This window comes from Glycine soja, chromosome 20 (assembly GCF_004193775.1).
Source record: "Glycine soja cultivar W05 chromosome 20, ASM419377v2, whole genome shotgun sequence".
NCBI classification, from domain to species: domain Eukaryota; kingdom Viridiplantae; phylum Streptophyta; class Magnoliopsida; order Fabales; family Fabaceae; genus Glycine; species Glycine soja.
In genome coordinates this window covers 39,813,050-39,883,923 of record NC_041021.1, presented here as the reverse complement: position 1 = coordinate 39,883,923, position 70,874 = coordinate 39,813,050, and the positions used below count along the sequence as shown (strand labels likewise).

The 70,874-nt window shown below is 31.8% G+C and overlaps 7 protein-coding genes, 2 non-coding genes and 1 pseudogene across 12 annotated transcripts in view; 2 read left to right on the top strand and 8 right to left on the bottom strand.

Moving 5' to 3' along the window:
- Nucleotides 1-554, bottom strand: part of LOC114403803 (cyclin-D3-1-like) — a 2,673-nt gene extending 2,119 nt beyond the window's left edge. Inside the window, exon 1 of the mRNA XM_028366970.1 lies at nucleotides 1-554. This exon is cut by the window's left edge and continues 465 nt beyond it. Coding sequence (XP_028222771.1) covers nucleotides 1-99 — 99 coding nt within the window. The 5' untranslated portion in view covers nucleotides 100-554.
- A 7,456-nt stretch (nucleotides 555-8,010) lies between these two features.
- On the bottom strand, nucleotides 8,011-14,217 carry LOC114403076 (phosphatidylinositol 3,4,5-trisphosphate 3-phosphatase and protein-tyrosine-phosphatase PTEN2A-like). 2 transcript variants are annotated; one of them, XM_028365798.1, is made up of 13 exons: nucleotides 14,049-14,217; nucleotides 12,608-13,149; nucleotides 11,961-12,062; nucleotides 11,818-11,874; nucleotides 10,983-11,048; nucleotides 10,441-10,617; nucleotides 10,253-10,339; nucleotides 10,049-10,113; nucleotides 9,899-9,975; nucleotides 9,292-9,338; nucleotides 9,030-9,160; nucleotides 8,874-8,943; nucleotides 8,011-8,741 (listed from the first exon to the last, which is right to left on the bottom strand). In XM_028365798.1, the coding sequence occupies exons 2-13, from the start codon at nucleotides 13,055-13,057 to the stop codon at nucleotides 8,199-8,201; spliced, it is 1,872 nt and encodes a 623-aa protein (XP_028221599.1). In that variant the 5' UTR covers nucleotides 13,058-13,149; nucleotides 14,049-14,217; the 3' UTR covers nucleotides 8,011-8,198. The 2 variants fall into 2 exon arrangements, with proteins under 2 accessions (XP_028221599.1, XP_028221600.1); XM_028365799.1 differs by lacking the exon at nucleotides 14,049-14,217 and adding an exon at nucleotides 13,767-13,863.
- Nucleotides 14,218-16,307: 2,090 nt separating this feature from the next.
- Nucleotides 16,308-20,797, bottom strand: LOC114402853 (multicopper oxidase LPR2-like). The gene is made up of 3 exons (XM_028365537.1): nucleotides 20,302-20,797; nucleotides 17,153-18,613; nucleotides 16,308-16,750 (listed from the first exon to the last, which is right to left on the bottom strand). Exons 1-3 carry the CDS (start codon nucleotides 20,512-20,514, stop codon nucleotides 16,697-16,699), a joined length of 1,728 nt encoding a protein of 575 aa, XP_028221338.1. The 5' UTR covers nucleotides 20,515-20,797; the 3' UTR covers nucleotides 16,308-16,696.
- A 1,395-nt stretch (nucleotides 20,798-22,192) lies between these two features.
- On the top strand, nucleotides 22,193-30,805 carry LOC114402480 (actin-interacting protein 1-2-like). The gene is made up of 6 exons (XM_028365074.1): nucleotides 22,193-22,750; nucleotides 26,304-26,465; nucleotides 26,954-27,140; nucleotides 27,567-27,992; nucleotides 28,880-29,287; nucleotides 30,205-30,805. Exons 1-6 carry the CDS (start codon nucleotides 22,359-22,361, stop codon nucleotides 30,460-30,462), a joined length of 1,833 nt encoding a protein of 610 aa, XP_028220875.1. The 5' UTR covers nucleotides 22,193-22,358; the 3' UTR covers nucleotides 30,463-30,805.
- A 3,724-nt stretch (nucleotides 30,806-34,529) lies between these two features.
- On the bottom strand, nucleotides 34,530-37,111 carry LOC114401770 (heavy metal-associated isoprenylated plant protein 37-like). The gene is made up of 3 exons (XM_028364353.1): nucleotides 36,950-37,111; nucleotides 36,683-36,758; nucleotides 34,530-35,983 (listed from the first exon to the last, which is right to left on the bottom strand). Exons 1-3 carry the CDS (start codon nucleotides 36,986-36,988, stop codon nucleotides 34,875-34,877), a joined length of 1,224 nt encoding a protein of 407 aa, XP_028220154.1. The 5' UTR covers nucleotides 36,989-37,111; the 3' UTR covers nucleotides 34,530-34,874.
- Nucleotides 37,112-52,808: 15,697 nt separating this feature from the next.
- On the bottom strand, nucleotides 52,809-54,309 carry LOC114402610 (heavy metal-associated isoprenylated plant protein 20-like). The gene is made up of 3 exons (XM_028365258.1): nucleotides 54,055-54,309; nucleotides 53,876-53,951; nucleotides 52,809-53,421 (listed from the first exon to the last, which is right to left on the bottom strand). Exons 1-3 carry the CDS (start codon nucleotides 54,124-54,126, stop codon nucleotides 53,129-53,131), a joined length of 441 nt encoding a protein of 146 aa, XP_028221059.1. The 5' UTR covers nucleotides 54,127-54,309; the 3' UTR covers nucleotides 52,809-53,128.
- A 5,903-nt stretch (nucleotides 54,310-60,212) lies between these two features.
- Nucleotides 60,213-65,922, top strand: LOC114403197 (CWF19-like protein 2). Of its 3 annotated transcripts, none has more exons than XM_028365992.1 (10): nucleotides 60,213-60,384; nucleotides 60,730-60,793; nucleotides 60,879-61,463; nucleotides 62,087-62,287; nucleotides 62,373-62,540; nucleotides 62,689-63,063; nucleotides 63,444-63,523; nucleotides 63,801-64,158; nucleotides 64,637-64,849; nucleotides 65,434-65,922. In XM_028365992.1, the coding sequence occupies exons 2-10, from the start codon at nucleotides 60,758-60,760 to the stop codon at nucleotides 65,770-65,772; spliced, it is 2,355 nt and encodes a 784-aa protein (XP_028221793.1). In that variant the 5' UTR covers nucleotides 60,213-60,384; nucleotides 60,730-60,757; the 3' UTR covers nucleotides 65,773-65,922. The 3 variants fall into 3 exon arrangements, with proteins under 3 accessions (XP_028221793.1, XP_028221794.1, XP_028221795.1); XM_028365993.1 differs by having other exon boundaries at nucleotides 60,213-60,468; XM_028365994.1 differs by having other exon boundaries at nucleotides 60,215-60,384; nucleotides 62,692-63,063.
- A 283-nt stretch (nucleotides 65,923-66,205) lies between these two features.
- Nucleotides 66,206-67,696, bottom strand: LOC114402622 (annotated as a pseudogene).
- On the bottom strand, nucleotides 67,565-67,682 carry LOC114403969. The gene has a single exon (XR_003664735.1). It is a non-coding gene; the product is annotated as a U5 spliceosomal RNA (small nuclear RNA).
- A 799-nt stretch (nucleotides 67,697-68,495) lies between the features above and the next one.
- LOC114403945 lies at nucleotides 68,496-68,615 on the bottom strand. Its single transcript, XR_003664712.1, has one exon. It is a non-coding gene; the product is annotated as a U5 spliceosomal RNA (small nuclear RNA).
- Nucleotides 68,616-70,874: the final 2,259 nt, after the last annotated feature.

Here is a 70,874-nt window from a genome sequence, read left to right as displayed (position 1 = left end):
TTCATCCTCCCACTTTCCTTCATCGCAGTAAAGGGCATCAAGGACAGATGAGACATTTTCATTATGCTCTAGTTGTTCATTGTGGTGCTGAATTGCCATCTTCTTCAGTGAAGAAGAGGATGTGTAGTACTTTGTTCATTATAAAAAGAAAACACTGAGTCTCACACCCATCACTCCCTTTCTTTTTTTGTTCTCTCTCTCTCTCTGTGTCTCAGTGTGTGAAGAGAAGTGAGAGTAGATAGATGAAAGCAGAGAAAGAAGAAAAGTGGTAGGCTATGGAGAAAGGTGAAAGGGAGAGATTGATTCTTCAACTGAGTGGGTTTCACGCTTGGTTTTTAGATATATATTTATAAAATGGTGATGGTAAGTAGTAATAATATACTCTATTCTATTGCTTATATGGAATTCTATGCGCTTTCGGTGTTCTTGTTTAGTTGGCGGGCAGAATTGCATAAATCTAACGGCACACACACCAAGCTGGACCCATGACAACAACCTCTTATGTAGGGAATTTAATTTTGGCACATTTTATTCATTATGCTGCAAAAGTTTTGCTCCCTCATTCATTTTCGTGATGCAACACTAATCAAGATTATTAATGAAATATCAGGTACGAGATTGAGTCATAGCATTTTCCTTTTAAGAAAAGACACAATGTGAGAAATGGATTCTCTTCATTTTCTTTTACAAGTTTGTAAGGTAATAAATAAAATGGAGATAATACACACTTTATAAAAGGTAATATTTATTATCTCAAAAACTTGATGATAGAAGAAATGAAGAAAAAAAGATGTGAGTCTTCATCTAGCAAGAGATGAGTTGTGATTAGTCCTTAAAAGGACTTTTCATTAAGGATAATGAGATTGACTCCTTGAATGATAATTTTTTTTTACTAAAAGATATGAGATGATTCACAAAGAGAATCAATCTACATGCCGAAAATTACTATAAAATAATAGAACAACAGAAAGCCACCAATTCTTTGTATCCAAATAATTGTTTGCACATGCCTTGAAGAATTGTATTTTTCTTTTGTTGTCCCTTCTTTTTTTTAGGATCATCATCTTCAAAGGTTTCATCTCTAATATCGCTTCACTGTTGCGGAGCCATCACTCTCAATTTGCCCCAACAATCTTTAAGTTATAGTATCAATCGATAAATATTGTTCATCAAGACAGAAGCTTTAGCTTAGAAAATATACCATTTCCGCAAAAAGATTGAATCGTATTGTTAAATACATGACGAAGCTAGTCTTACTCCCATCTAAAAGTTGACAATTACACTGTGGACCTATGTAAATTGAGTGTTGGCTCAATTCAAGTGCTTTCGTCAAATATGATGAAGGACAAGTTTGTTTAAGTTTATTTATTTTAAAAATATATATTTTTAACAAAATAAGTTTTTTTGATATATTATTTAAACTATTTTTACCTAAAAAATATTTTTTTAAGAAACAAATCCTTTTTATATAGAATTCTTTTCTCCATTCGTCCCCCCTCCCTCGTTTATTGGGCTGGGCTCACTTACAGATATCAATAGAAGCAACATAACATGGGCCTAGTTGACCAGCTCATTATTAGGGACATGCTAGGTGCACCAGCAACATTGCTGGTGCACCCAACAATTAGGTGAATGGGCAAAATTGCCCTTGCGTTAAAAAAAATAATTTCTTCTTCCGGAAGAAGGTTCTTCCAAAAATCTTTCGGAAGAAGGTTCTTCCGGAAACTTTTCAGAAGAACCTTCTTCCGAAAGAACAATTTGTGTTCTACCGGAAGAACCTTTTTTCGGAAGCTTTCCGGAATAACCTTCTTCCGGAAGCTTTCTGGAAAAACCTTCTTCCGGAAGAAGAAATTGTTGTTCTTCCGGAAGAAGGTTCTTCCGGAAAGTTTCCAGAAGAAGGTTCTTCCGGTAGAACAATTTATTCTTCCGGAAGAAGGTTCTTCCGGATGAACAATTTGTTCTACCGGAAGAACCTTCTTCCGAAAACTTTCCGGAAGAAGGTTCTTCCGGATGAACAATTTATTCTATCGAAAGAACCTTCTTCCGGTAGCTTCTCCGGAAGAAGGTTCTTTCGGTAGAACAAATTGTTCATCCGGAAGAACCTTCTTCCGGAGAAGTTACCGGAAGAACTTTTTCCGGTAACTTCTCCAGAAGAAGGTTCTTCTGATAGAATAAATTGTTCTACCGGAAGAACCTTCTTTCGAAAGAAGGAATTATTTTTTTAATACAAGGTCAATTTTGCCCATTCACCTAATTGCTGGGTGCACCAGCAATGTTGCTGGGTGCACCTAGCATGTCCCTCATTATTATCATCTCATCCAACTTTTTATTCTCATCAAAAGGAAGAAGAAAAATTATACTTCTAAAATGGAAAGGTTAACCTTTTCATGATTTAGCAGCTTCTGTTCCTATAATTTATTATATATTTTCCTAAAAAATGGTGATAAATTTAAGAGAATGTGCCAGACCACATGGAATTTGGCTCTAATATTGAATTTTCTGATTACTGGAGATGTTATCAGCAGATCGAATATTGATAATTTAAAAATACAAAATAAAGCATTTACAAGAAAACAGAGAATAGAAAAACAACAGCTTATATCAAAATTTTAAATAATCCAGTACACTGTAACAACTGTTTGGCGCTTGTCCTCATAAACAATCTCCATTTGTGTGGACTGTGTTATGGAAGGAAAAGAAAAGGGGAGACGGAAACAACCACGACTATGTTTTTGTTTAAAATTTGAGATTAAATTCTATCCCTGGAGACATTCTTTTAATACATTTTTTTAATATACTGATTAAAATTTATTAGAAATTCAAGAAAATTATAAGTCTCATTTCTTATTTAAAATTTACATTTATGAATTGAAAGGTTGGATCCCCCATGTAATCAATTATTAGAATCTATGTCTTTAAATGTTTCATTTGGAAAAAATGGAAACCCATATGAACTATTCTTATAATTTAATAATTTTTCATTAATAATAAACATATTAAAAAATATTTTAAAAAAATGTGTTAGTCACTTTTCTTAAAATAATTATAAAAATCAACAAATTTATTATATTTATGATTAGATGACTTTATAAAAACTGTATATATACAGTGTATTTAAGTTAGTTCTTTAAATTAACTATAGTCATATAAAAATTATGAAAGACACCAAATTAATAGATAGTTATGCTACGTTTGCAGTACCATTTTGTGTCACCCTATGATTTGTCCACAATCGGGTGAAACATCCTTTGAATGTCAACAGACAAACTTATAGTGTGCCTTTTGCCTATCTTTTATTACGTTGATGTTCACATTTTGCAGTAATATAAGTAAAAAGGTAAAATTGTGAACAACTAATTCTATCCACCTTTTTATTTTATTTTATTTCACAGTTTGCTTGTTTATTTATTTATTGTTCTCATTTTGTTTTTCTTATTTTATTGTCGTTTTCATTTTCCTTTTATCTTAGGCTACTTTTGTCAACCCTAAACGGGCTATATTTCATAAAAAGTGTGTTTTTTCATTGGTTTGGGCCAACAAAAAATGCATGGTTTTTGGGGTTGTGACCCAACCTCTAACAGGAAAAATAAAAAACCAACAGAATAGAAGTGAGACTCTGAGATTCATGGAAAAGGTGGACGACGCACAAAAGAGAAAGGTAACTTTGAGGACTCATTTTGCTCCCATCATTCTATCAGAGATGCTCATACCCTAACTTTTCCATATTCTGTTATCATTATATTGGACTTTGTGACTCCCCACCTTCACCATTAATCTCTCAACTTAAGTCAAGTTTATTTCTTTTATTAATCTGATTAAATAACTTATATCCCTCTTCATCATAAAGAAGACAACAAGCATGGAATGAGATAAGAGGAGAATAGCAAGAGGAAGAAGAAAACTAACGGAAGAAAAAAAAATAGAAGATGAAGGAGGAAAAGGTAGAGTTTCATAATTATGATTTTATCACATTTTTAATTATTATTTTTTTAAACAACAATTATTGATACACTTTAATTATCTTTTAAAGTGTACTTCATATACTTAAATAAGATAAATTTATAAAAGAAAATTATCAAGAAAATCCAATACTAAACCGTTATTGTGCTGGAGAGATAAACTTGATGGATTTCTTACACTAGTTATCCTTTGTGTTCTTAGTTCTTAAGTTGATTCCTGATTGTTTGATCATGGGAAACAAATCAAGTCACTGATTGTTTTGCTAAATACAACACTTGAAGCAATTATCAGTACAAGATTTGTGAGGTTCGTCTTGTTTTTATTTCTATTCCTTTGTTGGTTGATTTAACCCATGCTTTATATCCTCGTAGTTTTATAGCTCTGTTAATATACTAAAAAAAATTGCAAAACCGTTACTTCCAACAATTTTAAATATAAGTTCATGCACATTATTATGCTAGTTTAAAATATAAACAAACCTTAATAAATTTCATCATATTTAATGAAATAATTCTTAAAATATTCTTCATTTAATTGATATTATATTTCTAATTATTTTTCTTATTTTTCATATCAAGTTTCAATAAAGATCAATTTATAAAAAATATTTTTAAATAAAATTAATGATATTAACTAATTTTCTTAATTAATATAAATTATTCTATATATATTCAAGAAAATTGATCAAACTATAAAATCTTAATCATAAAATTTTTGTAAAATGATCTGATAAATCATAAAATTTCCTACATAATTAGAGATGGAACTAAAAAAAATAATTAGGATGGAAAAATAATTTCACGTGATAAAAAAATAATAATGATTTAAAATTCAGTTTAATGCACATAAAATATGATTTATTCCATAAAATTAAATATAATTACTTTTGACGGAAAAAAAACAAAGCATATTTTTGCAATAATTCAACTTATTAACATATTTTTTATAAATTTAGTCAGTAACATATTTTTTAATATATTTTTTTAAAACATATTCTTTTTTATTAATTATTAAAAATCATAAAATTTTGTAAATTTTACATTTTTTTACGATTTTATAATTTTTAATAAATTTTAACTAATAACATAGAATTTATTAAAAAAAAGTGTTGATAGCATCCTTCAATTTATAATTTTAAAACAATACTAGTTCATTTGTACCACTACATTATTATTGAAAGTCTAAATTGTCTAAATTATTATTCTAAAATTATCATCAATTAATTTAATTCCAATTTAACGGTGGAGGAATTGTAAAAAATCTAAAATGGAACGTTCACAGAAAATATCAAAAAATCGAACGGAAAGGTCCACACACCAAGCGTGTTTTTTGGGGTACTTATGTAATCCTGACCTAATCTCCCTTGCACCTTGCTTCTGCCAATGGCCATCTTCAGGTCGTGTTTGAGCTCTTGAAAGTGGACCATAATTTGTTAGGAGGGAAGGCTTGCTCTTCATTGTGCCGCAGTCGAAGGAAGAATTCATGTTATCTCACTGTTGAAACCAAAACGTCTAGAGGGGACACTCCGCTTCATATTGCTGTCACAAACAACCAGTTCTTGCATTGAAATTTTTGGTGGAACATGTTAAGCAATTCAAGAAGGAGGGAGTGTTCGACGAGAATGACAACCAAGGTGTTCCCACCTCAAACCCGTGGCCTCGACTCTCGCCAATGTTCTGTCTCAAATCTCTAGACATCATTAGAATCTCCGTATTTAAGGGTGGACTGTCACGATTTTATCACTTAAAAAGTACCTCAAGTGAATTGAGAAGAGAGGATGTTTATAAATTATTTGTAACCTCAACTTCTAAATGATCTAAAACTTACTACCGGAACAAAAGTAGCTGCGTCAAGGAAGCAGTTTGAGGCATGCATTTCTGACTGTTTTAATTTGTTCTTTTATGACCTTTTTAATTTGAGCAATGATATTTGGACACAATCTTTTAACCTTCTCATCAATATTTCTCTTTTTTATAATCTTTATATCAACTATATTTCTATTTTTCTCCTTTTTATCTCCCTTTTATCATATATTTCTATTTTTTTAATCTCTATATCACATATTTTTCAGCCATTAATTATTCATTTCTCAACAATTTAGTCGCATTTATGAACGTTTTACATTAGAATACTTGAAATTATGAAGTGATACAAAGTAAAATAGCAATGATACACGTACCACTGCACAATACCATACATCCTTGAGACAAATGACAAAACATTTATTATTATTATTATTATTATTTTTCCTTGTATTAAATATATTAAATAATAAAATAATTTACTTTATGTCATATCACAGGGTGTTGGAGGGTTCGTTTTTCTGTTTGGGAGTGTCTATCAATCTTGTTCCTATTACGAATATCATCAAATATGAAATAGAATATTCAGGAGCTGTTTTGCAAAAGAATCATGCATGGTTCGTGACTGTAACCAAAAAAGCTGCATGGTACATGACTTGTGTCGGTTAAAGGAATGCTAGCATGCATCACTCTTTTCAACATAACTGGAAATTATTAACTCAGGCAGTGACATGCATTTAGCTTCTCAGTTGACAAGGTTCAATTTATAATGATTTTGCAAGTCTCAATGGTTATAACTAATCTAGAATGTATTAGATCGAAGACGTATTGCTAATATATATTATTTTGTTCAATTAAATTTGGACTTCAGGTAGTACATTTGTTGTTGGTTGACAATGATGTGGCCAAAGAAGTGGTGGAGGTAAATTCGTTGAACGAGAGAGGAATGAGTCCTCTTGATGAAAGCGAAGCTGGTGATTTAGAATTTCACACAATCCTGCAGAAAGAAGGAGCCAAGGACAATATACTGAAGTTGATCATGCATCCAACATAGGGGAATCAGCAGCACCTTTGGACTTGGAGATTATTCATCAAGTAATTCCTCCAACAAAAACAACTATAGTCCTGAAAGTATAAGTTGAATTGTTTTCCAAAAGTTAAAGAAATTGGTGAGTTATTTGGATACAAACCCGGCCAACAGGGATACTGTGAATGATGCACATGATATCCAGTTAATCGTAGGCTTAGTCCCCCTGGTGAATTCTGACATTAATGGACACACTACTGCTGGAAAATCTATAATGGCTACCAAATCAGAATTAGCATTTTGGATATTTGTAGTGGGCAATAGCATAGGATTTTATACCTCTCTTAACATGGTAATTATGCTAACAGTTGGGTTCCCTTGACGGTACGCGTTTATATTATATTATTGGTATGTTCCATGTCATTCAACTACGTACTCCTTATCCATGAATAGCATTGCACCAAGAGGTGGCGTCCTTTCCCCTACCGCAGCAGGCCTAGCCATCACGTTTGGCTCATTCGCACTATTTATTCCTAGTGTGGTGAGGATACTACATTGTTGCCATGGGAAATGTTAGCTATGCTCTCTTTTACATGTACTAGTGTGTGAACCCTGCAATGTACGAGTAGCAATAATCGAGTATTACATTACAAAATTATTTTTGTACATTATGCTTGTTATTTTCAGCTGCTATCAATCAGCTTATTAAATGTATGACTTGTGAATGGGCTAAAGACAAACATATCATAAGGATCAGTTTGTGTTGTTCCTTCACATACGAATACACCACATTCCACTTGTTGCGCATGCAAGGTTCTTTCTATTTTTTTTTATTGGAGTTAGTTGTTTGAGTAAAAGATTCAAAGATAAAATTACTCAGCACCCTCTAGTAGCTAGCTTACAATTATAAACTTGTAAAGAAGGCCGAAGATAATAGCTCACAGTTTCGGTACAATGCCCGCTTACTTCAGACTTCTATTCACTTTGATCCAGTTTGTTAAATTTATTAATTTTCTGTTATCCATGCTATTAATTATATTGGTTCATACGGTGCAACAATTAGTGACTCACTTATTCGACTAGTAATCCAATGTTTCAATTAAGTTAATGACCGATCCGATTTTTAAAACTATGGTTCCAAGGGAGTGGAATATGAGATATACGTTTATGCCAACTTTAAATTAAAATGGACTATGTATGCAGACTGTGGTACTTTGGGGGTAGGGTAGACCAATACATTTTCATATTCTTATTTTTAACTTGTGCATTAAGCCAATGAAATAGCCAAATTTATAATTACAACAAACAAACAAATGGATGACCAAAATATTGTTGTGTAGGAACTTGCAAGCAATTTTATGTACAAATTTGAAGTATTAAGATAACAAAGTAACCCTTCTTGTTGTAGTTCAATCACTTTCGTAGTCTTCATCATCTCCAAAGGTAAAAACAGAAGCATCTGCAGCCATGGCCTTAAACTCACTTTCTGCACTGGGCACCTCGAGACTGGACACTGTTTTTCCATCAACATTACTTCCTGGCTCACTAGCATGACGAATTGGCGTAGAGCTCTTGTTTCCCAAGGAAACTTGCTCTGTTGCATGTGATAAATTTGCAATTTCATTTGAAACTCTGTTTGATTCGGAGATTCTGGTGTCATTTGTAACTGTTTCAACTGCTTCAGAAGGTGCTTTTGTTTGCTTGCTTCTTGAAGAAGCAGATTGCTCTGCCTCGCCATCTGAAAACACGTCATCTTTATCATGACTATCTGATTCTTTGTCTGCATTCTGTGCAGGGGTGGTGCTCCTTTCCACTGGGGCGGAACTGGCAGGATTGTTACTTGAACTCTCATCTGATTTCTTTGTAGTAGTTTCAGTTTTAGAAGTTACATCATTGCCATTATAATCCACGAGCACAACCTCAACCATAAATCCCGGAGAAGGCAATTTTCTCTGCCAGAAATCCATATCAATAAAAATATACAGTTGATAACAAGATCCAATTGTGAAGGACAAACATGGAGACAATGAACTCAACAGAAGCCAGACCATTTTCTATTATTACCAATAACCACAAAAACTTACCTTGTCAAAGCCATCCAGATCACTGGTGTTCAATACTTTCCTATTTTCTGTCATAGTTGTGTTCAACCAACTAAGTGAAAAGAGCAAGATATTTCAGTCCAACATAAGACCAGAAAAGAAGGGAATTGATCAATGATGAAGAAAATTAATTAATACCAGTAAAAATCTCCTTGGCGATCATGAAAATGGATTTTGAAGTCCCCAGCCAACTCGGTAAGGCCAGGCTCTCCCGGCAAAGCAAAGACCATCACTCCCTTTTTTGGCGCACTAAACCAAAAATCTTCTGGCTGCAAATTGAGAAAACTCAAGTCACAGAGAAATCCTTCATACTTGAAAAAAAAAACAAAAGACATAACTTTGGAACAATTCAATCAAATATTCGATACGCTGATGCTGCCATATTATTAATGAAACGCACCAAAAGCTCCCTGGTTCTCAGATGCTTTTTGGTTGAGAACAACACACCTACACATTAGAAATGGGTTAGAATAGGGCAGTTCTGTCAGAGATTAAAATCTTACATTCCACCCTTTCAAAGGGGTCAGCTGTCAGTGAATTCTTGACACAAACAAAGCAGATCATATACAAAATATATATATCCAACTATCACTACTAATAACTAGTAAAGCATACAATTCTTTCATATTGTAGCAAGAAAGAACAAGCAAAAAAGAGGTAGACGTTCTCCCTGATTTTCTCTCACTAGTGACTCTTCCCTAGAAACACCCAAGTTAAAACATAGCTAATGGCTTTGGAAGAAAATCCTAACAAGGATATGCCTTCTCAGTTCATACTAAAAGATCAGGATGCATATCATATAGCTAAACATTATATAAAACACACCACAATAGAAATAAGGACAAACTTAATTGACTAGGAAAAAAGAGAATACAATAAACAATGAAAATATCAGCAACCTAATCAAGAAAAGGAATAACAATAACAAGACATTATAAATCTACTAACAGAATGGTCATAGACTATAAGCAGTAGGAGAAATTTTAGTACAAGAATGGCAAGCATACCACTGTGATCTGAGACGGTTATAGAGGGCCTAATCCAGTAAGGGCATCTGAGAAGCCGGAATCCCCTAAGCATGCACCTGTAAAAAATATGATGTCAGTAAGCACATTAAGACAGACAAATACTACAGTCACATCATGGACAGTAAATACCTGCGGGCCGGTGGGTTTTCACCATTAAAGTAAGTCAAGACTCTTTCAAAATATTTGACATACCTCTACAGAAAACAGTAAAACATAAGAAATAACTCCAGAACTAAAACCTCTTTTCCAGCAAAAAAAGAAAGTAAAACTATAGTAATAACTCCAGAATCTCCAATTCTCCACCTAATTAACACATTGCAAAGCAGAACTTACAATCTGACTAGGCAGAACAAGTCCCTTTCCATCAACACATCTTTTCTGATTATAGTAATCCATTGATTCCTCAGCAGTTGGGAAGAACTGCAGTACATTTCAGTCATCAAATCTAAAAAAAAATAGAGCACAACAAGACAGAAAGTGCAAATACCAAGCATGTTAGAAAATGCTTAGAAACTCTTCACCTTTAAGAATACTAGAAGACTAGAAATCATCAACCCTGTCCTTGCCATTCCAGCCTTACAGTGGACAACCACAACATTCTCAATGTCTTCTTTCAACCATGAGTAAGCACTTTGACAGAATGATATAATCAGTTGAATTGGTGGGCAATTGTGGTCATCAAATGGGAAGCTAGCCACCTAAATGAAGAAATTGCATATTTCAGATGCAAGAATGAAAGAAGCTGTTCAAACAAAGTCCATGAAAATATAATGTGGCATAAAAACCAACATGATGTGAGTAATCTAGGCTGTCTAGCATCATGAGAGTAGGAACAGATGGTATGAGTGAATTGTTAATTGAATATAGATAACCTCAATACTACTATCCCAAAGTGAAGGTTAAAACTGAAGTGATATACCCATGTTTTGAGAAATTTTTAAGACATTTATTAATTACAGATTTACAGACTAAAAGTTTATGGCGTATAAATAAAATTTACAGTCCCTTAAGTAAGTCTATCACATTTGTCCCTTCAAAACTTGAATGAAAATTTAGAAATTACCTTCCCCTCAAACAATGATGCATCATACAACCGCTCAGAACAAAGATTATAAACTTTGTATTTATCCTGCATATAGAGAAAAAGAAAAAAAAAAGTCAAATGCAAAACTAAACAAGAAAATGATAAGGAGAAAGGCTCATTAAGTTTCAAAGCTAGAGGCACTTTGATAAAAGAAACACTATACAAGTCAAGTTCTGTGAAATACTACTCAATTGAAACTTGTTATGGAACTACAAAATATGCAACATCAGACAGAATATATGAAGCATGTGCTCATAAGTCATAATACAGAATATTTTGATACTTGAACTAGTGTCAAGGAATTAATATTTGACAGGAAATTTTGTACAAGAGGTTTCCCACAATTAGGGCAAGAATATTACAAGATCTACAAGATATTTGACCTAATTATATTCTAATCCTAATTATGAAAAACTAATACAACAGCAACAAGAACAACAAATGCCTTATCCCACTAGGTGAAGTTGATACATAGATCATATGACGTCATTTGGCTAGGTTAAAGACCAAATCTTTGGAAATATTATTCACCATGAAATCCCTCTCCTTTTTGCTCTCCCTATTCTAAAAACCATGCAATCTACTCACCTTACAGGTGCTTCTAGTGGCTGGCCTTCTATGTACAGCTAATAAAAGGAAATAATTACAATGAAATCAATCAAACAATTACAATATTTTATAGTATAGACAATTTTAAATGAAACAAACAACATTCCATACAATACATTATTGATTTTGTATTATAATAAATAAAATACAGAAAAGGCATAAACATAAGAACTTGTAACTTCATGTGTCAGTGTGTTTATATTACCTTATGGTGAGTTTCAAAAAACTTAATCACTTCTTCCATGTGATTTCTGTAAAATCCCTACATTACATATATAGATAGTAAGAATGCAGATGTTTAAGATCAATGCAGCAACCAAAACAAACATACAGAATTCATTAACTCACCTCAACATAGCCAAAAAACCCAGAGCTCATGTCGCCAGCAGGGAATCCCATTGCAATAATGTTTTCAGTGATATATGTCATATCTAAATCAAAACCTCCTTCCTGAAAAAAAAGAAAGGTTAGGAGTATAAAAGTGGACAAGAGTATGCATCAACCTGATTCTTTGAGAAGGGAACAAGCAATTCCAAATGAAACAAAGAAAATACAAAAAATCAAACTCAATGCACTCACCAGTCACAACAATAGTTACATGACAAAATTTTAACAGCTTTTTCAAGCAAAGAGACTAGAATGTTCATCATACAGAACACTAAACTATATGACATGTTTTAACAGGGAGTAAGAAAACGTCAGCAAATTCAGGGCTTATACAAATAGGCTCCCAATGATGAGCTTCACCCAATTATAGAAAAGCCAGATAACAAAAAGACATTGATTAGCCCAATTTTGCTTCTGCATTAGATAATAATTGTTACATCAAAAGGTATCTATAAATAGCCTCCCAATGATGAGCTTCACCCAATTATTAAGGGATTAAAGCAATGTTCCCAATAGAAGAAACAATAAACTTTTTAAATGAGCAAGACTTTGTGAAAATCAGCTTTACAAGAATACACACAGTATATTAGTTTGAACAAGAACAGCACCTGATATCTGCGTTTATTCTGTGAAACAACATGGCGTGCCTTAACCTGCACAGCTTTCACTGCATTCTTAGAAGAGTCGACCAGGCCTTTCGTAATAGTTCCAAACAAATTAGATTGTCCAGCTGTTTCATTTGAACTGTCATCTGCTACAGGAGACTTTGGAGACAACCTCAATCCGAAATTACTTGTGATGCGTGAAAAAGTTGATTTCCCAACATTTCCACTTGATGAGTCGTCTTGGTTGCCAGAAAATGGCTGAGAAATTTTCAAGTTTTTGGCCCAGGATGATATGCCCGTGGGAGATAGCCTAGGTGATGCCTCATGTGGAGAATTATCTTGCCTGGAGGCTACAGAAGCAGAAGCTTGTCTGTCGGTCTCTTCAGCCGGAGGAGAATTCGACGGTTCATTGATAGGATGTGAATTAGACACATCAGCAGGCACTGAATCCATTTTGATTAAAAAAGTATCAATGGAAACTTAGGTAGAAATTGGATATCTTATCATTAGGTGGCCCAGGCCCTACAGTATCTTCCCGGTTGAAGCTGCACATAGAGACACAATGTTAATAGAACACATGACAAAATATTCAAATAATATTTCTTCTTTATATTTTGCCTATTCCTTTAATTATTCTTGTATACTCAACAATAAGATCAGTCATAATTATATACATACTACCGGTATGTACATTTGTGATTGTGACTAAAATGTGTCTTATTATGTGAGAATCTCTCGTAGTCTCTTCTATCTTTGAATTTGTCTTTCATTTTAGCTGGCAGTCATATATTATCTATGACTACACAAATTTATTTCGCCTAACAAGAGGAAAATGTAGTAACTCCTTAAAAGATTAAAGCAGGCCAGCCATTACAAATTTACAATTCACAAACTGTTACATCACAAATTCACAATAGATACTACATCTCAGCTTCTATAATGTTTCAGAAGGAGGGGATTTGTAAGATTTAAATGAAAAAAAAAAAAAACAGCAACATCACATGCCATTTCTTCACAAATGCCTATCCCCTTATACCGGAAGCAGTAATGGCGAAAATCAAATCCACACGCATTTTCCATAACAGTTTTCTGGCACTTAACTTGCTACAGGAATCAGCATACAAAAAAAAAAACTACCCCGGAAACCCGTGGAAACACTTACAACACTTCTCAACGATTCTGTCACGTCCCTGACTAAACATCTTGCTTAAAAGCATTTCCGGATACTGATTTCCATCAATTGAACCTCGTGATTTTCAATTTCCAACTAAAGTAAACAATTAAAAAATAAAATAAAACATAAATAAAACAATTTAGCGTAGATTGGAATTTCGGAAAAGGAGTCGTGCAATCATATGTTTATGAAACGTATAAATCATTCAAGACGAAGAAAGAAAAAGTTGAAACAAGTAGTTTCAGATCTGAAAAGTGGAGCTTATATTACCAAAAGTGGAATCAGCAGGAAGTGCAGAAGCTGATTAGGGTTTCGAGGAAGAAGAAAGGGAACGGAACGGAGTCGTTGAATTTAGGAAGGCGATGCTGAATGCTGATACCGATTGACATACACGAATGAATGATGATCAGTGTGATGCCATAGATTAATGATCGCACGGTTGAGGCCAACCGAGGGGTTATCCTGTGTTTTGTTATGTATTTTTATTTCCTACGCTAAAGAATTTTGTTATTCTCATTTTTTATTTCTCCTTTCTTTTTAAAAAAAAATTGAGAATGCTTTTAAATAAATTGATTAATTTTTATTCATAAAATGTATTATAAAACTTATAAAAAAATATAAATTATTTTCACGAACTCAAATAACTTGTCTGAAACACTTCTAAATATGATAAGTGAAAGTTATTAATATACTCTTAATACACTTTTATCAACATATTTTTATTATTAGTTAAAAATTATTGAAAACTATAAACTTAAGTAAAAATTATTCAATGAGAAGTAAAATTGGTTAAAAAAAATTATTTTCAATCAAGTTCAATAAAAATTAATGATTGTGTATAAAACAGTGTACTATTAGAGAATGCATTATTGCAATTTCTTAATATTTTATATTTTCGTGTACAATAATAAAAATGAAGTTTGAATATCGGAGTTCATGCAACCTATCTCTAAACTCCTTGTCACTAACTCAATCTTAGTGAGATAAAAACAAGATTGTAGTGAGTAACATAGTATTAATGGTTGAGTCTTGCCCAAGAGTTGTCATATTAAAAAAAGTCTCTGATTTGTGATTTCTTTCCCCAGGATAAAAAAAAAGTCTCTGTGAATTGGTGTGACAAAAAATAAAGTATTTGAAGGGATTAACAATTTTAACATTTCATATTTGTTAGAGAAAATGATTAATTTTTTAATTAACGAAAAAAGTATCACATTAATCTAAGCATGTGCTTAATTTCATGGATCCAAAATAAAATGTATCCCCTGCCAAACAGTAACATTGAATGAGATTGATGCAGTAAGTAATATTATTTTATTTTATCATGAATAATCAATTGTATGTTGTGTGAACAAAACCTGAAATTCTTATTGCTAAACAAAATGAGAAATATGAAATGTACGTTAAAAAGTAAAATCCCAATATATAAATAACCATTTAATGAACTACCTCGTTTTTATATTTCAAAAATAACTATTGGCATTTCGTGATTTAGGATTCTAATTATTCTAAAACATGAAATAAATTGTGTAAGAGGAAATGATTTTCAATAAAAATTAATCATCATTTTTACCGAGATTATTTCTTCTCAATATGATGATAAAATAAAATTTCATTTTTATATAATTTAATATAACTACCGTTTACAAAATTATATGATTAATTTTATTAATGTACTTTTTTCTCGCATAAATCTTTGCAATTAACTACAAATTAAGAAAAAAAATTATTTTCACATTTTGTATATATATTTAAACAAATATGTTTAATGCTTAGGCATTATATCTAATATAAAACAAGACAAATGCTAATTTGTGGTGTATATGTAGCTACAGGCTCTCTTTTGTCGACAGAGACAAATACTAATTCAAAGCACTAATTAAAAAAAAAAACATTTGGAAGAATGTCTACTAAAAATATTCATTAATTGATAGTCAAAGACCAATCTTTTCCTTTTTATCGGTAAAGAGTACAATGATACCAAGACCAATCCTTTTATCTTTATCGGTAAAGACCAATCCTTTGAAATACCAAAATCCCATAAATGATTTTTTATCCTCTTTAATGAAATGTTATTATACACAGAATAAGTATTTTTTTATAAAAAAATTTATATTAAATTTGACCACCAAGTTTTTTTAGAATAAAAATATTTAAAAATTAACTTTATAAAATTGATTAGTTAAGTAATTTATGGTTGAAGGTTTTTATTTTAAAATTAAATTAATAATAAAATTCACTATATATTTTTTATTTTATTCAAAAACTCCTTAAAGTTGTCTCAACTTAATTAGTTATAAAATCATAATCAATTATCAACGCAAGACCAAAATATGGATATTTACCTTTTTTTTAAGGATATGAATAATAACCGAAAATTACATTAGTTGATAAAATATATAAATCTAAACTCAAAAAAATAAATTCAATCAAAATTAGTTTTACAAAATAAATTTTCTTCAAAATTAATTTTACAAACATTGCCCAAATCATACACCAGTCTGCATGTCACCAAGCCAAAATCACATCAAATTTATCTGAAGATATATAGTATTTGTAGCTTATGAATGTCTTAGCTCTCGGGCCCTCAACCATGGGCTTTGTCAAGTGTCAACAACCAGCAGGCACAAAAGTAAACGCAATGGATCACGTTCAATGCCAGGGATGGGAAAATTTAATAAGCTAGAATAGATGCGGATATATATTATAGGACTGATCAACCCACACCCCCATCCATATATGTTTAGTTTCATTAGATTAGTTTCTTTAATTTATATCTCATCAAGAATTTGAAGTTTTGAAAAATGACAGAGCTTATAATAACATTTATTTATTTATTTATTTATCTCCACATATCCTCCTTCGTTGAGTATAACTAAGTTGCTGCACATGTTTCCATTCTATGGCTTCGTTGAGAAACATCACTTGATGATTTTCAAGGGTCTCATCATAGCATTGTCTTCATGGTCCAATACCTGCATATATAGAAATGGCATGTGCCGCGCGTTACGATGAGCCATACCAAAGCATACTAGGCTTACAATATGTGTGTGTGCGCGCACCATTAATTTTTCCAAGTGGATCTAGTGGTAAGGAATTAATTTAGATAATTTGCATGATGTGTATAGTTTAAACGTCATTTTAAACTTTGTATGTGCATGTGAGTGGACAATTAATTTTCCTAAGAAAAAAAATGTATTTCCCTTCAAAAGCTAATACCACACTACCACCACTCCTCCATTTACAATTTCATGGCTGCGTGTGATGCATGTACTATTATTTAATATTTTAACTAACATGATGCATGTGCTAATATAAAACTGAAAGAAACATTCCTATGGCAGTATGTATTAAAAGAAATGGTAAGTATACTTAACATGGCAATGATAGACGTAGCCAGGCTCTGTGGTTGCATCAAACACATATGAAGCATTGGTGTGTATGTAAGAAAACCTCACGGCAATCTTCGTCACATGCCCAGGTATCATCTTGAACACATTCTTCCACCCTCTCTCATGAGCCGGCACCTCTTCTTTCTTGCCACGAGCGTACTTGTCCACGTGGCACTTGACCGCATCGTTGATTTTCTTCATACATTCTCTAAACTCATCATCCGGTTTCACCAGCGCCGTCTGATCCAACACCTTGAACAAACCCAAATGAATGTGAAGCGGGTGATTATCCTCCGTCAAGTTGATCACATACCACACCTCTGTGGACCCCACCTTCGGGGTTTCCGTAGCCGCTGCTTCATACGGTTTCGCATTTAGGTACAAGTGTGTCGGCTCATCAATGTCGCTCGCGTACTCGTACATAGCAACATACCGTGTGTGCGCCACACTGGATAAATCAACAACAGGGTATTCTAACAACCGTTTAGGGACCCGTGACGTGTCAACTTCTTGATCAGGTACGATGATAAACTTGATAACCTTGCCGTTAGCCTCATTGACGGGGTCACCGGCAGGGTAAGGATATTTTGCATCGTTGGCTAGAATAGCCAAGTTACTCTTGGATTGAGAAAAGTCAACAACGATGTCTGTGATCTCAGATGGCCCCACCAGCGTCTCATTGGTCGTTACGGGCTTCTCGATGTAAGCCGAATCGGATGCCACGTGGGTGAATCTCAAGCCGTTGGTGAAGAAGAATCTAAAGAACCTGGCGTTGCTGGCGTTGATTATGCGGAATCGATACTTACGACGTCGCACCGTGAGGCGCGGCCACGCCTTGCCGTTGACAATGATGGCGTCGCCGAAGTACTCTGGCTGCCACTGAGGGTGTATTTTAGGGTTGTTCCCGGTGGAACTCATGAAGATCGAACCGTCCGTGCGGAAGCTGCGATCGAACACGATCAGCGTTCGATCGAATTCGTCACCGCTGGGTAAGCCTAGCGGGTCCTCGATCTGAGGGTGGCGAATGATGTAGGCTCCGAGTAGGCCAGCTAGAAGGTTGACTCGGGTCAACCCCATGGCATGGTCATGGTACCATAGGTTCCCCGGTTGTTGATTATTTGGGTAGTGATATGTCTTCTTTGTCCATGTTGGTCCCCTTTCGTTGTATTTCGATGTGAACCATGCGTTGGCGTTTCCGTCGCTCTCTGGCGCGTGGATCCCACCGTGAAGGTGGACCACTGTGGGAATGCCACGTGTGGAGTTGGTCATCGCGGTGGGGATCGTAGGGTCCCAGGGAAGTATGTGCTTTGGAGGGAGGTGATTTTGCCATCTCACGTGGGTGTCAACGCCATAGAGGGCCTCGATCGTTGGACCAGGAACTGTTGCTGTGTGTTTGGTTGTTCCAAAAGCGTACACTGTTGCTGGAGCCAGATCCCTGTGGAATTTCTGCAAAAGGAAAATTAAAGAGATTTTTCAATTTCGTCAAACAATGACGTGAGTGCAATATTAATGTTATGAATGAGGATGCTAAACGTTCAATTCCAAGTCCCCAAGATTGTGACTCATGTAATTTGTCCATATTTCCCTAACTTTTTTGTTATTTTTATCCTACAATAAAATATATTTCAAGGTTTAGATTTTTCTGCCTTCCCTAGTGTTATTTGGGGTTGCTTTCACCATTATTCCATCTATGATTTTGTTTTGAGTTTGGCAAATTCTTAACAAAAATTTAACTTGAATACTTATTTAAGTGTAATAATTAAGACTCGAGAGTGGCAATGTGTGAACAAGAAAACATTACCCATAGTGGATACCGAGTAATCAATGTCAGGGCCAGGTGGATGGCACTTTCAAAGATCGGGGAACCAGTTCTTTGCATAATTATCTAATGACTAATCTTCAGAGCCTCTGGTCCATTAAACTAACGTCAATTAGAAAAATCTAGAAAGCTTTTGACTTTTGGACACGAATGGCACACTTAGAATGATATTTTTACAATTTTTTTTATGTTTCTTAATATAAATAAATGAATGGTTAAAAGGAGATGACTCCCCAATCCTAAAGCTATTGGATAGTAGTACACCAATGACAAGTTAGACAGAGCAAGTGAGCAACAGAAGCCAAAATCTGTTGAATATTATTGCATGTAAAGTATAATACTCATAGTGGATATTGAATTATCAATGTCATGGCCAGAGTGATTGGCACTTTAAAGGTCCGGAGAACCAATTCTTTGCGTAAATTATCTGATGACTAATCTTCAAAGCTATGGTGCATTAAAGTCAAGGAATTAATGTGAACCATAGAATATAGAAAGTTTTTAACTTTTGGACATGAATGATTTAATCATCTTTATAACTAAAAAACGTTTAGAAGAAGACGGCACCTCAATCTTACTGAACAAGGGTCAATGACATGTTAGAAAGTTCAACACAAATTTAATTCAAGGATTACTAAATATACTTAAACCACAAATATTTTTATGTAATTAACTGCCCACTTAGCTTTGACAACCAAGGAATCTTCCTGAGAGGGGGTCAAAACCAATTGACCAAACGGGATTTTGGATACCCTTTGGTTAAATATCAAATATTATTGTCCTAAAGATGGGAAATTATTGTGAGGAATTTTTTTTTTCCTGGGCCAGGAAACTTGTGAACACAACCATTTATGAAAAACCGAAAGAGCCATTAAAAAACAAGTAATGTTAGATCTACAGAACCGAGATATAATAATCGATAATTTAAATTTTCATAGTATCCTCAAAATCCTTGATCGTTAGATGAAACCAGAAAATTAATATTAAATTTTTAACAAATTTTATTCGTAATCGGATTACAGTTTGGACCATTAAAAAAAAGACTAAATTTGGGTCTACAAAATGACATTTTAAAAAACAGAGGCACATGATAATCAATTATGGCATGATATTTGATAGGCGGCAACTAATGTTCCTGTCGCTGGAACTTGGAAGCGGCTTTTGAAATACACTGGCCTAAGGAAGAACTTTTGAAATGAAGAACTATGTTGGTCTCGTCCTAGCAATCATCGAAACCAGCATAGAAAGAACTAGGCATGGCACGCTAAAGACAATTAATGATTAATTGGAAGAAAGAAAGAAAAAACGTACATACCCATTTCTTCTTGAACATGCCAATCTTCAAAGACTTAGATTTTGGGACGCCATCTGAAAGATGATAGCCAAGGATTTTGGGCATGTGAGGAAGCTCATCCACGAACTTCTCCAACTTGGATACATTAACCAAATGATCTGAAGCCGAAGAAGAGCATCCTGAAAGAGCCACAAGAGTGATGAGTAGTTTCAGGAGCAATGTTCTTGTGTCCATGACTATCTTTCTGCTCTCACGGGTGTGCGTGTTCACACTGACATGGGAAATGGACAAATATTGAACTACAAAGGGAGGGGTAGAAGGGTATTTATAGTTGATATTGGGCTAAAGTGTGTGTCTAATGGTGGAGATTCTGTGATGTGTTGTGCCACTTATGTAAGTTTTGGGGCCACGAGTGAACTTGGGGAGATAAAAATGAAGGCCACTTTGTTGTTACTGGAAAAGAATAACGAGGGGAGGGAAAAAAAATTATACAGAAAAGTTTATGCTATGTGTCATTGTAAACGCAACAAAGATTGTGAGTTGTTTCTTATTCGAACTCTGACAGTGCATGTTCTGTTTCACTTTTTATTCTTTCCAGCTTAATCCCCTACCTCTTTTCACACTTTAACTGTATTTTATATCTTTATGCCTTTTCTTCCAGAGAAATAATGAAACACACACAGTTTCACACCTTCTTTTAATGATTTTAATTTATTGAAGTATAAAATTTTGTGACTCTCGTCGATTCTCACGTTATATTTAACGTATTTTTCTCGTGATTTTATAATTTCAAATAAATTTTAATCAATAATAAAAAATTATTTTTAATCTTTTAATTAATAACTCATACTATATACAATGTTGATTTAGTAATTTATAATATGTATTTTTATATTATTGTATTTTTAATTATTTATCTTAATTATTATAATGATTTAAATGAAATTATCTCAATGAAATATATTTAATAATGACTTTAATTACATCGATAAATATTTTTAGCAAATTTAATAATACATTAAATAAAAATTCTTTTATCAAGTGTCCCAAAAATAATTATTAGAAAATTAAATTTGAATAAGTTATTTTTAAATATTTAATGTATTGAATATTGTTTAATATTTTTAACAATATATCATACTTTTATTATACTAGTATGTACCATATTTAATATTTGACAATTTTGAATTTCTTTAACATTTTTTTTTTGTATTTTGACTTTATGATTTGGCAGCCTAATTAGTGCATTGACATAAATGGGGCACTCTGAGGTTAGTGAAAGGAAAAACAAGGTGCAGCCCATAGAAAATACAATCATTAACCTAATTAGTGCATGATGAGTGGAAGTCCAAATAAAATTCATGCATAAAAATTTATTTGTTTATTTTAAGAATGACTTGCTAAAGTGACTATAGAAACATTCTTAGCTTAAAAAAATATCATTCTAATAGGGTCAGTCCCCTGGTTAGGCTTTTGAGTTGAATGTATGAGATTATAAATTTAAATTTTGATGTAATCATTATATAATTATTTTTCAAAAACCTGACTAACCAATTTTAGTCAATATGTCTTTTTAATTCAAAAATCTCAGTTTCATGCAAATAATGATATGAGATACACATATAATAATTCACGCAATAATTTATTTATATAATATGAGGTGTAATAAATGATGTGCAAGAAAAAGATAAAAAAATTGTTATAATACAATTAGAAAAAATTCTAACATAATCACAACATATCATACGATAAAAAAATAAACTTTTAAAATAATTATTTTAAAAAAAAATAAATTATATAATAATTTGTAATTGAAAGAAAAATATTGAAACTCTTTTAAAATTTATGTCGTATGAATTATTCTAGAGATTACATTTGTCGTTAATAATGAATTAATTTTGTTTGAAATTAATGTAGGTACGTATGGAAGAATATATGCAAGTGTAATAAAAATGTGAATGGCGTTGAGAGAGCGAACTTGTTCAAAAGGCGGTCCTCCATTCCCGGCCACACTCTCTCTATAACAATCAACCCACAAAATAAAAAGAAATGAGCACAGAGCAAATCCCAATTCGGCAATGGCGACACTCTCGGAGACCTACGCGTGCGCACCCTCCACGGAGCGCGGTCGCGGCATCCTCATCTCCGGCGATGCCAAAACGAACAACATTCTCTACTGCACGGGCCGATCGGTCATAATCCGCAACCTCGACAACCCGCTGCAGGTGTGGGTGTACTGCGAGCATGCCTACCCCGTCACGGTGGCGCGCTACTCCCCCAACGGCGAGTGGATCGCCTCCGCCGACATCTCCGGCACCGTCCGAATCTGGGGGACCCACAACGAGTTCGTTCTCAAGAACGAGTTTCGGGTCCTCTCGGGTCGGATCGACGACCTCCAATGGTCCTTCGATGGGATGAGGATTGTCGCTTGTGGGGACGGCAAGGGCAAGTCCTTCGTTCGCGCCTTTATGTAACTAACTCTCTTTTCCTTCTTCCTCTTTTAATTAAACTTTTCTATTGTTCTATCAATTTTTCAATTCCTTTTATTTAATTAACATGAATTCTTCCAAGCCTGTCAGTCACTGGAGACTCAAATTTTAATATCTAGATTTTTTTTGGTGGAGCATACATCTTAACTTTATTGGCCATAACTATTATTGGTCATAACTATTTATTAAAAAAATATACAATATTTAGAGAAAAAGATTATATTTTACCCATTCAATCATATATTTCATAATATGATATATTAATTAGCTTTACAACAATTATCATAAAAAATCATATCAATCAAATTAATTATAATTAAATAGCAAATTTAAACGGTCAATATATGGTAATTAAACTCTAATATTTATGTATAACTTTTTTATAAAAAAAATATGCTTAAATATCTTTTGAGAGAATTGTCTACAAGATTCTACACTGTTGTTCGGTTATAAATTATGAGTTTTTTTTACACCAATTTTATTAAAAATCATACCTACCATCATTATTTCTAAATTGGTTTAGATAGAGTAAACACTGTTACAGGAATTAACAAAAATTAATGACCAATATTCTGATATTGCTCAAATAAATACATACTAAAATAAAAATCTTCTGATAAAAAAGAGATTTCGTAAAACCTTACAATTTTATAGGAATTGAAATAATTGAGGTGTATGATTGAGTGTCATGTCAAGAAATAAATTTAAAAATAATAATTAGAATATAAATAGACAAACAAAAATTAAAAGTGTAAAAAAAAGTATATTTTATAGGACCACGTATATATCAAGCACACTTTACACTTTACAGATTGCAATGCGTAGTTCGTGACATAAGAACTTGCTAGTTGCTTCATGTGAATGAGTCTGTATGTGACTGACCCAGTTGGGCTATCCAAACTAATACTATTGTGTAGTTGTCATGACATGAGACCATGTAAATAGTGTAGAATTTCTTTTCATAAAATAATTCAAGTAATTGATTGACACTGTTTGATTACATTATCATCGACACCGTGGCATCTAAACTCTCACTCACCTACCTAGTCAGAGTTAAACTTCCGTGCCATTATATGTATTTAAATTTTATTTCTTATCACCCTGTATGATTTGGATGGATGTAGCTACGTAACTTCCTTACTGAAATGATATTAGTTTGTTTGAATTTGTGGATAGTGTTGTAAAAGAAGCAATAATAACTTCCTTAATAATAATCAATCACTAACATAACAATAATAAAACAATTAATCCTAAAGATTTGATCAAATAATTAATAGAAAATAACAAATTAATAGACAACGGCTGATACACATTCAATATTCCATTTTGGATCCTTCTTTGTATCCCAATATCCTGCATGTTCTAGAATTGTTGCATTGCATCTTTCATAAATATCTTAGAGCAATCTAATGCCTCTCCCGGATGCATCATCAATTAGCTCATCTTGATCTTGCAAAGGGTCATTTATTGACATTTTCTCAGTATCATTCTAGCTCAATTTCTCATTCTCCATGAAGTACATATCTCTGTTTATCAAAATTTTCCTTGTGTGAGGTTGGAAAATTCTATAAGCTTAGATACTGAATCTCAAAAGGAGTCTTCCCATCTAGTGCTTTGGTGAGAAGTCTATTTAGCAAAAATACTGCAGTGTTTGCAGCTTCTGCTCAATATCCCTTAGGTAACTCTTTCTCGTGAAGCATACATCTGACCATTTTCATGATTGTTCAATTCTTTCTTTCACTAGCTCCATTTTGTTGAGGGGTGTAAGGAGTTGGTAATTGATGCTCAATGTCTGCTTCCTCACAAAACATGGTGAATTGTGCTGAAAAATACTCCTTTCCATTATCAGATCTCAAAGCTTGAATCATGCAACCACTTTGTTTTTCAATCCACTGCTTAAATCTCCAAAATACACCTACAACCTCTGACTTAGACTTGAAAAAGTAAATCCAGCACATTCTGGTGAAATCATCTACAAAGATGATGTAATATTTATTCTCTTTAAGTGAAGGGGTCCTTTGAGCTCTGGTCAAATCTGTGTGAATTAACTGTAACTTTTTTATTGCTCTCCAAGTTGATTGTTTGAAGGGTAATTTTGCTTGCTTGCCATATTGACATGCTTCAGCTTCACAGCTTGGTAATTCAAAATCTAAGTGAGGTAAGCCATAAACCAACTCCTTTCGTTGCATGTTCAACACAGCCGCATGATGAAAATGGCCTAATCTTTTGTGCCAGACTTCTGTATTGTTTACAGTAACTGGATAAACTATTTGCTCCTCCTCCAATGGATCAAATGAGAAACTTTTGCCTCTCATTTTGATATTGAAAATTTCCTTGTCATTGACATCTTTAATCAAACAATGCTTATTTTCAAAGATGACTTTAAACCCTTTCTCAATCAATTTTCCCACACTTAATAAGTTTTGATAAATTTCAAGTACATACAAAACATCATAAATTAATTTTGTACCTGCACAACTTTCAATGGCTACAGTTCTCTTTCCTTCAACATTGATAAGATCACAATTGCCAATTCTAACTTTTGATACCTGTGATTTATCCAATTCTTTGAAAAGCTCTTGATCATGAGTCATGTGGTTGGTACAACCACTATCTTCTAGTCAACATTCACTTGTTGTTGCTTGTAAAACATGTTGCTACAAACAATTGTTTTTCTTCTTGTTAATCTGCATCTTGAGCCACATTCTTTTGTTGAAAATTGCTTTTGCAAATTCTCACATGATGTCCCAACTTATTGCACTTTTCACATTTAACATCAGGTATTCTTCAGCATTTGAAAGGAGGATGATTCATTCTGCCATAGTGCTTTCAAGGAAAAAATCTTTTGTTGTCTCCATTATTGTTGCTACTGTTAGCTGCTGCTTCTTGGGTGTTGAAATTTTTCTTCTTGTATTTCTTCCACTTGATTTTTTCTCATTGGTTAGTTTGCAATTTAGCTTGCAATGCTCTTTCCATAGAACCCTCAGCCCTCATTTTTCTTCTTTGCTCCTAGGCCTGTAAAGCATTTAAAGGTAAGTTTTGAGAAATCTTTAGTATTCTCCAAGGATGTAATAGTGGCCTCAAATCTTGACAGTCACCAGTATTTTCTTAACTATTCTTGAGTTGGAAAAATTAGAATCAAGAAATTTTACTTTGTTAGTAATGTTAAGAAGCTTGTTAGCATACTGTTTAATCGTTTTGGACTCTTTCTGCATCTCAAATTCTCTAACCAGATTTAGGACTTGCATTCCTTTAACCTTTTCATCTCTTTCGTATTCCTTTAATCTCAAATTTTGCTGATATTAATCTCAAATTTTGCTGATACACGTTCAACAGATACCATTTTTTTTTCAGTTATGGCTCAATTCATAATTTATATAACGATATCAAATCATAATGCTTGAATTTGAATTAGCATGTTCCCAGAATTATTTAGATTAGAAGAATGGACTAATGTGTGCAAATGTGCTTCCATCTTTCAACACCTGACTGCCTGACCCACTTTTGCATCTTTAATATATTTTGGATTTTAAGGTGGGATTCAGGTTCCACTGTTGGTGATTTTGATGGCCATTCGCGCCGGGTTTTAAGTTGTGCATTTAAACCAACAAGGCCATTCCGCATTGCCACATGTGGAGAAGATTTTTTGGCGAATTTTTATGATGGTCCACCGTTCAAGTTCAATATGTCCATCAGGTAAGTTTTATTATCCGGGGTTGCATATTTGTCATTGTGGTTTAGTAGTGGATAAATGCTTTATCAAATTATCGACGAGCTTCTCCTTTCTTTTTCATTTTCTGTTTTTCCTTGTCTTCTTTTTAAGTGGGTAGTGTATATTCCTTTCCCATGAAGAGATTTTCTGTAAGAGTTTATCTCTCTTATGTTGGTAAAGGTGCACAAGAAATGAATGCATGTCTTTTACCGGGGAAATGGAATATCAAGAAATTTTATAAATAGACATGATGAAGATTCAAGAGTTTTTGCATGGTCTGGACAAAGATAACTTTGTTATAGTTAATATAATATATGATCAATATTCAAGAGTATCATATCACGGCATTGTCAATTGTCAATTCTTTACTTTTGAAAATAGGGTCAAGTTTTAGCATGAAAGAAATGTTTTGGGTTGAGTAGGTTTCCATTTCTTTATTCAGGTTGTCATAGAAGGCATTCTGTATCTGCAGGGACCATTCGAATTTTGTCAACTGTGTTAGATTTTCCCCAGATGGGAGCAAGTTTATTACTGTTAGCTCAGATAGAAAGGGCATTATATATGATGGAAAGACGGGGAACAAACTTGGTGAGTTGTCCACGGAGGATGGTCACAAGGGAAGCATATATGCTGTTAGTTGGAGTCCTGACAGCAAACAGGTGAGCTCCTGCTTGTGTTTGAGTCTTACTCTTTCAAGTTGACTTAAGTGTATGTTTGGTATATCGCGTTTGAGAACCACATATGGGTGTTCGTTCCTATGCTACATATTTATGTGGCTTCTGGGTTGAATCTACTTCAACGTGGTTTCTGGAATGTAATTCCAAACAATGCTATCAGTTTAAAAAAAAAATTCTTTTGGGGAGAGGTGCAGAACTAGTCAAGAATTATTAAGAGCTTAATCAGTATAAATATACAATAGATTACAATGGTGACAGAAGATATTTATTTTTCGCAAGTATAATAACTTCAGAGCAAATACCAATCTAATCATGTGAGGAAGAAAATGATTTGATCATGTTTAACTTTTTTGATGTTCAGGGCTGCTATTTACATGCTACTTCGAATTACTTATTAATCAATTGCAGGTTCTTACTGTTTCCGCTGACAAATCTGCCAAAGTATGGAATATTGTTGAGGATGGTAGTAGTGGAACGGTAAATAAGACTTTGGCATGTACTGAATCTGGCGGGGTGGAGGATATGCTTGTTGGTTGTCTTTGGCAGAATGATTATCTGCTTACTATCTCTCTTGGTGGCACGATCTATTTATATTCTGCTAAGGATTTAGATAAAAGCCCATTGTCATTATCTGGCCACATGAAAAATATCACTGTTTTGACTCTGCTCAACAGAAGTGAAAAGATGCTTTTGTCCAGCAGCTATGATGGAGTGATCATTAGATGGATTCCTGGCATGGGATACAGTGGTAAGTTTGAGGGTAAACAATTTGGGTTAATCAAATTGTTAGTCGCTGGCCAAGATGAAGTTATTGCTGCTGGATTTGACAACAAGGTAACTAATTGACAAGTGTCATCATTCATTTATGATTTATCATTATGTGCATCTATTTCTTCATAGTAAACACTGAAGCTCCACGTTTGATGTCATTGTGACTGTGGAATTATTCATAGACAAATATAGTAGATATTTCTGATTGGTAGTAGGCTAGTAGCCAAACCATGAAGTCTGTTTTGCTTTTGTTTAATCCTGAAAGTAAATGCAAAATCGAGTATGTTGATTCCAGTATTAGAGGTTGAACTTATGTCTAGCATGAATCTAATCTGTATTAACGGTGTTTACTTTTCTGGGAGATTTGTGAAGCAATGTAGCTCAGTAGTGCTTGCATTGTAGATTCAGCATGAATTAGATGAAGTCTTCGATCATTATTACCAATTCATGATCTTTACTTTCATATTATATCCAGAAATATGAGACATTATTTTTAACTAGAGTATTAAAATCCATAAATTCAAGGAAAAATTATGAGTACCTCTTCTTTTAACAAATATTCAAATGCTAACTGTGAAATTGAAGTCCTTACAGTTGTCCCTTAGACCATGTTTCTTTCGTGTGAATTACACTTTCCAATGCATGTTGAAAGGGAATCCTACTCTCACAAAGGATTCGTGTTCAGCGGAAATAAATGGGAATTCAAACACGCTTTTAATCTTTCACTTAAGAGTGGTTGAAGGAAACTTGTTTATTTTTTGATTTTATAATTTAATCCGTTGAGGGAGTAGATTATCATTGGGCAGTCCATCTTGTCACAAGTCAACTGTTCGTGTAATTGTTTCTTTTACTTCATAAGATTTAATGGACATTGAACTTACTTTTATTCCAAACTAATGATTTTTTTGCCTTCAGTAGATAGTACTTAAATTTGTATGTGTTGAATGAAGGTATACAGAGTTCCTCTTCATGGGGATAATTTTGGTCCTGCTGAAACTGTTGATGTTGGAAGTCAGCCTAAGGATGTAACCCTTGCACTCAATAACCCTGAATTTGCTATCGTTGCAATTGAATCCGGAGTTGTCTTGCTAAACGGTTCTAAAATTGTTTCCACTATAAACCTGGGCTTCATTGTGACCGCGGCTGCTATGTCACCTGATGGTAGTGAAGCAATTGTGGGAGGGCAAGATGGTAAGTTGCACATGTATTCAGTCTCAGGAGATACAGTTACTGAGCAGGCTGTCCTTGAGAAGCACCGAGGTGCCATCACTGTAATCAGATACTCTCCAGACTTTTCCATGTTTGCATCAGCTGATTTGAATCGTGAAGCTGTTGTATGGGACCGTGCTTCCAAAGAGGTAACGTGAGACTGAAATTATTTGTTATGTGAATTGTTTTCATGCCTGGATACTTTGGTTTATCCTATACAATTTTTTCCTACTTGTAAAATGTGACTTTTTTGTCTTCTGTATTCTTGCTTGAGCCATCATGATGTGTGCGTCTAAATTTCAAGTATGTTAGCTTCATGTTTTTGTTATAACTTGCTTCCAAAATGAGCAGAACTAATGAGGAATAGTAGCAACATACTCCAAACAGTCTACTCTTGATTAAAATTTGTTAGAAATTACAAATGAGAGTTATCAACTAAGAAGTGAGGCTGCAAAAAATTTGTGATGCTAATAAATTTCAGTCAAAAGAATGAGTTGGAGAATATGTTGTTAGCATTTCCCCTCTTAATTTATTTAAGAGGAGACTACAATAATTTACTCTAATCCATGACAAAATTTGAAGAACCTTTTTCCAAGTTTTGAAGTCATATTCGATTTTCCTACCGTTTATAGCCATATTTCCAATGTTCAGAAGAGGAAAGGTGATATTCACCGTATGTATGTACGTATGGTACATTTTCTGTAAATTAGGATAACTACAAGAAAATACTACTACTATAACGTTTGAGTATTGGATGTAGTATTGTGTAGGGGACACCCCGGATATATCTACACACAATTGAAGATCTAATACGGGACCATAAAATAAATAAAAACTTTCATACAAAAACGTAGGTTTTTAATGATAGTGCTTGATCACTGAGTCACTGACACGAACACAACAAACTTTGTATTACCAACGCAGTTTCCAACACAGACGCGGCTCATTTCTTGAAGTTCGTGTGCTTCTCGGATGATAGCTACTGAAATGCTTACTAGTTGTTTTGACTAAATAAATTCTTGCTTTGATCATGAGCTGGCATTTGACTGAAAATTTTCTCTTTCAGGTGAAGCTTAATAACATGTTGTTTAACACCGCACGTATTAACTGCCTAGCTTGGTCACCTGATAGCACACTCGTAGCCACTGGTTCCCTTGATACATGTGTCATTATATATGAAGTTGGAAAGCCAGCATCAAGCCGCAGAACCATAAAGGGTGCTCATATAGGTGGAGTATACGGGTTGGTTTTTATTGATCAGGAAAGAGTGGTCAGTTCAGGAGAGGATGGTTGTGTTCGTGTTTGGAATTTGATTTCTGAATAAACTTAGCATCAGAACCTTCCAAGATGTGATGCAGTTTTGTGCCAAGAAATTGATAGTTGTCATGTATTATATGATATGATGATCATCAATTTTCTGCAGTGGTTATATAGTGGGAAGGAAAGTTAAGATTGCAATAGTGTTTTGGTGTGTACTCTTGATAGATTTCTCGTAGGACTAACATTCGGATATTTTATCCAAGCTGAATTTTGATCTGCATAGATGGGAAACTCCGTAAGTTATTTCCAAAGAGATTGGCAATAACTTTTGTCCTTGTCTAAGCAATTTAATCCTGTCCCTCTAGGTATTTAATGAAAGCAATTAAGTACGCTTTTATTAAGAAGCATTGATTGTTGCCGTCCAATTCTTTTTCCTGTACTTTCTTGGTGAAATAATTGATTTAATTAAGAACATATTTTGACACCTTATTTATATTTTTCGACAATATTATAATCTGAGCTGATATTTCACTTTAAAAAGTGGCCTATATTGAATGCTAACGTTTTTCAATCCACTAAATGGATGGGGGGAAACCTCTTGATGATGATGTTTAAATTCTACAATAACAAGGGACAAAAAGAATAAAATAAAATAAAATTCACTATTTTTATTTAATTAGAAATTTGGTCTCTTTAATTTGGATTATATATATTTGATCCCATAATAAGTTAACTAATTCCATTTGTTAATATAGACTGTTGATTTCTTCTACTTACGATCTTGAATTTCAATTTTTTTACTCAAAATTTTCATAAATCCAATCGCTCCCGTTTTTTTGTGGATGCTCCTAATTTAAACTAAAGGTGGGTTTTTTTACCTCACATTTACATCATGTTACGTGTAATTAATATTCTAAGTGACCTCACACTGTCACGCATAGAAACAGCAAAAATAGTAAAGAATGTAATATTTAAAAGAATGTACCAAAAAAAAAGTAAAGAATGTAAGTATAAGTAAAATGAATAGTATCCCGTTTCATATCTTTGGATGATTTTTTTCTTCAAGATAATTGATGTTTTAAACTTTCATTTAATGATATAAGTATTAAACATCAAGATATTAAATAAAGATATTTTAGTTTAAATACAATATTGTTTAATCTATATGTAATAACCTTAAATATCAAAAGATACAAGAATGAAGTAATATCAAAATATTCCATTAAAAATAAAGGGACAAAATTGAAATTAAGCCAAAATCCAGAGCAGGAGAAAGCATGGGAATGAACTTAGCAAATCCACAATTGCTAGTATGAAGACTTGAAAAATTGATTTTATCTACAAATTTTTTTTATCAGCGATTTTATCTACAATAATGTATAAAATTAATAATTGTTTTCAAGAAATGTTATATTATTTTAGAAGATTAATAATGAGACAAAAAAAATAGTTTCTAACTCATTATTTATCGACTGAAATTTTCTTATAGTCATTAAATTATGAACCAGCCATATTAAATATGAAATAAATCCCATCCCCGTATCACTTAGTGAGTCTGACCAATATTTTAGCTTAAAATAGAGAATGCAAGTGAAGACTAAGGAGAAAAGTGCAGGTATATTGCAGAATATAAAACCACGATGTTAGTATAAGAAAAGGGACAACAAATGTTGATTTTGAATGATTCTTGGCATTTTAGTTGACTTCGTCAACCTTGTCTTTTGTATATCATTTGGTGCATGCTATGAAATATGAGCTGTGGTTTAACTAATGGTTTGTCTGTGTAGAATCTTGGCTGTGCCCTGTGGCGATGCTTCAAAACCCGAATCCAGAAAGAACAACATAAGATTATTAGTGGATAATCTCAAATCAATCTCACGTGGAGTTGAGCCAAATATATGTGTTGTCGCTATGCCTTTGTTTCTTCATTTTCTTTTCTTTAGGAGCCCATCAATCTAGTGACTTGCTAGAGAGCTGCACATAATATATATTATTGACAATTGGACAGTGAAGCCTTTGCATGTACTGTGAAGAGTTATGTTAAGCGTAGAAAAAACATTTTGTTATGTAGAGACTAGAGGTGAATTTCATATTGATTTATTTAACTGTAGCAATATGGTGTCATAGGATATTTATTTATTTGGCGTCTCAATGGCATCCATTCCATGCCACAGGCCCGTGGCACTGCTTCAACTATCAGTATAATGACCAAAAGAAAGAATTCAATATAAAATACTCATCTATCCGTCAAGATGACTTTTTAAGTTTTTATTTGAATATATCCTTTGATAGTATGATTTTCGAGTGTTTTTTTTTTAAACAGAGAATTTAAATCTAACTTTCAAAAATCAACTCAGAACTTTATTAGAGTATCTCAATGCATAAAGTCAATTTGGTTTTCACTAATTTTTAGTGCCTAACATGAGTTTACAACTTATTCTTAGTGAGTCCCATTTCATCTTTTTTACTCACACAATGATCCCCATTTTGAGTTAAAAGAATATTATTTTAATGCTTAAGCAACCTTATTTGTTTATATAAGTAACATATATAAGAAATCTATGAGAATTCATTTATTCTAGTAATATTCTCTAGTTGCTTAATTTTAAGAACCATTATAAATAACTATTGAAATTGTTCTTAGAACCATTTTAAAAAATAAGATTGGGTGAACACCAAAATGGAAAAAGGGGTAAAGGAAGACAGAACAAATTTTTTAATTTAATTTAATTTAATTTATTGCTTTACTTAATCTAAGCAAAATTCTTAAATAAAATGGTGTGCGTAGCTGAGATGTTATTTAGACTGACTACCAATAACAATAAGGATATCATAACATGCATAGCATTCCCGAGAATTGAGATATTTAGCTACTAATTGTAAATTGACTGTAGAGTAGAGTTAACGACTATTAGTTTGTCCATGAGAACGCGCGAAATAATTTATTTGAGTTAGTTGTTTTTTAAAATCCTTCTTTAAAATAATTCATTTCCCAATATACTACTAGTATCTACTCCACTTTATACCTGTTGTTGAATTTGCTGGCAGCCACATTTGTAGACTTTCTATTGATTATTTATCGATCACGGTCCATGGATTCTCCATGTCTTGGCAGTAGCGTTTTGTTTACAAGACAAGATTGCCCTCCTGCTTATTGTCCCTTCCTTTTCTTGATAACCAACTTCCTAGTTTCATTTTTTTAAAAGGTAAATCTACTCATCACATCATAATGAGATTTATACCTCAAGAGAATTATTCTTAGAGAAAGTATAAATGCCCAATCATCATCTAAAAAATTACATTGATTCCATTTCATTGCCTCCAAAACAGCTCATCCTACCACATATTTCAAAAGGAAACATTACAAAGATAACCATAGGTAATTATATAACTCCTTTAGTTTTACTAGTAATAGTGTCTTCATTCTACTTTAGATGAATGGTTACTTCCTTAAAGAATGTTTGAACTTTAAAATATAATTACTTGACCCTCAGAATTGATGAGCACCTGATATATATAAATGAATAAAAGCAAAGGGAGGGAAGGACCCTAGGGAATGCTACGAGGTAGCAATTCCAACAGTCTCTGCTTAAACCTTTTTAAGTTCCTTTTTCCTAACTAGAAAAAGGCTACAATGGGTTTAAAATTCTCTTTGGATAAAAAAGGCACTTAAACATAGGTGCATGTGCTTTGTTTGTGACAATTAATATACTACAAGTTATACCTGGCTGGGGGTATGTCAGCATCATATGTGTATAATTAGCATACTAGTAAAACCTAAACATTATTTATATGACCAACTCCCCAAGTTGTAACGTGGTCCTGCCGGTTACAGCACTGTGATCCCCACACGTGACACACGCGTGCGTATCCACCTAACGTGCATAATACTACTATTACTCACAGCGATGCACACATTGTCAACCCAACTGTTCCAAGACACACGGTGTCATCATATCATGTCTCAGTGCACAGAAAACAGTGACTCGTGTCACCTTGTCTAATTTCAGAGCATAGTCCCATATCCAATCCAATGTCCAATATTATAATAAAATAGAACCACGTCCATCATGTCCCTCCAAACCCAAAGACCAAAGTTAGGTTTGCATATTATTTACATTGGGTTATAGATTAGATGCATATACTATAATATATTTGGCCTCAAAAGTTAGGACTTTAGCATAACACATGTTCATGAGTTCATCTACTTCACAATTCAGATACAAAGCCAGTCATGAGACAGAACAACCAAGGACAACATTTTTTAAAAATAAAGGCAAACAACATCTCAACCTACCACTACATAGTACCACACTGATGATTCACTCACATCCATCCATCCATCCCTAGCACATTCATATGCCCCACCGAATTACAGTCAAACACTATACCAGCTTGGTAAATGGGACTTTAAGGTCAAACCCACCATCCTTTTTTTGCTTTTTTTTTTTAACCTTTTGGCTCTACAACCTATCATTACATTATTGAACAACTGCTGCTAGTATTGTCATCACTGAACATGTGAGCTGCAGAGTGATCATCACCACCCCCTGCTGCTGCAGGGTAACTAGGCAAGCCATAGGAGTAGGAGTAATGTGCAGGGCTGTAGCTACTGTGGTTGTAGTAATAGCCAGTGTTAGGGGGAACAAAAGGAGACCTGTGATACATCATCTGGGGTTGCTGCTGCATGGCTTGCCTTGCCTGCTGCATGTTCATGTTCATCATTAATGGAGATGGCGATGGATGGTTATTAAAGCCATTCATGTTCATTAGCAGAGAAGATGGATATTGGCCACCAGAAAGACCACCATTTGAAAAAGCTGCAGCAGACCCGGGAATCATATTGTTATTGGACTGAACAGGAAAACCTCCCAAACCATTGGAATTATTATTACCCCCTAGAACAGTGGCACTACCAACATTATTGGCACAATTATTGCCATTAAAACCAGCCAAATTCATCATAGCACCAATGTCATTGGCCCTTTTGGCCTCACCAAGGTTGAGGTTGAGACCATCACCACCCAGGTGGCCATTGTTAAATTTAAGAGCTGCCATGGTTTTCTGATCAAGCCCCCCATTAGGACTATCCTTCATCCCCATATTCTGATGATTTGGGCCTCCCTTTTTGCCACTATTGGCATTGTCACCATTGTTCGTCTTACCATTGTTAGCACCCGCTGCAATGGCTCCCATGCCTTTTCTGACATTATTTGCATTAGCTGTTTGCTGCTTGAGCATTTGAAGTTGATTGGCTTTCTCCCTGAGAAACCGCATCTCTTCATCTTCGTCCTCCTCGTCGTCCTCATCATCGTAGTAGTATTCATCTTCTTCAGAACTAAAAGCAGGAAATTTCTGCTGGTTTTTGAAGGCCTCAAGTCCCTTGACCAGTGCTTGCTTTTGCCCTTTGTTCTTGTCATCCTTGGCATTGTTGTTCTTCTGCTTCTGGTTCTGATTTATTTTCTGAGACCAAAGTTCAGCATGTTTACCAGCTCTGACCAGTTTCTTGATCAAAGTAGCGGAATCCACACTACCTGAAACCGTTACTTTCTGCTGTTCTGCATCTATTTGAACTTGGTAAACACCTGTTAATCAACCAAGGGACCAAAATTTCAATTCCAAGCACAACAATAAATTAAAAAAGATTAAAAGATAAACCCCACAATCTTACATAGGACAAACAATAAAAAGATTATAATAAGCTTCTCACTTTAAATAGCAGTCCAATATTTTCTCCCATATGGCAAATTACTTGGAGCTTTTTTTTTGTTGTTGTACTCTTTATCTGACAAACTCTCCTATACATTTTATTAAGTTCTTAACATTATCCATACCGTACATACACCAAGGTCAAGCTGCTACAAGTTCCAAAAATCAAAACTAAAAGCCTGAAACTTCCCATTGATGATTTAAAAACAAAACACCCATGCCATGTCTACATAAAGGAGCAAATCAGTACTGAATAGGCTTAACCGTTTCTGGTTTTCTGTTTTTATTTAACTCACATAGTAGCTCATGAAAGGAAACCCTTTGATGTGAGTTAGCAATGCTACTACACTAGTCAATTTGAGTATGATTCTTATATCATAAAATATAATGCACCACATACTATGCTAAGATTACGATTTCTATCTAAGAAAAACTAACACAGCTTTTTTATGTTCCGTACAAGAAAAACTAAGGAAGCTAGAGATGATAATGTAGACAAGAATGAGCATAGTGAGTGAATAGTAAGGACAAGACAGGATATGGGAAAAGAAGAGAGGTGAAAAGAAAGGGAGGACCTTCAATTCTCTGAAGGAGTTTCTTCACTTTCTGCTTACACCCGTCACAGTGAATGTTCACTTTGAGAACACAAGTCTGTAGATGAAAATGAGAAGAAACAAAGCAAACAACAAAAGAAAAACAGAAAAGATTCCTCAGGAAAAGACCAACAAACAACTTTGCTGTGTGTTGATAATAATCATAGGAAATGCAATTAATAAAAATAAAACCAAAACCAGAAAGGGTGGGCTTAAAAGAAAGACAGAAAGCATGTGATGGAGAAAGACCTGGATTTTAAGGAGCTTAAAGTCTTCTTCTTTAGTCATTTCTTCAGTGCTGTTTGGAACGAAACACGCTCCCTCTTTTCTCTCTCTCCCTCTGTTTGCAACCAAAAAATAAGCTCCCCTTAAGCAAATGCTAAAAGGGGTTGCATGTGAGTTTCTAAAACTTATAGATTCTACTCTCTCTCTCTCTTATACTGACTAAGTAGTTGTAGCCACGCTTCTCTACGTATTGAGTATGTATATGAAGATTCTATACTACTTTTGGTACTGAATAATAAACATAGGACTAACTCATCATTTTTTTTTAAAAAAAAACTTGATTAAATTAATTATTTTTAATTAACACTAAAAAAATAAATTTTATTTTTAAAATATTTTTAAGATTAGTCGCTTTAAATAATAATTATATATAATATAGTAACTTTGAAACAAGAGTATACTATTTTCTTTTTTTCAGAGAAGAGCATACTAATTTCTATGTATTGTGTATGTATGTGAAGATTTTTATACTACTTTTGGTACTGAATAATAAACGTAGGATTAACTCATCATTTTTTTTTATAAAAAAAACTTGATTAAATTAAATTTTTTTAATTAACACTAAAAAATTAAATTTTATTTTTAAAATATTTTTAAGATTAGTTGCTTTAAATAATAATTAGATATAATGACACCGTTCATAATTAAAAACATTTTTTAACCAATAAAAATTAATTATATTATTAAATGCATTTATTTTTTATTATCACGTTATTAATTCAAAATATTTCATAAAAAATCTAACTTCACCATCATCGGTAAGACATTTTTTCCTAATTACTAATACAAAGTATTTCACTTATACTAATACCTTAGTGTTAAATACATCAACTTTCATTAATAATGAGTGATATCACACTAATTCACTCCGGAATATATTAGAGATATAAAGAAAACTAACTATTAGTATATTTAGTATTTCTTATTTGAAAAACTAGAGGTAATAATATGTAAGTATGAATGTGTATATGATGATGATATCATTATATAAGAAATTTAAAATAATTATTATAAGCGTTTATAAATTTATAAGAGTAAATGGAACATATATTCATATATTATTTATATATAAAATAAATTTACATAATTTTTGTAAATTACATAAAATAATTTAAATATAATTTGTTATAGTTAAAACAAAAATATTAACATGTAATTTTTCTAAAATATTAAATATTAAATTTTTTTAATTTATATAATTAGAATAAAAATAATTTATATATTTAAATAAATTTACCTAATTTGTATAATTTACATATTAATTGATGCAGTTATATTGATTTATAAAATTAGAGTAAAATAATCTGTATTTTAAAATCAATTTATAAAATAACTTATGTATTAATTTATGAAATTTAGTTGTAAATTGATAAAATTAAAATAAAAATATGTAAAGTATTCAAAATAAAATGATATAAAATAAAATTAAAAAAAATATATTTTTTAATTTATAAATTTTGATAATTTGAAGAAAAAAAATTAATAACTCTTGATTTATTATACATATAAAATAATATTTATAAAGTTAATTAAACAAAGTAAGTATTTTTAGTGGTTTATTATCTTATATTTAAATAAAAGATTGTGAGTTCAATTCTTATCAAGAATCTTTTTATTTTTTCAATTTGGTTAGATTAATTTTTTTAGTCTTCTAATTTTTTTATTTAAGTTCAATTTAGTTCTCTAATTTTTAAAATTGATTCAATTTGATCTTCTAATTTTTTTATTCAATTTGGTCCTTTAATTTTTAAAATTGATTAATTTTTTTGAAAAATGTGCATTTTTGGTGGTGTAAAACAATTTAATGGTGATTTTGAATTTTTACAAAGTATGATTTCTTATAACTTAGAGAAGGATCAGACTGAACCAATTTAAAAAAAATGACTAAATTAAACTCAAAAAAATTTAAAGGATTAAATTGAATTTAAAAGAATAAATTAAAAGATTAAAAAATTAATTTAACCTTTGAATTTATATAACTCTTATCACATAAGTATCATGTCAACAAGAACCAAAATTGTTTATTTTAAAAAATAAAATAATTAATTGTTTTGAGGTATAAATAGAACAAATGGGAAGTAAAGGGAGAGGACATTTTTCTCGTATTGGTCCATGTTTAAAGTAAACTTAATATTTTAAATTGTAATAAATAATTTAAATTATAGTATAATATTATTTTTAAATTGAAATGAAATAGACAATTAAAAAATCAAGCTCGCTATTTTTATTTAATTTTACTAGTTGTTAAGTAGTGTGTGAAATGCACATCAAAATTGATAGAGTGAGTTGTTTACTCCCCAAACTAAAATTTATAATTTATAGTATTGGAGTAGATTAATTTTGAATTGTTCATATTTTATTGGATTGGTTTATTTTTTAGTTTTGAAATTTTATTGCTTAATCTAAATCAAATAGTAATTGTTTCGTTTAGGTCGTCGATGGAGTTATACAAAAAAAAATATCATGTATTTTCAAGTTTTTATCTTCACTTATTATTTATTGGTTAAATTATTTCATAGAATTTTGAATTATTTTTTAATTGAGTCATTGAATTTGTATTTATTTTTTATTTTTATTTTTTTGTCTAGTTGTTGTAAAAAAAAATTAACTACAAACACCTAACTAAAAGTAAAGTTAGGAGAATCAATACTTTTGAAATTTTTTCTAAATACAACTAAATCACTTATTGTGTGTTTGGATGAGGCAATTTAAGATTTTAAAGAATTTTAAATTTTGAGAATTTTCAATACTTCAATTTAAATTCCGTTATTTTTTAAAATTCTATGTTTGGATACAACAGCGCCCAAAATCACAATGGTCCTCCGTATGGTCTTCCCTCTTCATTGTGAACCCAAACAGAATTGTCATTTCCACTCGATTCTCTCACAAACCGCCCAAACTCCCTCTCTCGTCGGCGTTCGCCATCTCACCACTCTCCACGACCACCGCGACGGACGTCCGGGCGCCATCAACGGGACCACGACCGCGGTGGTGAGCGGGGGATTCGTGGCGGTATTGGCGGCGATGTTGTCGCTGACGGACCCGGAGTGACGACGATAGTTGCAGGCGAAGGAGGTGGGCAATGGCGACAAGGAGGTGATGAGGAGGGAGTACTTCAACAACTCCGGATTCCAATGTTGGAAGAAGATCTACGGTGACACTAACGAGGTGAACCGGGTTCAACGCGACATTAGGTTGGGCCACGCTAAGACCGTGGAGAACATGCTGAGCATGTTGAAGGACGAAGGTTCCCTTCAGGGTGTTACGGTTTGTGACGCTGGTGCGATACCCGTTCTCTCTCTATTCCTCTTGCCAAAGAAGGCGAAGAGGTTTCCGAGCTCGGGCACGATGTTGCCAGCGAGCTCGTTGCTGGAGATGGCGAGGTATTGGAGGTGCTACCAGGTGTCGTACTCGGAAGGGATTTGGCCAGAGAGGAAGTTGTCGTCGAGGTGAAGGCGATGGAGGAGGGGAATGGCGGTGACGGAGTGAGGAATTTTCAAATTCACTCTCTTGAAGATAGAATTTAAAATTCTATTCTTTCAACTAACTAAAATCCTTTTTAAAATTCTAAAATTTTGAATTCCTTTTACTAAAATATATGTAAACAGTTACTTTTAATAAAAAAGAATTTAATTTCCTATAAAAAAGATATTACCTAATTAAATTACTCTATCCAAAACATACTATTAAGAAATTTCAACTTTTGCAAGTCAACTTAACCCAAATATTATTTCATAAGCATTTAGAACTAACTAAAATCCTTTTTACAAGCTTCATCCGATAACAACTTTGCAAAAAAACTCTTACGGTAAAAATAACCAATTAACCGAGCCAATCTGAATCAACTTAATTATTTTACTTTGAAATTTCAGATTCAACAGTTAACCTGACCTGACTTTGATTTTTCTTGTTTGGCAGTAAGAAAGAATAATGTAAAAGAATTCTACCAAAATTCAAATTACACGAGTACAAGGTAATGGTCTCAAAATTAATTAATTTGCACAGTATAATTCTTAGCACACATTTGAAATCGCCCATTTCTTTGAATTTTGGTAAATCAGTAGCTCAAGGACACTTCATGTGTTGGCAAAAAATGTTCTATAAAACATGTAGTCTCTGTGTCATACTAATAATTCAGGGGGACTAGAATGTTTATTTAATAATGTTTCCAACTCTCTGTCTCTTTTCAATTTCTTTTTCAACCGTGTCTCCATGTTCTTTTTCTTTTCTTACTACAACGATTGCACACTGTAGAAGGTATCGCAGAATCTTCAACGAGGGAATGCATGAATCGTAAACCGGTGGGGTCTTGTCCCTACCAAAAATGAGTTTTACTAATCATTTACCATATGGATCATGACTACACTTGTTCCATTCCAATATGCATGTTACACACAAGCAATGAATGAACAATTAAGAGCTTCACCGTACCTTGGTGACAGTTGACAATCCTTGCTTTGCGACCATTGTCTGAGGCTATTTTTTCGCTATCAATATGCTAACATTGTCACGACTTGTTTGTCATTTGATTGGAGCATTATCATTCCCTACAAGGATCTATGGTTTTCTAAACATTGTTAATTGGCTCCCATCATTCGGATGCAGTGGTGCAACAACAGATGAAATTCCATGTATCAATCACTAACGTCCAGATCTATTAACACAAACTTATTCTAATTAACTTAAATAGACTAACATGGTATAATGTGATTTATAAATAATCTTACTTTTTTAAGTATGTGGTTCATGTTCAATCTCGAGTTCATATGTATGGAAAAGTATTTATCTTGAAATCAGATTAGTGGTTTTTTTAAATGAAATGCATCAATTATTTTTTTAAAAAATTATTCGAATTAATTCATATTTAACTTACTATCAAGAACACAAGAAAGAACTGGCCCAGATGGAACGGCTCAGCCCATCCGAAGATGGTATTCATGATCGAGTGCACATGAATTCTAGCATTCGGGTTATTTCAATTTATCCATCTCTGTCTTTTTCTTTTCTTTTCTTGTAACAGCAACCATGCCAACTTTATTTCAAGGAAATCACATAAATATTAAAATAATTAATTATTACTATTGATAAAGAAAAATAATTTAATCATTATTTTACACAGTGCAGAATGTTTCAGTCATAAGTTCACGTATTGTGATATTTTTTACACATATTGTGGTTTTTATCTTCCAGCATATCTCCTCCTCCAAACCCACTGGCAGTTCGGTCAGGGTGATCCCAACTGAAGAGACAAGTACTTTAAGACGACAAAAGACAGAATCTTAGTGGGAAAAGCCTGAAACAATCTCCACCCTAGCTTAGTCATAATTGAGTTGAGATCCTTATATTCCATGCCATTACCATTAAAACTTCAAAACTATATACAAAATGTGTACATTAAAGTTATTTAAATACGAGTGTATGACATATCACTCTTCCTTAACAATAATTGTAATTAAAAATATGTCAAATAATTTTTTATAAATAAATAAAATTATTCCGTGTTCATATATATACATATATAAACTAAAAAGGTCTTATTACTCTCTATCTTTAGAATATTGATAAATGAATTAAAAAAATAGTTATTATATAAATTATACGAGAGCGTAAAAAAGATATATAATTTTTATCTTTCAATAAAAATATTTTTACTTTAATTTTTTTTAGCTAATGTTCATGGAACTCGATAACATTTGCCAAATTAAAACCAAGGCAGATGAGCTAAACGAGGGAAGGAACATAATGTTGGGTTGCAGAATTGAGAATTGAAAAGGAACAATTTTACATAGCACCTGTGTTGTGTTGTGTAGAGAGTAGAGAGGGTAGGGTAGGGGTTAAGTAAAAGTGGTATAAAACTAAGCTAAGCAAAGGAGGAAAAGCAAAAGAGAAAATTAGGTTTTTAACCTTTTATGTCCCCAATTTCTAAACATACCTCCTCGTTTAAAAGCTATTTAAGGTTTGGGCTTGGTGGAGTATGTCACAAGGGGTGGGTGTAGTAGTATTTTAATAGGCTATAGTACAATAGTATTAGTAGAGGGTGCACGCAATCACACAAAGGCTGTGAAAAAGTGAAGCAAGAGTGGAATTGGGAGTAGAGAAGGGTGGTGGGGTAAGGGTTCAGTCACCACTCTGAGGCCTTGTTAGGTCATCATTACTTGCTACTCCCAAACACCTGCATCTTCCCTAACATAAAACCCCTCTTTTTCTATTCTTTTATGTGTTTATCTTTGCTTCTCCACCAAGCCTGTCATTTTTTATTAACCACTGACTTTATTATTATTATTACTATTATTGTGTGCCTTTAGGTGAGTTTCTGTAAAAATAAAATAATTAGGAGTTTCTGTAAAACTATTTTTAAATGAAATTAATTTTATTGTAATTTTTATTATTATAAAAATAAGTTAAAGGTGAAATTTATAATAAATATATTGATATGTAATTGTGTGAATATTTACAAAACTAATTTTATATTAAATTTAAATTAATTTAAGATGAAGCAATTTATGCTTTAGCATTTCAAAAATAAGTTAATGACAAAATTAAGTATCAAGTTTTTAATTAAACATAAAATCCTATCTGAAATTATTGTAACTCATCAATTCTCAAATCAAAATCAACTACAGTGCATTTGCTTTTCCGTGGATATTGGATGCAACTGACGTGATTTTATTCATGTCGTTTGATTTTACGTTTGAAAAATAATTTTGAGTTAATATGCGTTGCGTAAAAGAAAGCGGTGACCTTAAAGATTGGGTTGTGGTTTTCTTTCACTACTTATAATTATGTGCTGATTAATTTTATTATAACTTTATATTATACTTGTATTTTAATAATATTTTTATTAAATATTCATTAATTAGATAGTTAATCTTCATCAAAAAATTTAACTTATTATTTTTAATAAATTCTTCTTTTTGGTCAGAATCATCAAGTTGAATACTATTCAATCCAACAATATTAAATCAAACACACTTAATCTAATGCAAAGAGTTACTAAAAATCATTTGAAGTTCAAAAAATGCACAGCAGCATAGGGCATGGCTGATCTCATCTGGTCTGAAAGTGTGTGAGATGAGCATCTTGTGAGAGAAGTGTTAGTACTTAGTACAGCTACAGAGCCTAAGATGGTATGGAGGATCTGGTTGGTATTTGATATCCAAAAGTCATAAATGGGAACAGTTGCATTGCATGATGGGGTCCCCGGGGTAGGATTGAATGGGACGTGTCCAATTCTTTTCCTGCGACCCTGTTTAATCTCTTTTAGCATTTTTTTTCTTCCATTCATTCATGGTAAAAGAGAGAGGACAATTAGGTAGCCAATCACACATTTCTTTTATCATGTTTAGCTTATGCTTACAATCTTAAAATTATAATTTGAACAAAAGTTATAAAAAAAATAGTTTTTTATTATTATAACAATGATTAAAAGTTTCCTCAACAAAAATTCATAAACAAATAACATGTATAATAAAATTATTAATATTTTTATACTGTCAGTATATAATATATTTTTAATAATTATCTTAAGATCAATTTAAGTAGTAACAACTATTGTGATTCTATTCGATTTTAGATTAATCCTTAAATATGAAATAACTTTGTTAGTATGGTGAGAGAAAAAAAAAATCAATTTAAGTTTCTTTATTTAAATTCAGAATATTTTTGTTAGTTAATGTTGCTTCTAAGTTCTACCTGTAAAGCAATTTGGACACTTTTAGGCATAAATCATAGGATGGGGTTATTTTAAAAAATACATATAAAGGAATAAAATATATGACAGTATAGAAACTACTATGGTCCATCTGTACCACTAAAATTGTAATGAAGAGAAAATGACATAATGCTGTAATGATTCATAGATTTCACATGCATTCATTCAAAAAAAAAAAAAAAAGGAACCTTGCTACAGTTAAGCATAAAGTCCTCAGTTTGAATCCATCATTCGGTCAAAGTCCAAAGTTAACTTTATCTGTTTTTAGTTTTTTTTTTTTAAAATACTATATTTTTAAGAAACTCTTGTTAAATGTCATATGCCATAAGGTCACATTATCTTGGCAAAACTAGTTACTGCAAAAGCATATATTATACTGTATTTTTTTTTCACGGATACTCCTCTTTGGCCTCTAATTATAAAAATATTTCAGCTAATTTATATCTTTAAAAAATAATTAATTTAGTTAATTATTTAAAATTATTAATTATTTATATTGTCATTTTAAAATTATCATTTTTTATCTCTCTATTTACTTAATTATTTTTCATAAATATTTGATGAAAGAATAATTAAATAAAGATATGAAAGAAAAAATAATAATTAATATATCTAAAAATTAAAAACCATCTTCTAAAGAAAACCAAACAAATTTTTAAAGAAAATTTTATAATTAGGAATGTAATGAGTATATTGTACTGTATACTTTAGCCAAACTTTTTTTTTTTTTAGAGGAAAGCAAAATTTCTGGGCAAGAAGAAAGAGAAAGAATAACCCCAAACTCTTAACTCCAACACAAAATTTTGATCCATCAGGCTCTAACTCCAACACAATATTTTTTGCCACTCCCAACAATTACTACAAACATTAGTAAAAAGCTTCATAAAGAGACAAAATCACAAGCAACCCGTGGGCAAGAAATTACCTAAAAATAGAAACTATAAATTTGTAGAAACCAACTCCACGGAAACTTCAAGCTAATGTTTCTGCATTAATTCAATTTTTGTTATCATACACTACTGCACTAGTTTGTCCTTGTTCTACCCAAACAGGCATGTTCCCGCTCTAGACTTAAACAAGGAACAGTTAGCACAAGCAATGCTACATTGGCTATATATATTGCAACACACAAGTCATTCTGAAACCTACTCAGCCAATGACAGTGGCTTGAATAAAAGTAGCAGAGAAGATATCACTCGAATATGGAGGATGATTGTTGGTTTTATGTTGTTCGAACTTAGAACACTACAGTGCTTGTCCTCACAGAAAAATAGAACTAAGTTTGCCACACACATATGGAAAAATAATAATGTTGATCACATATAAACATTATATTTAAAATTTTAATGACTATACATTGTTAGTATTAAAAATGTATCAAAAATTTATCATTGATACAACTTTTATATAATTATTATAATAGTTAACAAATTTATTGTACATACTAATTTATTATTGGATAATAATATAAAATTGTTTTACACTAATAATCTATTTTTTCTAAATTTAATTAACATGTAATCAAAGTTTTAAACTTTTAGTTGTAAATTGACATGTATGATAAGGTTATTGATGTTTCTAATAATTATTTTAAAAATTAAATTTCAAATAATTTTAATTGATGAATATTATAAATATTTTACACCGACAACGTACAAAAATTAAATTCTTAAAAAATTATCAAATCTCAAATATTTCCTTTTTTTATGTATGTTATGTGACTACGTGGGTTGCTCATTATATTAAAAAATACTACTCATTCGAATATTTGTATTTTGCATGCGGATTTGATTTGTTTGTTAATAAAACCGATCCTCTAGTGGATCCAAATCATGGAGGCAAGTTTGAAGAATGAAGAATGTGCCCTTATGCATAAAAGCCCATCCTAAATCCTAATCCTGTGGTGGTCATTACCCATAATTGTTTTGCTCATTTGGATTGCGTATTAGATGGCCCAGGAGACTTTCTTGATATTTCATTATTTTTTTCTGAATGATGCTCGAGGAATCGACGATGGAAAATAGGATATGTAAATTAGAATAGGATAAAACTTGTTATCCTATAATGAAAAGTTGTAATTTGACTTAAATAATAATGATATTTAATATTACTTTTATTTTAAAATATGATATTAAAATCACAATTTTTTTAAAATAGAAGAACTGAATATTTCTATTTTAAAATAAAATAATCAAAATTGTAGATTAAGTAAAATATTAGAATCAAAATTGCATTTAAATCTAATTTTAATTAAAAACAACACGAAATCCTTACATGATAATTAAACTTATCAATGAAATCTTCAACGCCATATATACTTATAAATCATTTTGATTTTTAAAATATAATTATTAATTACCATGATAATTCCTTAACAGAGAATAATGTTAAAGTTGCATTTTGTACATATGAGATAGATTTTGATTTGTTAATTTATGTATGATAAAAACAATTTAGTTATATTTTATTTCTCTCCCATCAACTAGAGAGTAATCATTTGATGCCTAATGCGTTATTATAAGTTTATAAGTTTTCTGATACTGTTTTCAATTCCAATTTATAGTTTAGTTTGTAATTTACATTCCACCAATCTGAACGAATTTACTTAGACTTTTAAAATAATAAAATGTAATACTCAGTCACTATTTTATTTTATTTCATGAACACTGCATTACATTGTATATGATATGAATGTGTACTCATAAAAAAAAAATGATATGAATATGTGATTATCACTACCCCAGTGGCCCGATAACACCTTCTATTCAAACACGTCTCGAAAAAAGAGTGCTAAGATGGGACACTAGCTAATTAAAGTAATCAACATGCTTCACCATTGACGGGTAATCACTGATAACATAGCATAGTTCGTTGAGTTCGAAATCACTGACGGATTCAAGATCCTAAATTAGTGGGTGCAAATTATAAAAAATAAAATTAGTGAATTTAATTATATAAATATAAATAAAATAAAATATAAAAATATAAGATTTTATTTATAAATTTAATGAATTTTAAAAAATGAGGGGTGCAAGTGCACACTCCATTGAGTGTAGATCCGCCACTGTTTGGAATATTGAACCAAATGATAGAGTCGAGCCACCGGTTTGTATCTTTCCCATCGAAATATGGATTGGCTTTTCTATTCTAAATGGAATTTCTCTTTGATCAATTTATTACCTCTAATGTGTACACTATGGAAACAAAAGACTTTACAAAGGCAACCAGCTTTAACTTATAGTGGGGCTATTTATCTTTAGAAAACCCCATTGTTCTTTCCATTACATCAAAGTTCAAACAATTGGGATCAAAGCATCTAAAATGCTTTCAATCGTCGCTTTTAAAAAATCTAAATGTGAAACAATCTAAAGTGCTTTCTATTGGCTTGCACTGGTCTATTTAAGCATGCAAGTGGCTAATTAGTACAGAATGACATTTAAATGAACCTGTAGTTAATGGACTCGTAAGTTTGGGGTAAAATGAGTGCTCCGCATGACCAACTAGTAATAAATGGGACCAATTTGTGGACCAGTCTGTAGACTATAATGAATTTTCTATTTTACTTTAAAAGTAGTTTATTAACGATAAAAAAAAAAGTAGATTAATTTTTTTTTAAGAAAACATGAAGGTAAGCAAGCTTTTTTTTTTTTTTTTTTTTTAACTTCATGATGGTTGGTTTGCCATCCTATGAACCAAACCTTTTTTAAAAAATGCTATGCAGATCAATCCATGTAGACGTGCGATTAAATATATGAAGATTTTGTTGGCCCAACCAAAGCCCTTTATGGATTCTGGGTTATACACAACGGACTGTGCGCTACTATCCGTATAGACGTAGTCATGAATGTATTTCACGACATATTCAGTCTTCAATAAAAAAAAAAATGAGTGGGTAACTTTTATTTATTAGACACATTGAATGGTGCCAAATATGAGTAAAACTGATACCATCTTTGTTCACATTCTCGTCCATTCCAAACAACTTGAGCTAGCTATGCTCCAGCTACTAAGAATTATTTTAATTTTTTATTCGTAGAAACAAAAAAATATATTAAAAAATTTATAACAACTCACATTTTATCTAATCAATTAACTGAATTAAACTCTATTAGCATATCCCATATACACTAAATTTTTTATATACTCGTGATAAACTTGTTTATTCTGTATATATGATCATTTAGGAATTGTTGATCAAAGAATAATAAGTTTAGTTAATTTTGCTAGACACGATGGCGTAATTAGCAAGACAAACCTTAATTGCTTTAGGTCTTAGACTCTTGCTCGTTATTATTATAACTTAATATTCTTTCTGTCCCATTTTTGTTAATTATTATTAAATATTTCTAAAGTTAGATAACTACTTATAATTTTTGCCTAATCCCCGAAATTTTAGACACCACCGTCACAATTTATAACACACATCTACATCCAATGTATGCAAGTATATCACACTCTTTAGTCTTTACATGTGTTTAATGGATATTAATATTGGCATTTTATTTTTCTGGATAGGAAGCCACACATCACGAGCTTGGACCACGTAAATAGAAGTATAGTCATAAATTTAGTGGGAGTCTAAATCCACAGTTCCACACACATTCCCAAAGATCATCCAACTCAAAATTTTCTTCCATGCTAAGACACAGTCATGCGATGCCAAAAAAAGAACAAGAATGCTTTAGTTACGGTTCCTGTTCCCAAGTGGAAGGTTCCTGTGTCAAATAATAGCCCGCCACTTTATCCGAAGATTAGCTTTATGGAAATGGAATATAAATATATGGACCCCTCCCCTTTTCGTCCCCTAACAGAAAGAAAAAAAATAAAAAATAAAAAATAAAAAACAAAGCCAAACTTGATACAGATTGAGCAATAAATTATTTAATGTGTTATTCATTATATGTTCCCATGTGCTTCGATATATATCGATCCCCACATTTTGGCTGCTAAGAAAGTGCATTAAATGCAGAACCGAAATTAATCCTCTCTACCCTATGCTACCAATTTGATATTTTAGTTTATGTGTCTGCTCTCCTTGTCGTCAAAATCCTTTTTGCCTTTATACTTGTAAAAAAAAAAGTCCACATTCCGCAATATACATTGAATTTTTTAGAGACAAAAAGAAAGGGAAGAAGCCTGCGGTAAGTACGTGCAAAAAAATATAAGTTTCCTTTGAATCCTATTCCTAAAAGTAAAAGCTACCTTGAAGTAATTTCATAATCCCACCGGGTGGAAGCCTTGAGTTCATTACATGATTTTGGAGAATGGAAGGGTTCTGGTGGCTTCTCCAACCCTTTATTTCTTGCCCAGAGTTTGATCTCAAGTCATTAGACGTAGCAAACATCTAATAATTATACATGGAGTATTATATATTGATGACCTAATGTCACAATCTGAGAGTGTGTGATAAATGCAATGTGTACTTTCTTTAGAGAATAATTTGGGTTCAGATGATAAATTAAGTCAATATATTGGTCCAATAATAAAAACTCAATCATTAGGTCTTAAAAAATGTATATTAACTTAAAAACCTTCCAGCAATTAACAAAATTTAATATGGATAGAAAGCATTGGATCATACCCGGGAATCTGTTAAACTTGGCTATTCTAGTAAGATTTGTCCAAAAGAGACAATTCTCACACCACTTTACTGAGAAATATCAAGACAACACTATTAGAGATAGTATTAAATATTAATAGAGCTAATTAAAATTGAGATATCCTTTATCTAACTTTTATGCTCCAATTGTATTCACCATATATTGATTTAAGTGTCAGTTTTTTTTAACGCAACTGTTATTGATCTAATAGAACCCGACTTAATCTCAAATATCTATCAGACTATCACTTAATACAGTTATAGTGTTTTCTTTTTTTAATTTATCGTTTTTCCTAAATATTTACTTTTATTTTATTTATTTAAATTAATCAAATGTTTCTATCTTATATTTTTTAAAATAAATCTTTTTAAAATGTTATTTTAATAAAGAAAAATAATACCAAATATTCAGTAATTCCTTGTATCGTTAGCATGATAGTTTAATAATACTTTGATCTAATCACATGTTATCGCCTGACATTTTGTAAAATCAACCAACGCTACTGCGTTACCATATTGTCCTTTTGCTGTATAATCCCAAAATTAAGGGAAAGCATACTATGATGTTTACTGTTTAACAAAACATGACAGCAGATTTTTTGTTCTATATTGTTTTATTTAAAAGGAAAGCTATTATTCTATTTTTTTTAACGACCATTGGAGATGTTATAATGATAAACAATTCTATAAAGTAAGAATTAATTAATCGGGTAAAAAGTTAACACGGTCTGCATTTTCTCAGTTTATTCTTATCTGAAAACGTATCTGCAGCCTACTTCCCCGGTAATATTGGGGTAGGCAAAATATCAACGGTTGATTTAAAGAGGAGGAATAGAAGTATTAGAGACAAGGTATAGATGAATTAAGTTAAGTTATTCGCAAACTATTTAATTTCGATATTTTAAATGTTTGATCAAGTTTGTTTATAAAATAAAGTTTGAAATTGAACATGATTAGTTAATGAGCCAAATTTAAGCTTTATAAGCCAATAATAACGGTTCATGAATAACTTGTTTACATATACGTGCATACACACATATCATAAAAAATTAAAATTACATAGATATTATTATTTGTATGAAAACACTTTTGTAATTTTTTATAAATAATATATTTTTGTTTGCTAGACACATACATGAAAAAAAAATTATTTGATGTGTTTAGATTTTTTTGTGTGTGTGGGTTAAAATTTAAAGAGGGGATAATATTAAAAGAAATTAAGTCTTTTTTATGAGTAAATATAAGCTATTATGAAAAAATCTATTATGAAAGATATAATAAAAGTTAACATCAATAATAATACAAGGAAAGTTAGATTATAAAAGAGTTAAACAAGTTAAATGTAAATTTTATCTTTTTTTAAGCAAGTTAATCTTAAACTTTTTGTTAAGATTATCGATTAAATAAAGAAAAAATATTTTAAATTATCATCTAATCACAACTCATTATATATGATAAGTTTATTGACTTTATAATAATTATTTTAGAATAACGATAAATTCTGATTAGACAACAATTTAAAAATAAAATACCATTAAACTCTTAAATAAATAAACTAAACTTGAATATCTTATTTTTTGTTTTTTTTTACTAGGCAAATTTAAACCTTAGGTGGTGAGGCTCAAATGTTTATATATGCTATTCACTACATGCACTTACAAAAGTAGCCTCACCACAGTGAATGAAGTGATCAAGCGCTGTCTTGGCAAGTAATCCAACAGCGCAAAAATAAGCCAGTTAAGCCCTGAAAACCAGTTAAGTGCCCCCTAACTAATTTGTTGCATCTTTATCCATCAATTATCAGTAGTTTAGCATATAATATCATCAAATTCATAAGGAAAGGAAAAATATCAACAATTGGATTAAAGAGGAGGAATAAAGAGGTCTCTTTTCGGCTTTTCGCAATTCTTGTTATTATTTTAGAAAAGTGTTTGCACCAGTAATGACTGGGTCTGGGTGGCAGTAGCGGATACCGTAAAAAGCAGACTTAAGATGTGATAGTATATATAATACGGTTTTATATATATATATATGAAAGAAATATTTTTAACATTCTTTCGTAAAAGTGTGCTTAAAAATTAGGCGTTAGAGATGTTTATGTACCAGCACTTTTGTTCTTGAAACTGTATCTTAAACATTACAAAAATGAAAGGAAGAGAAATATGTATATAATAATAAAATATAACAAAAAAGAGAGATGGAAAGAAATAATAGATGTTGATAAAATATGTATAAATAAGTGTTCATGAATCATTTGAAACATTGTAGTGTTCATTGTCTTTCTTATTTCTATTTTCAATAATGATAAAAATAGAGGTTGAAAGAAGAGAATATAGAAATAAAAGAGGAAATGATAGATGTGATGATATAAAAACACGAGAGAAATAAATAAATAAAATAAAATTGAGATAGAAAAGAAAGTGATGACTAATAGTAAATATTTTCCTTCTATTTTAACGGCAAACATTGTAGCTTCCATAAGTTTAAATGCATATTAGGAAAACCTAGGACGTACTTAGAAATATTTATTTTAAAAAAATTGTACAAGATGATCATGAAAGCACAACAGTAGTGATTAAAATTTAAACTCAAGTACACAACTATCACAATGATTGCCACATGCAGCAAACAGAATTTCCACCTATTCCTCCAAGTTCTATTCTAACTTATAAGCAGAACCTAATTCCTAGTCATTAATATTAAACACAAGACAATACATATAGCTAACAAGAAGTTCAAAAATAGCCTCCAAGAAACTATATATACATGGACACATGGAAAAGTGAAGCATATGAACTTGCAAGGTGAACATATTTGACTAAAATTGCTTATTTTACATGATTGAACATGCATTAGGGTTGTCATCACTGAAGAGGGAGGTGAGCTTCTCATCCGGTGCGTTAGGGTTGGGGAGTGCTTGTTCAGTGTTTTTCACATACCCAGAGGGTGCCTTCTTGTCATATGCCTGTGCTACATAGGGATATGCCACCAAGTTGTACTGAATATATGGCCAAAATTCAGCTCTTTTTCCTGTGCTTTGCACTTTCTTTAGGACCTTGTTTCTATCCACATAGCCTGTCACCGTTACCCTGCTTTGCTTTCTATTCACCTCTACTTGTTTCACACCTGGATTCATTTTTTCATATGATTTATAAGGTTCAAACTTAGTTAACTATAATAAGTTCTTTGTTGATTTTCTCTAGTTACCAACAACATTTGCATGATGTCCTTTGAGAATTTGAACGGTTTCGTAGAGCAAATTAGCAAACTATACCAAAAAATGTTTTATTATATAGGACAAAACTTAGACATAGTCTGTCGACTGTTGTTGGTGAGGTTCTGCTATCAGAATTAGAGTTTCATTGATAATTTGCTCAATAAATGTTTACATTAAATATCAATATAGGTTATCAGGTAAAACTCTAATTTTGATTAGAGAACATAACTAAAGTATTTAAGAAACTGTATATATGTTTTCTTCTATGCTGATTTTTATCTATGAAAATAAGGTTTATTTTCATATTTTTACTTGAAAAATTGGAGACAAAAATGAGAGTGTAATTAAGGAAGAGATAACAACCTGACATGTTGGAAACAGAATTCCGAACTCTTCTTTCACAGCCATCACAGTCCATTTTCACCTTGATTTCAACTGTCTGCAAGACAAAGAATTAAAAGGAAAATAAAATGCGAATTTGCTTGAGACAAACCACCATAAACACACACACACACACATAAGGGACACGAGCTCATGAAAACCTGCATTGGTTTGCGTTTCTTTTTTTGAGTGGAAATTGAGAAGTAATCTGAAAGGAAATCAAGAGCACCCATTTCCTTGGTTCTTTTTTTAGCACAAAAATAAATGGAGAGCTAAAAAAGGACTTTGAACAGGGGAAGAAGAGAAGACAGAACAGAGTATTTGACAGAGAAAGAGAGAGAGAGAGAGTGAAAGCAAATTGAAGAGGAAGGGAGGGAAGAGGCTCTATAAGGCTATAACAATGTTTTGCACTAGGAAATAATGCATTTACAAGGGAAGTGGCATCCTTAATATATGCATTACTTGTGCTAAAGTTTAATGCATAAAATAATGGTTAGATAAGGACTTTTGTCTCTAATTATGTCTGTCTAGTGTCTACACAAATATCGTGACAATAGCCACTTGACATGAATAGACAAAATTATTGAATCTCGCCAGTTAATTATTTGAGAATGATAGGGGGTAAAATATTTATTATCAAGCCGCACTCTAGCTGGTTTCTTTTGCTCAAAGAAACGCATTTTTTCAACTTTCAACTTTCTTTTGATTGTTCTGCACAAAGGCAAGCATCTTCTTCTGGACACCTGTATCACAGTGATTTGACTTCAGACCCCATTGCTTCTGTTTAATTTTATTTAAAACTCGTTTCTTGAGGTACTGATCAATTACGTTAATATTAATATTACTAAATAAAATGTAAGCCAACATTTTCAACAAAAAATATGTTTCTTTTATCAAGAATATTTTTCAATCAAGAGACAAGAGTCATAAATTAATCTTTCTGAAACGTGAAAATCATTTAGGCCGGTAAAGTTTAACTTACATCTTTTGAGAGAGTTTTAATAAAGTTTTTCCATTATACGTGATAAAAAAGTTGAATCAGATTAGACAGATAACTGATTTTAACAGAACTAATTTTGAATAAATCGAAATATGTATTTAAATTAATTTTAATTATGAATTTTATATTAAAATGTGTGCGTGTAAAACAATATTGTTTTCTAGTGTAAAACAAACAACTTAAGTTATTTGCCAAATTTTGTACTCATGAACGTTAACTCATTATATTTGAGTATATATCTCAAAAGACAATGAAAAATTAACCCTAATAGTATGTTTCAGTACGAAATCAAAACTGAAAATCCAGTATCTCCTTTACTCAAAAGTATAAGTAAAGAAAACAACTTCGTAATCATTAATTTCATTGCAACCATTACCATAGTAGCATCGTCTATAAATGCGATGGATCTTTTCTGTTTTATTTTTGGTGGAAATGACGTTGATGGATCATTTAATTTGTATGTCAGTGTTTCTATCTTAACAGTGGGAAACTGTAGAAGATCTAGCATATCTATATGTAAATATATTTTTATGATGCTATTTTTTTGGCGGAAAATAGTTGTGATGGACTATTTTGAAGTGTAAGAGTTGTTATCTATATATACTTCTTTTCTTCATTTGGTGATCATTTTGTTTGAAAGACTCGTTGCATGTATATTAACATATAGTAAATTTCATAGTTAATATTTCTACCACATCCACTTGGTTAGTGATCTGGTTGCATGCATGCGATGCAAGGGAAATATAGGAATTTGCTACCTCCAGCTAGTTGTGCCACTAGGTTTGCTGCTTTTACACCTTACGCACTGTGAGTTGTAATTAAGCCAACAGCTTCCGAAATAATTTAAAATCATGAAAATAAAAACGCTCATTTGTTACTGCATAAAAGTTTGTGTGAAACTAGTTTGATTATTCGGTTTCTTTGTCTGCAATATTAATGTTATGTTTGGGAGAGAACAAAGAAGAAATTGGGAGGAGCGAGAGATGAAAATAATTTTTATTTTTGCAATCATTATAATTATAACTTTTGATTTTTTGGTGGGACTTAAAGTACTCCATAAACTTTAGTTATTTGAATTGATTAAGAGACGGATCATTAATTCAGGATTTATAATCACATTTAAAGTTTTTTTTTTGTCATTTTCAAAAAATATTTTATGAAAACCAAATATAGATTTTCTTCTCCTACTACAAAATTATTTTGCAGTCACCCTCATTGAGTGAGAAATAAAAATAGTTTGATTGGTTAATAAAAAAATTAAATTAAAAATAAGAAATAATTTAAAAATTTATAAGACTCATTATATTTATTTATTTTTATATCTATTTTTACTTATTGTCTCATTTCTTCTTTATTTTTTTCCATCAAACATTTCTCATTTTATTTTATTTCTCACCTATTACTACTTATTCATTTTATTTTCATCCATCCTATTTTTCCTCTCTCTATATATAAATAGAAAATATATCTCTTGAGAATTTCCACAATTTAATGGGTAGCGGTAATCCCCAATTATACAAAAAAATTCAGGTTTGACCATCTTATCAATCACACCGCTGATGATCGTTTGCACCTGGCATGTGTAGTGGAATGCTAGCTATTCATTCATGACTAGAGATTTAGAAAAAAAATTGAGAAAATGCCAAAGGCCTTTTCAAATCAAAGCGATGAAGTGTACATGCTATCATAACTAGTTAACCTAATACTATCTATGACTTTTTAAATCAACACCATCCTTGTCAAAATTAATTGGATGGGTCCGTGCATTATTCAAACATACACATGCACAGATTAATCATTCAATTTCCATGTCCATCTAATCTGATTGTTCTCAATTCATGGATTTCCATGGTTCTAACTAAGTTTGCGTTTTGTTCACCTTCATTATTATCCATGTGTCACGATCAGATTATGTACATGTTTTTCTTGTCTGGGATCCAGAGCTTTTTTTTAATGGATGAAGCATTGCTCTAGGCATTTCCATCAATCAACCAGTTTTTACTTCCGAGCGGGTAGGGACTTGTATTTTGTAAGAAATTTATGGTGTTAGCCACTGGGAGATGCACGTGAGAGGGTGTGGGACAATTGCTCCCATAAGAATTTTTTTATATATGTAATATTTTTTTTCTCCCACTAAAAAATAGATATTGTCCCATAAGATAATTTTTTAAAAAATGAATGTATAAAATATAAAAAATAAAATAGAAAAAATAATTTGATACTAAATTTAATACTTTATCCTTTTAATTTTCAGATTCAATGACTATTTTTGTTATCTAATTTATTTTTTAGACTCAATTTGATCATTTAATTTATTTATTTGTATCAGTTTGGTTTCATGATTTTAGATGACACTAATAAATTATATGTTTGATCCTTAATAAATTAATAAATTTTGTTTTTGATTCTTAATAAAATTATTTTTGGGTTGAATAAAAAATATATTTTGGTCATTGTTATTTTGTTTTAGTCCTTTTTATATATCTATTTTTTTCATTTTTGTCCCTATAATATATAGATCATGTGTTATTAGTCCTTATCAAATATTTTTCAAAGAAACTAATACAAAATGAACAAAATTTTATAATAATTAAAATGAAAAATAGATATATATTAGAAGGACTAAAACAAAATAAACAGAATTAAAAGCAAAATTTTAGTTTTATTAGGGATTTAATAAAAAAAATTATTAGAGACCCTAAATAAGATTTACTAATTTATCATGAGCTAAAAATATATTTAAGTTTTTTTAACCAAATTAAAATTATTTCTTATCCCACTGATAAAAATTTCTACATCCGCCACTGGTTTTATCTTCTCCAAAAACTAATTTTTAAATCATGTAGAAACTGATTTTAGTTAGTGAAAAAATTAATTTTATTTTCCTTTCTAATTTTTACTTCTATGAATGCTTATGAAGAAATTTATTCAAACAAATCCTAAATATATCACTATAAACTCACCCTATATTATATATTTAAATCTTAATTCTAAATGAAAATATTTTTTAGTTCGCGTAATTTTTCATATATTAAGTATTTAACTATTTTTTATAAATATTTTTTTCAAAATATTATTATTTAAATTTATTTTTAATTTTAAGTTTGAATTTCAACACATTATTTTAATAAAATTACATGTTTCAGACTTAGGCATATTGCTTATAAAAGAAAGGAAAAACTAACTAAAAATAGACATTTTATATTGAAAATGAAATATTATCATAGAAACTCCTTAGAGGTGTCTTATTTAAGGAATAAATTATTTATATATACCAATAAATTACTAGTGCAGGTGATATTAAATTAAATTCCTTTTAAGAAAAATCTCATGTTCAAACCTAATTGATGGAAAAAAAATTATTTACATGTAAAAAGTAACAAGATATTAAAATTTGATGAACCAATCAAATTTATTAAACACTAGCTACAATTACGTGCGTTCAACATGAATGGAAGTATCTTATTCCTTAACTTACATCTAAAAATAACCTTAACTAAACACGTGTCCAATTATATAAAATTGAACTTAGTCCTATGTTTTCTAAAACTAAAAACACCCAACACCATACTAAGAGACAAACGTTCAAAAGTTTTGTGAAAACTAGCATTCAATATGCTAGCCTTTTTATCGTCTAAAAAAGTTTCATTGTCCTTATCTTTTCTCGCATTTTTAAAAAATATCCCATCATTTTAATTTCAAGTATATGTTTATTAGGCAAGTCAAAGACACAACCAGAATATGCATTGTGCAAACCGTTCCGTACAAGTAGACACATGGTGAACGTTGCTCAGTAAAAGGATCGTATCTTTTGTCTTTTCTCTCTTCACACTATCTGACACGTAGCAAAAAGATAAGTCTTGTGTCTAGACAATAAAATTAGATGGCTCTGTTCCCGACAACGATCGTATCCATTGAAGCCTGAATAGAAGAACATTGTTGTAAATACAAAGTGCTCAAAATTCTCATATACAAAAAGCTATCTGGCTTTTTTGGACTATCATCTCTAATACTCGAACCTCTATTCTTTGCCTAACAAAGCCTCTACCTTTGCATTGTAATTGTTTATCTTCTCCCTGAGAGTATATTTTTTTCTATGTGTGTGTGAGTATATTTTTTTAACATCTTTTTAGTTGTGTTGATTGAGAAAGTTATGAGTGATTTAATAAATAAAGAATACTTAGATTTAGCAATCTTAAGGTGAGATTGTGACTTATCAAAAGTAACTTATAATTAGAAATAAAAGTAATAAAATTTTGTACTAATGTTGTGATTAGTGAAATTCTTCTTAAATTAAAAGAGAATTGAAAGTAAATTAAAATTGGGTAAATCAGTATAAAAATAAAATATTATGCTTATGTTGATATGTTTTCATTGCTTACATATTCATTTCCATTTACAGAAGCACAAGTATTTGAAAAGTTTGTCTTGTGCAATATCTCTTACGAAAACTTCTTTGTACTATAGTCTTATAAACTTGTTTTCCAAATCTATTTGCAAAATCATTTTCGAAAAAACATTTTTCCTTAATACAATATTCAACCTCCCTTCCATTATTTCATTAACTTTTTTAATTTATTTCCACAAAAATGTTATATTCATATTTTAACATTATTATACACAATCCCAAACTTGTAAATCTAATAATTTTTTAATATATTAAATATTTTATTTATTGGATAACTTTTGTTCTTTCAAATATATTCCAAAATATTACAAAAAATGCAAGTGTTATATATATTAAGTTTTTTGTTTAAACTTAAAAAAGTATCTGTGAAAAATATTTTTTTTTTAAAAACAGATCGATACTTATTAAAAAAAATCAAAAATTAATTTTTAAAACAAAACCAATTCATGATCAAACAGATGCACCGTAAAAGTAAAAAATTACTTATTTTATTGAATAAAAATAGTTTTTAAAAATCAAGCTTAAACAAACAGACCCCCCTCGCAATAAGAAAGTTGCTAAATTTATACTTATAATTGAAAAAGTAGAAATATCTCATTAAATGTTTAAAAAAAAATACATGACCTAATTAAATTTTTTAATAACGTAATTATGCTATGAGAAGACCCTTACAATATTACTGAACAGGAAGTCAACGCTGAGATTATTATACATCTTGGACAATAGTTTTCATTCAATTACCGTTATTCAATGAGTTTCTGAACATCATCAAATGAAGGAGGGTTGTCCAACAAGAACTTCAGGAAGATTTGAATCCACATCGTAGGAAATTAAATCTTTTAAAGGATGAAATTTAATCAACAAAATAAACCAGAGCGCCATAATAATAATTAAACCTTAAAATTACTAGCCAGTGATAAAATAAAAAATAAAAAATAAGCCAAGTTAATAGCTTCGAGTCTTCGACTACGACCAGGAATGAAATCCTCAAAACGGCGGCGTTTGAACGAAACGCATGATCGCATTCGCAGGTCACTTCGCTTCCGCCTTCTCCTCATCTCGTCGTTGCCTGAGAACACTGCGGTACCTTTTCTCGTTTTGTTAGGATAAGTTTCTTCACATTCGTTACTCGTTCTTTTTCGAATTTCAATCTTAAGCGATTAGTCGGTAAATTCTTGTTCTCAATTTCCACGCAAGTTTCCGTTCGATTTTACGCTTTCCCTACTCTTCTTACTTTCTTCTTTTCTATTACGCTTTTCTTTGTTCATTTGCTATTAATTTCTACATTTTTTGTTGTCTCTACATCTGCGTGCTTAATTGTGCTATTTCGATTGTCATGCCCTTGCTTATTGCATTTAATGTGTTGAATATTATTTCAAATAAAAACCCTTATCTGTGTGTTGTTTATCGTGCCTTATTATTATGCAGGCATTGGTACAATCTAGGAATCTAGAAAATGCTTTCAGGGGTGAAATTCATTTCCCGGGACCAGGTGAGTATAGCTATCGTAGTTGTATCTTAGTGTGTTTTACTGTTGTTATTCACATTTTTGTGTCTAATTACATGTGTGCTACTAGGTGCATGATGAGGACTTGGATTCTGTCTCGAAAGAAAGGAAAAAATCAGATAGGAGGAGGGAAAAGAATAAGAGGAAAAGGAGGAGCTCTAGGGACAGCTCTGATGATGATGATGATGGGCTTGAGAAGATAAAGAAAGGATCTAGAAAGAAGAAGTGGTATTCGTCGGATGAAGACTCTTTGATTTACACAACTGAAAGTGAGAGTGAGAAAGATGAAAAGAAGAGGAGGAGGAGAGCGAAAAAGAAAAGGGATGATGGTTCGTCACGTGATTCTGGCGAAAGGTCAAAAGGAAGATCACGATCCAGGAGTGGTAAAAAAGAATATACATCTGAGGATGAGGAAGACTCTTATTCTTCTGATGGTAGTGATAGTTTTTCGGGTCTTAAAGGTAAGCACCAAAAGTCAGATAGAAAAGATGGGAGTAAGAGGAACAAGATCGAAGGTGGCACGGTAAATTCTACAAGTGAGATGGAAATTGCAAGAAAAGAAATGGGATTGGATTGGATGCTTAGGTCTGAAAGTAAGAAGCCTGTAGTTACGGAATCAGAGGAAAAACTGTCAGAGGAGGTTCCTGTTGAGGAGGTATATCTCTGTTGAATTTCTTTCCCTCTTAGAGCTGTTAAAATATGTAGCTCTCCTGTTGGGTTCTGTATTTTTATTCTTTTTCTGTCCTCAAAGGAGGACACATTGTTTTGTGTTTACTAATTTTTGTTGCTTTTGTTTGAATATTCTCTTTATCAACTGCTATTTATTGGTGTCATTTTCTGTTATTTCTTACAAGAAATGAAAGGATAAATGAGAAGGGAAGGAGGATAAAATAACTAGGAATAAAACCAGAGAAGAAATCAAAGCAAAGAGAAACCCTAAACTAAAAAAATGTATAAGATAGTTACATGGTGAGCTAATGCCTTTTGAAGATAAAATGGTTTGATCCGTTGGCCTTCTTCTGCAGGAGAATTATTTTATATTCATGTATTTATTACAGTATTCATATATGGATTTTGTTTAAGATAAAAGTGATGAATTGGGAACAATGTTTCAATTTTCCTGTTGACATTCACATAGTTGAAGTGCCTGTCCATTTGTGTTCTGTCTTAAATGTTTTCATTTAGTTTGCAGCTTGTCTTCATATTTAAATCTCAGCCAATGTAAAGTGATAAAAAGACTAAATTGTTTGCTTTTTTTTTTTTTTTTTTTTTTTCCAGTCAAAGAAGGCAAATCCTAAGGAACTGAATCCATATTTGAAGGATAATGGAAGTGGATACCCGGAAGAAAGTGGAGCTAAAGTTGGTGCCGACCAACTTCTATCTTCTTCCCTTGTTGGGGATGGAGGAGCAAGTTGGAGACTTAAAGCCTTAAAGCGTGCACAAGAGCAAGCAGCTCGAGATGGACGAAGATTCAATGAGGTTTTTATGCTTGCTTTTCAGATATTCCTTGTTCCTATCTGTCATCCTGTAATAAATTTGCTGTTTACTATATGGATATGTTCAGGTTGTGGAAGAAAGGTGGAGTTCTCTTGGTGAGTTGACTGCAGCTGTTGCATCTCATGCAGCTGCCCCAGCTCGTGCTCATCTGCGTGCTATAAAAAATAGACAAAGAGGGATAACTGAAGAAAATTCACAAGATTCTGATAAGCATGGTCGAAGGGATTCTAAAAGGGTATCTTTGATAACAGATAAAGAACTGTTTCATGTTTCTTTCTTGTTCCTTCAACGGGTTTTATGTCTAATAATTTTTATGGTGTTAATCACATTTTTCTGGAATATATTCTGTTACACTTTACTGAAATTGGCTAATGAAACACTAGCAGGACTACTTAAAGGATGTTTCTGTTCGGCACCATGAAATGAAAGCACCTAAAGTTCGAGATTCTTTGTCTTGGGGAAAGCGAAAGAGCCAACAAGTGGTAGCTGAGGGTGCCGGGGTCATCTCTGCTGCAGTATCTAGCCTAAATAAGTTTGCCAATGATGGAAGCTTTATGCATGATTTTGGTAGCAAGATGAGTAATAATTCTGACGGCTCTGTTTTGGATAGTAGTGAATTAGAAAAGGTTTCGTTGGAAGCTAATAGACCTGAAGAAAGTAGTGCAGTAGTCAAGAATGAGATGAGTGAAAACCAGTTGGCAGCTAAGGTTATGCAACTTCGTTTGAAGGGAAAGCATGAAGAAGCTGACAAACTGATGGTAAGGCATAAAATAAGAGAATGTGGTGTCTTTTCTGGACTTTGTTTGCCCCTTATCAATTTTGCGATTTAAATTAGTGCATCGTGCTATGTTTTTTCTCATCCATTTCATGTGCCTAGTCTACTGGCTAGGAAATGAAACTGAAATTGATTCTGAAATGCTTTAGAGGTTGACTCTCAGTGTTGTTAGGTTGTAATGAAAAATGTAAAGTCAAAATCCCTTGATTATATGAAATAAATCTAGTAATTACAGCCTGAAAATCCTTCCTATTTACTAATTACACAGCTTGAATTTATCTGTTGTTTACAAAAACATATCCTTCTAGTTTCTTGATTATTGTGATTTCATTGTCTGGTTTTTGTTGTTGTTTTGGTGGGCAGCAAGAAGCAAAAGTTATGAACACAAAGCAAGGAAATCAAGACCATTCAATTAGATCAAGAACCGAGGGAAGTTCTAGCAGGTATTTTACTGTCTTGGAATTCTTTGTATTTGTTTTTTTGTTCTCCTTTTTCCTTTATGCACTTTGATTTATTCATTTCTGATGTGAAGACATTGTGCACAAGGTGAAATTTCTTAAATGTTTATTTTTTTTTAGCTCACATTTCTTTTTTCTTCTTTGTAAGTTGGTAAGCATGTTTGATGTGGTGTTATTATCATTGGTTTCTACAGCTTTATTTATTCTTGTAAAATTTCATTATTTCTTATGTTTATATCGGGTGCCATTTTGCTTTTTGTAGGTATGCTATGCAGAAAATATCTGCTGAGCAGAAGAAAGGAGAGGATGATGCTGATATGCATCTTGCTCGCAAGATCATGCATAACAAGCAGTTTAGGGCTTCTACTCAGGCTGATGATGAATATGACTTTGAGGATGGTCCAAGCAGAAAGAGTAGAAAGAAGCAAGGAGGTGATGATCACAAGAGTATCCAAAAGAAGACAAATCGATTCTTGACTCAGCAAGAGCGCTGCCTATTTTGTTTAGAAAATCCAAATCGGCCTATGCATCTTGTTGTTTCAATCGCAAATTTCACATATCTTATGTTGCCAAAGTGGCAGCCTGTGGTGCCTGGTCATTGCTGCATTTTACCAATTCAGGTGACTTAAATTTCTGCTACTGACAGTGTTTCTTTCAGAGTTGAAACTGGTTGAAAGCAGTGTGGGCTTGTTGTTTATTCAACACAATCCCTGCAATATGAGTGATTAAGTTCTTCAGTTGATGTTTTTTCTTATGGAAAAAAGATGCTGTTTGACAAGGGATTTGACAGCTGAAGATTTTCCCTCTATGACTAGAACCATTCCTGGATAAATGATGTTGGATCCTGGAGAATATTCAAATCGATCATAGTAATGAGAATTGAAGTGTATTTGATGCTGCTTTCTTGAAATTGGGATAATTTGGTAGATTAGTATTATTGCATGCATTGGAAGTAACATTAAATTGTATTAATGTGATGTGAATTGGAAGTGCTCAACAGATTTTTGAGCCAGTTGGTTTGTGCCATAAGCAACTTAGTTATTCCTTGTTTCTATGGAATTTTATATTGTAACTTTGTCTTTTCCTTTTATCTGACAGCATGAATCAGCTACAAGAACTGTGGACGATAATGTCTGGACAGAGATTCGAAACTTCAAGAAGTGCCTAATTATGATGTTTGCTAAGCAAGAGAAGGAGGTAGTGTTTCTTGAGACTGTGATGGGATTGGCACAGCAACGACGGCATTGTATGGTTGAGTGCATTCCTTTACCCCAAGATATTGCCAAAGAGGCTCCTTTGTACTTTAAAAAGGTGAGATGCCGAACATTATTTTCCTGTGTAGTACTGACTGCCTATTTCTCTCTTCAAAAGGGATGCTTTTCATTTATGCATCTGTGAAAGGAACATTAATCCATTAGGCCGCACATAATTGCATAATGGTGTTGTGTTCTTAAAGCCAACATGAAATTAATCTCTTCGTTTCTTTCTTGGTTTCTTGAGCAATTGATCTGAACTATTGTAGCAAGTGATGAAACCAGATTACTTTTTGAGCTAGTTTAAATGGTTTTATTTTTGGATGCAGTTCATTGCAGTTTATGGTTTTATTTGCACACCCTTACTATATATGGTCTTTTGATGAGTGCCAGATATGATTAAAAGCATTCTAGATATGGATAGGATAGGTTTGTTGAATGGTATTTCTTTTATCGCCCAATTTATCTAGTTTTCACTTGAGAATTGGTATTCCAGTGCTTTTGATCAAAGATCCATTGTATCTTGTGCTTTGTTGTTGATGGTTGTCTTCTTTCTATCCATAATTACTTCATTTAATATTTATGTTATTATTTTCTATGAATGTTATAAAATTTTAAACTCTTTAAATTGGGTCGTCACAGGCTATTGATGAAGCTGAAGATGAGTGGAGCCAGCACAATGCAAAGAAACTTATTGATACAAGTCAAAAGGGATTGCGCAATTCAATTCCTAAGCACTTTCCATATTTTCACGTTGAATTTGGTCTAAACAAGGGTTTTGTCCATGTTATTGATGATGAAAAGCAGTTTAACATCAGCCTTGGCTTGAATGTCATAAGAGGCATGCTACATTTGGCAGAGGAGGACATGTATAGGCGACGACGCTACGAGGCTGTGGAGGTACAAAAGCAAGCAGTTGAAAGCTTTTCCAAAGAGTGGAAACATTTTGACTGGACAAAACAGCTTCATGAAACTTCGTAACAAACATTTTACAGATAAGTTAATGTACATTAATATTGCTCATGTGCCACGGTACACTGTAACTTTACTGATAGAAATGAATTTTGTACTGAACACCCCCCTTTAGAAGAAAAAAGTGAAATAATGCTCATTCGTTGTTCATTTATACAATTTTGTCACGAGTAGAATTTGATTTTGGAAACCTTTTTTTAGGCATTTTTGGTTAAGTAGAAATGATTGAAATTTACAAATTATATCTTTTTTTATAGCTACAAGTTATATCTTATTTACACTATAAAATAGTTTTGTTTATTTAATCAAACAAAAATTAGGTTACGTTACTTTTAAAATATCATAGTTAAACCATTTTTTTTATAAAAAAATTATAAAAAAAAAATCTTGATAAATTTTATCAAAATCTATTAAAAAAAAAACTGTAGAGTACATTTCATAATTTGTATCACAAAATAAAAAAAGGCTTTCTTTGTACAGCAAATGAAACGGTTTAGTTATTACATACGCATGACTTAACTAGTAAATAAAATGACTTAAATTGCACAATTTTCGCGAGCTTCCCTAAAAAACTATCACTGCAGAATGTCTACTTTTCGGAATACAAAGAAAGATAATTACCAGTATCTCAACTGTTGATCAATTTCGGCAAAACATCACGTGTCATGCAAAAGTTACAACATACGAAAAAGGAGAAAAGGAAAATTCTCCTGCAGTAGTCCCTGCTTGTGGTCAAATTCATCTTCTGACCTTGCCTGGAACACAAGTAGCTAACTCTCATCTGGTTTCTTCAAGTTCAAACAATTATCTGATGCTTGCCTAGACAGCTCCTGAACCTAATTCAATTCCTTTTCTGTTTGGTTGAACACACAAAGTGTTAGGTAGAGTCACACATACCTTCTCAAAAACATGCTAAAATCCAAAGCACATGTCGTTTATAATTTTAATATTAGTGCATTTTCAACAATAAGTGAATGCACATTAAAACAAAGCTTGTTATTTTGATTTTTGAGAATCTTAGTTTGGATAAGAATCACATATAAAGCAAACAAAGATGCATGCCAGCCTTTGCCAAATTTCAACAGCTGTACAGCCTATAAAATGCATAATATTGCACGAAGAAAATACTTTTGTATTTATGAAAATTGTGCCTCGGGACATCTTTTTCTAAGAATCTAACTTTGAACTCATTTTTGCGATTTAACATGAATTTACACTTTCATGTGTTATAAAAGAGAAATCAAGATAGAAGCTCAGACTTCAGAGAAAAACAGAAAACTGGACACAGACCTGCAGCTTCCAACTGCTTCTGAAGTTCTTGGCCTATTGCATCATTTTCAGCCTGGAAGGAAAAATGCAGAAACAATGTAAAAACATAAGCACTGTTTGTTACAATTATATTACTTGTTATTAAGTACACCAGTCAATCACATGTACACTCTGAACTGTGAGTTCCATACCTGTAGTTCTGAAATCCTCTTAAGCTGCGCTTCTTCACCTGACACAGATATTGGAAGCGCTGCAACCAATGCATCAAACTGCAGAAGAAACCAGGTATATTTCAACAGACCACTTATGAGTGATCCAATAAAAAAATTTAATATAGAAGACAGAAGGCATGATACATAATGAAGCACATGACATAACAAGTAAAATATAGGCTCAACTCTAATTGGCTAATCTGGAATCTATGCATATATCCAATGTTGGTTTACAATTCTTCGGATAACTGCAGTATAGAACAGAAATACAAATGAACAGAAGTTCATGAGCAAGATCAACTATTGAAAATACATTGCAGAGCCTTCAAAACAGAAGGACTCTTTAAAAAATTGACGTATGCCGCTTAAGATGACGAATACACGGTATTCTTTAGTAAAAGGCGAAAGAATAGTTCGCTTTGCATTCATCACACGACTCCGTGAATAAAGAGACAGCTAACCTTTTCATTTTATAGCAAAAGCAGCTTATCTCTTAGTATACCACTCGATGTGGGCTCTGTTCAGAAGTATATGCAGCCACACACTTGATCCTTTCTGCACACCCCAGAATGAAAACTTTTTAGATTGCTATCATAGTTTTCTTTCGCTCTTTCATATTTACTAATCTAATCTTCTTTGAGACTTTTAGTGTACTGTTATCACTCTATAAAGACCTCTAGGCTTGGGATAACTAGTTTGTATGTTAGGTTGATTTCTTTTAAGAGGTCATTGCTCTTACAACACTCTGATCTTGGAATGTTAATATCAGGAATACGAAAAAGGTTTAACAGTGAGATTTTACATAAAGCCAATTAATTTTGTTCAAGATCAAGAGCAAGTGATCTTGTTCTTACTATTTCGAGATATATCACCAAAAGGAGAAGTAATGAGTAAGTTCCTTGAGACTGAAAAGTCTTCTATGCAGTAATTCAAGGAGAATTGCACAGGATAACCACAATGGCATAATTATCTCAGTATCCCTACAAGTTACTGTGTACTTCTACGATGCATCCATGTTGGCTATGAGAACCCACATAAATACCATAGAATTAGTTTACACACAGATATGAGACAAACCCCACCATAGTAGAACAACTTTATTCTAATAATAATTTTTGGGTCAAATTCAAAATTCAGCCCTTAGCATTATCCAAACAATCAATTTAAAAATTCCCTAATACTTTAGGTTTGAAGAAGGCAGCATCTAGTTAGAGAAATTAAATGAACACAAATTTTAAACTGATAATGCAGAACTTTCCTAACAGGAAAGCTCTTCCAAAAATTGGCCGTATGCCGCTTGAAGTGACAAGCACACGGTATTCTTTAGTAAAAGGCGAAAGAATAGTTCGCTCTGTGCTTATCACACGGCTCCGTGAGTAACAAAACAAACGACCCTTTCATTTTATAGCATAAGCTGCTTACTTGCTCTTGGTATACCCTTCGATGTGGACTTTAGTCAGAAAAGTTAGCACCCGCACACTTAATACTTTCTTTCCAGTCACCTGTAATACCCCTGAATGAAGTTGTCACAGTCTCGTCCACCCATTATGAATACTTGATTTTTCATCTCACATCCTTATTTTTCTTATTACAAATCTACTCTTCTTTGGGAGTTCTTAGTATGCTGTTATCGCTCTATACAGGCTTGGGATAACTAGCTTGTAAGCCAGGTTGATTTCTTTTAAGGTCATTGCTCTTACGGCTGTCAATGAGCAAATCTGTATAAAGTTTACAGGCTGTGAAAGAAACCAGTTAGACAATGACCAAAAATAAATGATCAGACATGCACGGAGTTGGCGGTTACTTTAGAAAACTTCTCCTCTATATATGAGATCAGCCAAAAACAAATAGTAGCGCTTATCAAAAGACTTATGGCTGGTGCTACAAACCGTTAATACCTCATTAATGGCTCTAGTTCATACCTCATTATTTAATATTTCATTACAAATATAAAGCTAATTTTGTTTGTTAGTAGAACGGTAGTTAGTCAGTTAGAAAGACTGTTAATGATCCATAAATTTTCAACACTTTTGTTCTTGATATCAGATATCAAATTTCAATCCTTGATTAAAATACGTGTGAATATTTTTTTATTAATTGCTTCGTCAAAGCCCAAGACATAATATCACTTTTGTGGAAGTGCAGAGCTCGTGACTCTCATTTTTCCTAATTTACTTTTTTTGAAACAAGAAAATTATCTATCTATCTATATTTTATAGTAGTAACTTTCACTTCAAGTTTTTAGAATCGTATTTTAACCTATATAGCAACCCTTGTGGAAACATTTTGAGTAGTCAAATAAAAACTTAAAACGTAAAATGTACAATAGGCTATGATCATCTGATTTTGTCTTCATTTAACATTTTGAGTTATTCATCATATTTAAATTAATTTATATATAATTTTGTATGTATGTTTCACCATCATCATCATATTATTATTATTATTATTATTATTATTATTATTATTATTATTATTATTATTATTATTATTATTATTATTATAAAATCTAGAAAAAAAATTAAGATTACTTTTAAAATTAAAAATTTTATTTTAGAAATAACCATTTACCTTTACAATATTTACTTTTAGTAATTTTTAATTTTATAATTATTTAATATATGTATATTAATAATTTATGCAAAAATATATTATTTAGACTGCTTAATAATTATATTATATTATATTATCACCTGTCATTACTTTGAAAAGAAATATTAAATTAATATTATATCTATATAATTTTTGCCTCAAGAAATTAAAGGAGACCATTACTTTTCCTTAAAAAAAAGTCAAATAAATATTCAGCTATCTTTTACAAAGATGTAATTACATGTGGGTTTCTACTTTCTTGGCCCGTTAGCGGAAAGGGTGCTAATAAAAATCAAATTCAACCCTTCTTCTATATTTTACAATTTACAAAGATGTATAATAACTTTACTTCATAATTTGAAACTGCCAAATTTAATTTAAATCAATTACGTATCGGTTTTATTTTTGTTTTGGAACTGCAAATTTTATTGAAAATGAATTGTGAAAATAAGTCACCGGACCATACAACAAATAGAGCACAAACGTATCAGCGTGAATGCCTCCTTCAATCAATTTTTTTTATCTTCATAACAGCCAAATTAATGATTTAAGTATTTTCATTACATAAACTTTATACATACTATGTTGATAGAATTTACCTCCTTGCATCTTTCCACTACTTAATCCTATAATAACAAATTATGTCTACTTTCAATCGTGACCAAATATAAAATGATACTCGCAACAATTATCAAGCAAAAGTTAATTGCGATGACATAATACTATGAGCAATCATCAAGAAGCAAAGACTAGTTGCAACAACATTACGAAGAAGTAAGTATTAACTTTAGTTTTTTAGTTAATTGTCATGTTGTTTTTTCATATAAGATTTACTTTATTTTATTATTGATTTCTATTTGGTAAAAATCACACACTTTGCTTTTTGCATGCTTCCTTGCCATTACATGCAGGGAGATTGAAAGTTTTAATTCATCAATATTCTCTTTCTAGGGATCAATTTTAGTAGGTGTATTCTTTCATTTTTTTTTTTTTGTCTTTTTATTTGCTCATTGTTTCTTTTTCTGGCTTAACATTTTT

Excerpts from the sequence above, each read along its gene's own strand:
- LOC114403076 (XM_028365798.1), bottom strand. The coding sequence starts at position 13,057 with ATGGATTCAGTGCCTGCTGATGTGTCTAATTCACATCCTATCAATGAA. Across the intron at positions 9,339-9,898 it reads AACCGTCTCAGATCACAGTG|GTGTGTTGTTCTCAACCAAA; the intron begins GTATGCTTGCCA and ends TCTAATGTGTAG. Across the intron at positions 9,161-9,291 it reads TGAGAACCAGGGAGCTTTTG|CCAGAAGATTTTTGGTTTAG; the intron begins GTGCGTTTCATT and ends CTCAATTTGCAG.
- LOC114402853 (XM_028365537.1), bottom strand. The coding sequence starts at position 20,514 with ATGGACACAAGAACATTGCTCCTGAAACTACTCATCACTCTTGTGGCT. Across the intron at positions 18,614-20,301 it reads GCATGTTCAAGAAGAAATGG|AAATTCCACAGGGATCTGGC; the intron begins GTATGTACGTTT and ends TTCCTTTTGCAG. Across the intron at positions 16,751-17,152 it reads GCTACGTCTATCATTGCCAT|GTATTGGACCATGAAGACAA; the intron begins GTTAAGTATACT and ends CTATATATGCAG.
- LOC114402480 (XM_028365074.1), top strand. The coding sequence starts at position 22,359 with ATGGCGACACTCTCGGAGACCTACGCGTGCGCACCCTCCACGGAGCGC. Across the intron at positions 22,751-26,303 it reads TCCTTCGTTCGCGCCTTTAT|GTGGGATTCAGGTTCCACTG; the intron begins GTAACTAACTCT and ends TTGGATTTTAAG. Across the intron at positions 26,466-26,953 it reads AAGTTCAATATGTCCATCAG|GGACCATTCGAATTTTGTCA; the intron begins GTAAGTTTTATT and ends CTGTATCTGCAG.
- LOC114401770 (XM_028364353.1), bottom strand. The coding sequence starts at position 36,988 with ATGACTAAAGAAGAAGACTTTAAGCTCCTTAAAATCCAG. Across the intron at positions 36,759-36,949 it reads TTAAGCTCCTTAAAATCCAG|ACTTGTGTTCTCAAAGTGAA; the intron begins GTCTTTCTCCAT and ends TTTCATCTACAG. Across the intron at positions 35,984-36,682 it reads ACTCCTTCAGAGAATTGAAG|GTGTTTACCAAGTTCAAATA; the intron begins GTCCTCCCTTTC and ends GTTGATTAACAG.
- LOC114402610 (XM_028365258.1), bottom strand. The coding sequence starts at position 54,126 with ATGGGTGCTCTTGATTTCCTTTCAGATTACTTCTCAATTTCCACTCAA. Across the intron at positions 53,952-54,054 it reads AGAAACGCAAACCAATGCAG|ACAGTTGAAATCAAGGTGAA; the intron begins GTTTTCATGAGC and ends TTTGTCTTGCAG. Across the intron at positions 53,422-53,875 it reads TTCTGTTTCCAACATGTCAG|GTGTGAAACAAGTAGAGGTG; the intron begins GTTGTTATCTCT and ends AAATGAATCCAG.
- LOC114403197 (XM_028365992.1), top strand. The coding sequence starts at position 60,758 with ATGCTTTCAGGGGTGAAATTCATTTCCCGGGACCAG. Across the intron at positions 60,794-60,878 it reads AATTCATTTCCCGGGACCAG|GTGCATGATGAGGACTTGGA; the intron begins GTGAGTATAGCT and ends GTGTGCTACTAG. Across the intron at positions 62,541-62,688 it reads GTCGAAGGGATTCTAAAAGG|CAGGACTACTTAAAGGATGT; the intron begins GTATCTTTGATA and ends ATGAAACACTAG.